This window comes from Mytilus galloprovincialis, chromosome 4 (assembly GCF_965363235.1).
Source record: "Mytilus galloprovincialis chromosome 4, xbMytGall1.hap1.1, whole genome shotgun sequence".
In the NCBI taxonomy this organism is placed as follows: domain Eukaryota; kingdom Metazoa; phylum Mollusca; class Bivalvia; order Mytilida; family Mytilidae; genus Mytilus; species Mytilus galloprovincialis.
This window is the reverse complement of record NC_134841.1, coordinates 32,867,936-32,940,024: the sequence shown is the minus strand read 5'-3', so window position 1 is coordinate 32,940,024 and position 72,089 is coordinate 32,867,936. Positions and strand designations below refer to the sequence as shown.

The 72,089-nt window shown below is 32.1% G+C and overlaps 3 protein-coding genes across 6 annotated transcripts in view; 1 reads left to right on the top strand and 2 right to left on the bottom strand.

Annotated features, from left to right (window-relative positions):
- LOC143071924 (uncharacterized) overlaps positions 1 to 4,481 on the bottom strand; it is an 11,778-nt gene extending 7,297 nt beyond the window's left edge. Inside the window, exons 1-2 of the mRNA XM_076246617.1 lie at positions 4,418 to 4,481; positions 198 to 398 (exon numbers count right to left, since the gene is read on the bottom strand). Coding sequence (XP_076102732.1) covers positions 198 to 398; positions 4,418 to 4,427 — 211 coding nt within the window. The 5' untranslated portion in view covers positions 4,428 to 4,481. The remainder of the gene's footprint in view (positions 1 to 197; positions 399 to 4,417) is intronic.
- A 3,482-nt stretch (positions 4,482 to 7,963) lies between these two features.
- LOC143071923 (uncharacterized) lies at positions 7,964 to 12,376 on the bottom strand. Its single transcript, XM_076246615.1, has 4 exons — positions 12,190 to 12,376; positions 9,704 to 9,864; positions 9,233 to 9,365; positions 7,964 to 8,493 (listed from the first exon to the last, which is right to left on the bottom strand). The coding sequence occupies exons 1-4, from the start codon at positions 12,337 to 12,339 to the stop codon at positions 8,035 to 8,037; spliced, it is 903 nt and encodes a 300-aa protein (XP_076102730.1). The 5' UTR covers positions 12,340 to 12,376; the 3' UTR covers positions 7,964 to 8,034.
- Positions 12,377 to 42,397: 30,021 nt separating this feature from the next.
- On the top strand, positions 42,398 to 64,403 carry LOC143071921 (uncharacterized). Of its 4 annotated transcripts, none has more exons than XM_076246612.1 (4): positions 42,398 to 42,483; positions 53,865 to 53,927; positions 59,191 to 61,877; positions 62,578 to 64,403. In XM_076246612.1, the coding sequence occupies exons 3-4, from the start codon at positions 59,195 to 59,197 to the stop codon at positions 62,628 to 62,630; spliced, it is 2,736 nt and encodes a 911-aa protein (XP_076102727.1). In that variant the 5' UTR covers positions 42,398 to 42,483; positions 53,865 to 53,927; positions 59,191 to 59,194; the 3' UTR covers positions 62,631 to 64,403. The 4 variants fall into 4 exon arrangements, with proteins under 4 accessions (XP_076102727.1, XP_076102726.1, XP_076102728.1 ...); XM_076246611.1 differs by lacking the exon at positions 42,398 to 42,483 and adding an exon at positions 50,269 to 50,557; XM_076246613.1 differs by lacking the exon at positions 42,398 to 42,483 and adding an exon at positions 50,581 to 50,657.
- The last annotated feature ends 7,686 nt before the right edge of the window (positions 64,404 to 72,089 follow it).

The following is a 72,089-nucleotide window of genomic DNA, read 5'->3' as shown; positions in this document are numbered from 1 at the left end:
TTATATTGATTAGTTTTTTATTTATTCACAGAAGAGTTTTTTTTAGTTCTTATCCACAGTTCCGTATACTAGTATAAAACTATACATGGAAGAAGTTTAAAAAAAAACATTGGTGACCTTCTGCTGTTTTCTGGTCTTTATTCGGGTTGTCTCTTTGACACATTCCCCATTTCAAAGCTCAATTTTATTCAACTTACCAACAACATACAACATTTCATTTGTTGGGTCATAGGCTGCTTCCTCGGCCGTACCAGCAAACATTTTGAAGGTTTTCGTTGGAGATATGGTTGCTGGCAGTTTTGTATAGGATAAAGACTTCAAATAAAATCCTGCAAACGCCCCACTGCAGCAACATAATAGTACAATAGTACCGACGACGGATTTTGTGGTGGGCATTCCTAGATAAATGAGTAAATAAATACATACAATGTAAAAAGACAATGTTTTTTAGTCAGTTTATTTCCAGTGAATGTTTTTTATCCCAATTGTGTGAAATAAAATTTTGACTCAAATACAACTGCATCGTGTCATCATCAAACAATTTGTTCGATTAACCTCGGATTAATTTCCAGTAGTTACCAATCTTAGTAAACACTATAATTGATTGATATCTTAAAAACATATATTATTTATTTAACTTTTCCATAAATTCAGTTGTCTTCTCGAATTTTGAATTTAAAGAAAAGTTAACTTATATTTAATTTTTGAAATGTTTTTTCTCTCTGGCTGTTTGGTTTGAACACGTGCTCTATCTGCTGTTGACAAACTAATTCCTCTCACCAGTGAACTAAAGAAGACTAAGTAAAAATAACTTTTAAGAACATCATCAAGCATCTTTTCTCGAAAGAAATGCATGTAAAGCTAATTACATGTGTTGAAATTCTTGTTTATGAACAAATACAGAAGGAGATATAGTTATCAAAGGTACCAGGATTATAATTTAATACGCTAGACGCGCGTTTCGTCTACACAAGACGGCGTTTTACGTTTCCGCAAATTGGCATTACTTTTCCGGGAAAAAAAGATGACGTTTCCGGAAAAAAAGTCTACGTTTCCGCAAATAAATATCTTACTTTTCCGGAAAAAAAGTAACTATTCCGCAAAAAAATAATTATTGCTTTTCCGCAAATAATTAAGAAATACCTGTTGATCGAAAGCAAAGCCATAATAAAAAAATAAATATTTATGAAGTTAAAGGTCATCAAAACATGCAAGTAAAATTCATCATTAAAATGGACGAAAACGTATGTTCAAAAGTTAGCAATAATCCGATATATCTTGATATGAATTCATAAGTCAGTTCTTGCAGAATATTTGTAGCCAACACGTCGTACAAAGTCCACAGTAGTTCATTCACCGTTTACAAGTTTTGTATTTTTTTCAAGAGGGAAGTTCATCTTCTTCTTTTCATATTTCCGAACGGTTGCTTTTACAGTTAGAATTCTCATCTTTATGTAAGATGTTGTTTGCAGTTTCAATTACACATCGACGCAGACAAAAATGTTAGGATGGCTAGCGTCACTCTGCTCGTTCAGGTGGGCATGAAAATACTCGGCACCATTCGTTGTTCTCTTTTGGTCGGGGTCAGGAGGTGATGCCCAAATGGTTGGTGGAAATCTCGAATTGCTATCTATATAAAATTCCAATATATAATCGGCAAACTTCATGCATTTATCGTCAGATGGAGAATCGGCTATTAATTCAACAAATAGATATAGGACGATGTGGTAAGGATGCTTTAATCATGTCAGTTGGCAAGTAAGCCAAACCAAAGAAATGTGTTAGCCATTTACCAAAATCCTTACCAGAGTCAACTAGTTATACATGTATCTAATATATATTGAAGATATAAGATCAGAACCTTTTCTTTATTAAAATAATAAACTAAAATATTTATCTAATATGATCATATTCGAATATTTATAATTTACCAGGTAAATTTCCGGAAAAGTAATAAATACAAATTGCGGAAACGTATACTTTAAATATGCGGAAACGTAGTAAAATTAGCGGAAATGCAACACGCCCACATAAGACCCATCAGTGACACTGAGATCAAAAAAGTTAAAAAGCCAAACAAGTACATGGTTAAAGAGCATTGAGGACCAAACATTCCAAAAAAGTTGTGCCAAATACGGCTAAGGTAATCTATTCCATGGATAAGAAAATCCTTAGTTTTTGAAAAATTCAAAATTTTGTAACAGGAGATTTATTTAAATGACCATATAATTGATATTCATGTCAACACCGAAGTGCTGACTACTGGGCTAGTGATAGTGCCCTCGGGGACGAAACGTCCACCAGCAGTGGCATCGGCCGAGTGGTGTAAATAGTAATCAAAGGTACCAGGATTATAATTTAATACGCGCGCGTTTCGTCTTCATAAGTCTCATCAGTGACGCTCAGATCAAAATAGTTATGAATCCAAACAAGTAAAAGGTTTAAGAGCATTGAGGACCAAAAATTCCAAAAAAGTTGTGCCAAATACGGCTAAGGTAATCTATTCCTGGGAAGTTTTTTAAAAAATTCAAAATTTTGTAACAGGAAATTTATTTAAATGACCATATAATTGATATTCATGTCAACACCGAAGTGCTGACTACTGGGCTGGTGATATTAACCTTGTGGACGAAACGTCGGAGACGATGTCTTAATTTCAAGTCTAAACCCAAACTAGCTGTCTTTAAATGTGTTGTAACAGTACGAGAGTACACATTGGCACGTGGAGGTGTTATACCACATCAAATGTTATTCATTAATACGTACATATGTATTAAGTTTTATCCTAAAATGGCATACCAATGCACGTGATTTGAAGACCTAATCAAGATAGCATATTATTTGTTATGCATGCTTACAAATAATGATAAAGTTATCTTAATATCATAAGGACTGTTGATTTTGTCATTATCTATTCAGTACATTCATACTTTACTATGACTTTCAGAGGTCATCTTTGACTAAATTGGGTAGTTTTAGTCAAAAGGATAGTGATCATCAAGATGTTTACGAATGTGACTGGCTTACCCCGTCAATTCTGTTTAACGAAGGTCATTGGCTTAGCCATTATATAAGTCAGTGGCTGAATGGTTAAGATAATTTCATATGTTCATTGAGAAAATTACTGTTAACATTACGAAATTTCCGAATTTGTAGGAATTGGCCTTCAATCCCAACATATAAAATTGGTTGCATTATGTCATATATATAATAGATACTAGAAAAAGAAGGTAACCATCAAGTGGTATGAGTCTCATATGAGACAACTCTCAATCCAGGTCACAGTGTGTAAATGTAATCCACGGTAGGTCATATCAATGTTTTTTGTTATTTGAGAATTTTATATTGATTAAAAAATATCTGTTACATTTATTTTCAACTGTTTTTTTTTTATTGATTGGGACGATTTAGAGCTTTATACGTTGTTTTATTGATCGGGACGATTTAGAGCTTTATACGTTGTTTTATTGATCGGGACGATTTAGAGCTTTATACGTTGTTTTATTGATCGGGACGATTTAGAGCTTTATACGTTGTTTTATTGATCGGGACGATTTAGAGCTTTATACGTTGTTTTATTGATCGGGACGATTTAGAGCTTTATACGTTGTTTTATTGATCGGGACGATTTAGAGCTTTATACGTTGTTTTATTGATTGGGACGATTTAGAGCTTTATACGTTGTTTTATTGATTTTGACGATTTAGAGCTTTATACGTTGTTTTATTGATTGGGACGATTTAGAGCTTTATACGTTGTTTTATTGATTTTGACGATTTAGAGCTTTATACGTTGTTTTATTGATTGGGACGATTTAGAGCTTTATACGTTGTTTTATTGATTTTGACGATTTAGAGCTTTATACGTTGTTTTAACACATCTGTCTTGATCGACACAATGTAGCACGACTCTCTATATCTTTGGTGTTTTGTGTCGTTAGGTTGCTGTGTCATTGCATGCATAATAGTCCATGGTAGTTCGTACCGTGATCTCAGTTTGTGAAACGAGGACCAATATCTAGACCCCAGGTTATAAAATTTAATGTTAAATATTTTTGAACAAAATTTGCAACAAAAAAGTATACTTCATTGCACAAAAAACTTTCGTGGCTGCTACCGGAAAAATAAAAGATGAGCACTGTCACATAAAATCCGACTTAATCTCCGCTGTTTGCGAGAATAGTTAATTAAATAGTATTTGCAATATGCTGGTAAAGCAGTTTTCAATTTTATTGACCTACAGATATCAATCAATTCCTGTTTTGCATGTTTTTTTTACAGAAATCCTAACTTAAAAATGAATATTAAAATCTTAGTTCGATCAAGAACAGGAAGCTGTCAGTGCGAGTCAAATATTAAAGTATTTAGAAACATAAGCCACAAGTAACGTTTTTGTCAAAATGTCATAAATGCTTTACCTGGTGCCATCCCCGTGAACAATCAAATCGTAAATATGGAAGTGAAATACCCAGAAGATAAGACACGAAGTCATGGTTATCACTAACATTCTAAAGGTCAAATCGGTGAAAAGTTAATTGAACATGGAATACATTTTCGAAATCATTTTCCTTGCTCTGAATGTAGACCAAACTAGACAGCCGCGGAGATAGATATCGATGGGCACATGTAGTTTTAAGTCACGATATGGTGTCAATTATATATTTGACAAATTGTCGTCAACTGGTATTTCCATTTAATTCATTTTTTTCTTTTGTTTCAAGGTCAGTTAAACATGTGTTGGATTTTTTTATTCATATCTGAATAATTGTGAAAGAACATTTGCTTATTGTTTCTAGGTCTAACACGTTTGAGCACACAACCAAAACAGCCCATGGCGTTCTCTGAAAAGGTACTCTTTGATGTGGTTGTTAGAAAACACAATAATACTATTGATCATCAACAGTTTTAACAATTTCATAATATTAGGTCAGTTTTTTTTTTACCAGTGAACATTTTTATAATGTTCCCAGACTGAACATAGTAAAAAGCTATTACAGACGTGTTGTTCGTATTCAGATTGACGCTGCAATGATCATTTGTTGGCTCCCACGTGTACTACATAAGTGAGGGAACAAAAGCTTTTAAAATATTTTTGGGAAACGTTTCACAATGTTTTTTTTTCCTTAGTAAATCCGAAACTACAGGTTTTGAACTTAGAACTATCATTTTAAATCTTTTAAATGTCTATACAAGTATAAATTCTAAATCACAGTTTACATTTCATAAAAAAAAAGCCCTTATCACATACTGTCCTAATATAATTGATTTATCGGTTCAAGGATATCTTGTCAATCAGTTATGAAACAGAAATTGTCATGACCCATTTCGACATGACGTCGATAATGAACACAGAGGTTTAAAAAGATTTACACAAACGTTGTCTTTTTATTCTACATTTAAATTACTGATGCAGAAAATGAAGAGAATTGCAAAAATACACAGGTCGGAGAGATAGACAATAATAGTGCATTGACATATCAACAATACAAGGATGAGGCTTAGAAACGAGAAAATGCGAGGCTATGCCGAGCTATTTCCCCGTTTCGGGCCGAATCCTTATATCGTTAATATGTCAAGTCAATGCACTGTTATTGTATTTATACTGCAATCTGAAAAAAAAACCAAAAACGTTTTCAATGGTTGTTTAATGTGCTAATGATATTTATTTGATTTAAATATTATAAAAAAAAATCCCCGTTAATAAGGCCTCGCATCATGCAGGCGGAGAAATATACAACACGATGAAATGTACATTTCCTGTTGAAACTCGCGATCGACGGTGAACGAATTCGTTTGAATATGGACTAAAATATCAGCATTAAGCATAAAACATAATGATTTATAGGTTGCAAACAAAAAATACTAAAAAGTGAAATATTTTTTTCCAAAAATTATCAAAGAAACAAGTCTGAGTCGTTCCACGCATCGTTGTAAACATTGGAAACAAGAAAAGGTAAAAGAGGTCGTATGAATAATTAATTATGATTTCGCAAATTCTATTTAAATATTCATGAGGAAAAGTGATACCGTGCAAGGGCTGTATAGCCAGTCAAGATCGTTAAAAACTTCCATTTGTGATATCGGGTCAGTGACTGTATATGACATAGAAATATACAGTCAACGCATTTTGACTGCTCAAATAGAACGAGTGACGTATAAAGATAGATAACACCATTGCTAAAAAAACAAAACAACAACGAACAGAGAAACCAAATATTAAAAAACATACATATTATTATAAAGTAACATGAAGACGAAAAAATGAGGACAGAATTGTGGCAATATCATTATGAAACATTGGTTTACACGCTCTCCTGTAAGCAACAATCATCCAATAAGGAAATCATTAGCATACACAATCCGTGGAACAAATATAATGAGAAATGTATTTTCCATATGATGCTGCATCATGCATGTTACAATGTTCCAACTTTTTCAGAAAAATTTACCTTATGTATTTGTTTTGTTTTTATTTAAGTTCCCTTTGGTCATATACAGCTCCTAACGTGTTCTGTAACGCACAAATCCATTGTTTTAAAATATTCGGACGCATAAAACTGGAAACGTGATATTTTCATTTTCTAGCACTAGGTTAATTCAGCTCAGGGCGTTGCTTTCGTAAGTAAACAATGAGATAATACAAAAGCAAGAGACAAAGACTTCTGATTAAACAGACTCGAAGGAACAGAAAACCAGATGCTCCGCAGGGCGCAGCTTGATACGACCTCAGAGGCCGAACCCTGCACAGTTTGGACAAGTATGGACACACCATTCAAGCTTGATACTGCTTTGAATTTGAATTGTGATTAAATAGTTGTCGAAGAATATGTTTTTGACACAGAATGAATGTGGTCTAAGAACTTAAAAAATTTAAAGTGGACTTTTACCTATTATGATCCAATATCTAAAATCTAAATACATTGTTAGATTCAGCATACCAAAGAATCCCAAGAATTCAATTTTTGACGAAATCAAATAAAGTTCAATTTTGGACCCTTTAGAACTCAATGTGGACCAATTTGATAAAGGGGCCCAAATATCAAAAATCTAAATACATGGTTAGATTCAGGATATCAAAGAACCCCATATATTCAATTTTTGTTGAAGTCAAACAAAGTTTAATTTTGGACCCTGATTTGGACCAACCTGAAAACTGGGCCCATAATAAAAAAATGTAAGTACATGTTTAGATTTAGCACATCAGAGAACCCCAATAATTCAATTTTTGTAAAAATCAAACTAAGTCTAATTTTGAACCCTTTGGACCTTAATGTAGACCAATTTGAAACGGGACCAAAAATTTAGAATCTAAATACGCGGTTAGATTCGGCATATCAAAGAACCCCAATAATTCAATTTTAGATCAAATCAAACAAAGTTTAATTTGGATCCTTTTGGCCCCTAATTCCTAAACTGTTTGGATCAAAACTCCCAAAATCAATCCCAACCTTTCTTTTGTGGTCATAAACCTTGTGTTTAGATTTCATAGATTTCTATTTACTAAGTGCGAAAACCAAGAAAAATGCTTGTGTGCCCCTTTTTGGTCCCTAATTCCTAAACTGTTGGGACCAAAACACCCAAATTCAATCCAAACCTTCCTTTAGTGGTTATAGACCTTGTGTTGATTTCTATTTACTTATACTAAAGTTATTATCCGGAAATCATCTGTCTTCGAACGACGCTGACGACGACGACGACGTGATACCAATATACAAAAAAAAAAAAAAAAAAAAATCGGTATAAAAAAGAGTGGGATTTTTTTAAATACGCATCCAAGTATGTTCGTCTGTACGAAGGGACTGTTATAAGCTATCTGTACGTTTAAGATTTCTCGCATAAGTTCGTAGATGACCTTTTGTATAACGCAATGTATGTCGCTATCCAGCTTACTGCCTTTTTCTGTGCGCTTTAAATATTCCGTCGTTCAATCTGATCGACTCACTTTACGGATTTGGAACACTAAATGCTTTTGAATTTTATTATATAATATAGATGAAAAGTAGAACAACATTTAACGTAACAACATTGCTAACCACTACGACGCTTTTCGTCTTGTTTCTTTAAGTTCTCTAAATAATTCCTGTCTTTTTTTTAAACGTTCTGTTGTCCTGTTTGTAGCTGACATTCTACGAGAGTTAGACGTTTTACTTTCGGAACCTGAATCCGAATCACTACTCTCTATATTCCGTTTCCTCTTACTACAAGTACTATGTATGTTATCATCACTTTCAGATTCAGATTCTTGTTCAAAACATTCATTATTTAATGTACCATCAACAGATTCATCTTTTTCTTCATCTGAACTTGAGAGTATTTGCTTTTTTAATACACTAGTATCATTATTCGTATGATTTTTGCTAAAATCGTTTGATTCCTTTTGATTGGTAGCATTGTTGACTTGATTTCCCTCCGATTCTGAATCGGAACTTGAAATCTTGCGAAGCCTATGTAATTTTGTTTCAGAAAATTCAGTTCTGTTCCGATCTATGCGTCCCTGAAAAAAACAATAATAGTATTATTAAAAACATGTCTTTACCTTTAAATGGATATTTGAATTCAAGTTTTTAATATTTGATATATCCAAGATCATCCAATGGCATATTTTTATATTTGAAAAAAAAAACCAAACACTTTTACGGAAATATAGGTCGTATGATTTGATGAATTACGGAAAGCTTTAAGGCAAGACAAAAGTAATCAAATTTTCGAAATTTCCATGACATAAACAACTGACCTGAGAATTATATATTAAAGAGGATCTTTTAAAAAAATGAAAATAATAACATGAATATATCACTATACAAGCACGAATTTAATGATTAAAAATATTATAAAGCTGTATTACATAATAAAGAAATTTGGTGTATTTACTGTCTTCTGATTGGCTAAAAGAATTGGCTTTATTTTCAATGTTATCAATTTTTATGGAGACACGCCCACTCTAACGTTGTGTATTCATACGCAAACATCTGTGTACGTTGTTATTGGTATTAATATATATCTTTGAGCATTATTTTTGATAGAAATTTATTTATAATGAATGGCAATAATTTATTTTGAATTTATTGAACCATAAAATTAATTTTTGACTGTTCACATTTAACATAATCCGCTTCGCGGATTATTCAATGTGAAGAGTCAAAAATTAATTTTATGGTTCAATAAATTCAAAATAAATAAAAGCCATTCATTAAGTATTGAAATTTAAACGAATTGAACAGTCATGCCACTACCGTATGCATTTTTTCATCATCGTCAGTTCCATCGCTTGTACTGTTTTCGTCATCAATTTCATCATCTTCTACAATAAACTCGCTCAATTCATCTTCATCAGTATCATATGTATCTGCATTGTAACTATTGTACCTGTATATAGATAAAAGTGAATATATTCTGTAACGTGTAAATCATTGTAGATGGCTAATTCATATGAACGAGTTATTTCAAGTTGTTTTGCTAGTCCGCAAAGACATGTAAAACAATATTAGACTATACTTACTACCATGACTTTTTTGGTAAATGTAATATTATGTCATGATGTATGATATTCATCGTGAAACGTCGACCCACCAATATCGTAGCACTGTCCATTTAATTCTCAAATGAAAATATGTGCTGTTTAAAATGGTTCAATACTTTGGGTCAAGATTTACCACCATACACAAGTTTTTTGCCTAGTAAAACAAACGTATATGTAAACTTACACTTTAGTTAAGTTGCTGATCACTTTCCTCGGTGTCAAAGATTTCACACTCTCTACAGTACTGTGACAGTCGGGAATTTTATTCCAGTAATCATTCTTATCAGGCATTCGAAACTCTTGGGAATGTCGCTTCCGGATACGTTCTGAACTTCTTCCCAGGGACTGATTGATAAAATGGAAAAAGAAGTGTATTATATAATCCAATAAATGGACCCACAGGAAGTAGTACGATACAAGACATCATTTTGGACACAGACCATTAGGTACAAAAGACAAATAGTTTAAATATATGCACCTCTTCATTTGAATAAATGATTAAACATGTACAGTGTAAGCATACCTCCCTCTAGTAATTCAAACCTCCATCAAAAGAAGTGCTGTAAATAATTTGACAATTTTCCTAAATGGAAAGGTTGGTGATAGATGCACATTGTACTTGCATTAAATTGACGATAAAAACACAGTATAGTAATTTATAACATGCATATAAAATTAATACCGGCATGTCGTGTCGTTGTGAACCCTCAACAGTGGCCGCCATTTTGAAAATATTACTGAAAACTGCCAAAATATGAACTTTTCAACCAAATTTCGAAGCAAAAAGTTTAATACCTGAACTGATATGGTTTGCGATTTCATTTAAATGAATATGTTGTCGATCTTTTTAGGAGTTGGGAGGATATAAGTACCAATAAATTAGTTGAGAAAATTGATTTTACAAAAAGGTCCCATTGCAATTTTATCGAGTTTTAACGAAGATGTCAACGGAGGCTGTGTGGCTATGTCACCTCAATATTCAAACTTATTTCGAAGCATGAAATCATATTTCTGAACTGAAACTTAAAACATATTTAATTGTAAAAATTTATTAACTGTAAAACACGGGGTTGGGAGGGAAAATATACATTATAACAAAAAAGTTATGACCGTTTTATCTATGTACCCCGTTCACTTTCATTGATAATCAATCGGCCATTAACGATATACAACTTAAGTGTAAAAGTCACGTGATGACGGAGATAGTTGGATATGCAACATTATGTAGATTGAGGTTAAGTGCTCATACTTTATCTATTGAAAGAGGGCGATATCTAAAAATACCAAAGCAGAGTAGGGTATGTCTTTGCTGCAACAATGGAGACATTGAAGATGAACTACATTTTCTTTTAAAATGTTCCTCTTATAACTATGCGAGAGATAACCTCATTAAAAAATTAAATAATGTCCTATTGAACAACAAATTACCTTCTTTATCACATAACTTGCTTATATCAATTCTAAATAGTAATTCCCAAACAATATTAAAATTTGTTGTCAATTATTTGAATGAATGCTTGTTGTTGAGAAACTCATTATTAAAAGGTACTTGATTTCTGTAAGAATGTATATATGCTTCTCTTTTATTTTTATATATTAATTATCCACTGTCACTCCTTCATTATATATATGTTATTGTAGTTTGTCTATAATTTGTTGCCATTTATAATAGATTATCGTTGATTATCGCTATTTTGTGCTTTTTTCTTTTGATCTTTTTTTGTGATAATTTTCATATCATGCTTCTCGCTGGAGATGGAAAAAATATCGCTAGAAACTAGGGAGGCCACGTGGCGTTGCTAACGAAATTGACATGAAATTGACAACGTCGTCATAGGTAAAATAGCGATAAACAGATTATCATTGGTCATCTCAACTCGATTGCTTTTCTCACTTTCGCTGTACCAGCTCAAGCGAGAAAATCAATCTCGTTGAGATGATCAACGATAATCTATAATTATCTCAACGAGATTGATTTTCTCGCTTGAGCCGGGACGGCGAAAGCGAGAAAGGCAATCGAGTTGAGATGACCAATGATAATCTGGGCTGCGTTCAATATCGTAGCAGCTACGTAGTGCTACGTAGATTTTCACTATTGAACGTGTAGCTATATATTAGTTGTTACATAAATACTGATAGCCGCTACGTAGCTGCTACGATATTGAACTCAACCCAGTTTATCGCTATTTTACCTATGACGACGTTGTCAATTTCATGTCAGTTTCGTTAGAAACGCCACGTGCCTGATTAGTTTCTAGCGATAATTTTCCATCTCAAGCGAGTAGCATTATATGAAAAAATCACAAAAAATATCAAAGGAAAAATGCACAAAATAGCGATAAAACCATTTATTGTCAATGTGTTAGTGCTAATAAAGTTATCTTATCTTATCTAATATCATATCAAATTTTGGGTACTCGGTCATGTACGATAATTTATTATTTGAAATGTAAGCATATAGCTTTTATCACTTATTATTCCAAGTTAGAAACTCAGGTTATTGTGGTCTTAAACAGTTTTAAAAAGTTCTCAGAAAATCCTATCGATATTGAAATTGATGGTTACAAATCAGGAATTGGAAAACCAATTGCTATTTATAGCTAAATTACAAATTTACAGTATTTGCCCCATGGCACGGAAGATATTAATATTAAGTAAACACACACTTACTTGTTTGTCTCGTTTGGTACAACACTCGTTCTCCGCGTCACTGGAATCATTACCAGAATCTGTGAACAACTGTCTTTTTCTACCAGAACTTAATCTTCGACGTCGAGAACTAACGATTTCTTCATCACTCGACTCAATTTCTGCCGCCATTTGTTTACCTATTTTTAATGCAACTACACACTCGAGTTGTCTTTCTTTTACTCTATAAATCTTAAAACATTAATAAATTAACCGTATTTTGCGCGAACGGACCCGACACCCCCAAGACCGGTCTAGTTATATAACGTCACAGTATAAAAAAAAAATGTACCGAGTATTCTAATTGCACCCATTTAACAAAAAATTGGGTACTCTTTACATAATTATGGATCGTTTAGAGGTCTGTTCAAATCCATTTTTCAGTCTATTATCTGATATGGATTTAATTTAAATTGGTGGAACTATACACAGGCACTCGTCTCAGAATTTTTTTCCCTATATACCTGTATATGTTATATAAAGATATATAGGGGGAAAATCTAAGACGAGTGCCTGTGGAACTATATAGTTAATAAGGATAAAGAAACAAATTAAACACAGAATGATGGACACTTCTGTCTGAGCCTATCAAAAATAAACATGTGAAAAAAACCTAGTCAAAATAGATCAAAATAGGTGCAATTTGGGTACATTCACATTATAATCATGGTAAAAACGTTTCATTTTGTAAATTTGCTTAAAATCAACCCAATGCTATCTAAGTTCAAGATGATGACGATATTGAAAAATAGTGTAACGTTCAAATGCATGTTAAATGAATATTCTGGACGAGGACAGGTCACTGTTAATTAAATGAATATGAACCCTGCTTTGTACTAGACCGACACGCTGAGCCGGATTTTTGACGTACTTATTTTATTAACAAGGTAACAGTCCGTAAGAAAGACATTTCACACTTCCGGACACTGTGTTTTTCTCTGAGTCGAGCACTCTACCGCAAGACCACAGAAGCGGTTGTCTCCTACCAGGATCTTTTCTTTTTCTTTGCAGTGCAGTTCTTTCACCAAATGAGAGTAAGGACATGAATGCATTCCCTTTTCCTGATTGATCAAGGCACTTCTATAAAGTTATGAACACTAACGGTTGCACATTCTGTCGATACTAATCCCGTTTTATATTTTTTTGTCATCTGATATACTAGTATATTTATTAATATCTATTAATTACAGCTTATTCGGAGAATGAGATTTACATCACTAATTTCACCACTTACAATAATTTTAAGCGTCGACTGTTTGGTATTGACTTTCCAGAAGAAAAATTGGTTAGTGTCCATCTCAACATGACGACATAAACTCTCTACTGGGTTGGTGCAAAGATTGGATTCCCGAAGAAGTTCAACCCCATTGGTAATCGTGTGTGTTTAAAGTCTTAGATTATAAGTTTGTGAGATTATGAGACAAGGATTAATCTTGAATAGGAAAGTTATAATTTGGCATTTCAAAAGATCATATTTTCTCAAGCTGAATATGGCGACTTTCCATTAAACCCAGTTAGTTGTGTACTAATTGAAATTTAAGGCTTAGATACAACGAATCGACAAATATTTCATTCAGTGATTGTTGATTCCAAGCTAATTAACTTTCGAGTTTGTTGCCAAAGTTTACAAGATCGTGACATTGACAAAGAATCAACACAGTGTGTGTTGAGCCCTCGACAAGAAAGTGAATTGATAGAGCGAAGATTGTTTCGTTTTATCTTTTTAATGCATTCCTATTTGTAGATCAAACTTATCCTTAAGGCTTAACAGCTTTTGAATGATTTGTTGTATTTTATATGTTCCATAAGAATCAGTTATTTCTATTAAACTTCTAGTACACGTGTGTTTACCTTCTTTCCCTTTCGCATATATTTGCACTGTTTGGTGGCCATAGTTCTAGCGAGAGGTCGTAGTTAAAGTCACTGCATACGGGAAAATATCGGCTCAAACGCTCAAACACATCAAACGAATTGATAACAACTGTCATATTCCTGACTTGGTACAGGCATTTTCTTATGTAGAATATGGTGGGTTGAACCTGGTTTTATAGCAAGCTAAACCTCTCACTTGTATATGACAGTCGCATCAAGTTCCATTATATTGACAACGATGCGTGAACAAAACAAACAGAAATAATAGGTAAAATTGTCAATTATATAGCAGTCAACATTGTGTTATAATCTTAATCACTAAAAAAAACCCAAACAAATATGTAACAACGAAGCACAAAAAGGCATATAGACCAGGCATATTAGCAAAAAGCAAAGACAAGAATACATAAATTAGCCATAGAACAATACCACAATGACGGGATGTATAAGTACAGAGCCACGACATATATGTTACAAAGAAACATAAAAAGGCAAAAATGAAAGACAAGCAACACAAAAGTTTTTTTAATAGCACTATAACGGTATGTTTATGCACAGAGCCACGCCACATGCATCGAAGTAACACCAAAAGGCATACAGACAAAGCACATCAGCAAAAACGAAAGACAAGACGAGCGTATGATAAATATTGACTAATACCTGCAAAGGAACATTTTGAGTCTGCTTTTGAAACCATATGAATAACAAAATATCAAGAAAAAAACTTTGTTGTTACCTATAAACTAATAACATAGTAGTGTATATAAGTGAGAACAAGCACTTGCTGGTAATATAACTGACTATCGACCAGGATTCAAAGTACTACATAAAATGGAGTAAAGCTTATCTTTTGATTGACACTAATGCGTTTGGTCATCAATGACATCTTAAATATTCATATATCCTTTGTTGTTTTTATCTTTTGTCATTTATAATCGTTAAGTTATATGTACATCTGCTTATATCCCTATATATTTAGATTGAATTGCATTAATCAAGATATTTATAATAAGGTTAGCAGTTAGACCGTATACACCTGATCATTGTACAATTTGATTTTGTTTATATGTTCCCCGTGTATACACATACACTGTGTCCTCTCAAACGTAATCTAATCAATGTTTTCAATATTGTGAGTATATTGCTTCACCCCTGTCAGTGCATGATAGCTAGTACATATACTAATTTTTCACAGAGGAGAAGGTATGATAAGACTAATACAATGGTAATTAACTGGAATTCGAATGTTACTATATACCTCTAGTATTTAAGTCTATATAATATCATTTGTTGTCTACCTATTCCATTAGCACTGGTACTGGCTGTTGTGTTTACTGGATGTTACTTTGTATAACACATGTTTAATGGTTAGTTTTATAATTTTTTTAGCAATGCTCTATGTATTTAAGTTTGGGAATTTGGAGTCAGTTTAAAGCCCGCGATAAATGTACACAAACCCTTCAAAACTAAGAAATAACTAATATAATTATATACTGTTATATAGATTATCTCTTCCTGTATAACAGTTAATAGCTATTGTATTGCCCTCTATATCTCATTTGGTTATTTGTTTCGTTGGATTGCTGTGTTATTATCTTTTTAATTTAGTCATACTATTTTGTAATCATGGAAACTTATTTTATGTTTGACTACCTTAAAATCAATACAGTCATTATCGTGAAGATGTTTCTATAGCAACGTACTCCTTTAGAATAATCGACTTGATACCAAGCTTTGCCTCAATTGATTCTCCAATGAAGGCGAAACCGGTGCAAAATGGTTATTGATTATTTCCAATGGTTCAAATTAACATTCAAGTATTTACATCTCAACTAAAGTGTTTTTTTCATATTGTCAAAAATTAATTGTAATTAAAACATTTGAAGCTATTATCTTTTTTTTAATTAGATCTAGAATTAAGAAGATGTGGTATGAGTGTCAATGAGACACCTCTCCACCCAAGTCAAAGTATGTAAAACACAAAAAAAATATAGATCAAGGTACGGCCTTCAATCAACTGTTTTGATTCAAGCGGCATTAATGAGTCTTTAGAAGACAAAACGCGTGTCTGGTGTACAAAGTTGTACAAAAATGTAAGACTGGTATCTATGATTAGTTTCTTTACATATTTACCAATTTGCATTCCATTTGGTGAACCAACCATTTTTCTTGTGCTTAAAAAAACTTATTTGCCTTGAAATATTCAGGTTAATATTAAAGGTAAAATTGATAAAAGTTTACCATTTTGTTTTAATAGTCTCTTTCGTTCTCCAGCCGTACAAGTTACCACATGATTTTGAGCAGGATAACGTCTTATATTTTAAATAGTAACTGTAAGACACAAGGTCAGCAGTTTGGGTTTGCATCATAAATCTATGTATTTCCCGTCTGTCGTCATAGGGATTTGTTTATAATAAGACTTTGCTTTATTTCCCAAGATAATGACTCTTTTGTATATGATAGTCTTAGATTTAATTACGCCAATCTTCTCAACAAGACAGACGAACACATGCATGAAGGGATTGTGTGCAACAAACGGATTAATAAAGGTAATAGTAGTATACCGCTGTTCGAAAGTCATACTCGATTGAGAGGACCCAAATCCGGTTACCAACTAAAAACCGAGAGAAACACATCAACTATAAGTGGAAAACAAAGGAACACCAGAAACATTGAAGAACAACAATTACAACGCTAACATACATAGAAACAAACATTTTGTTGATAATAATTGCCATATTCCTGACTTGGAACTAGACTTTTTAAGAAAAAAATAGTTGGTTAAACCTGGTTTATGGCTAGTAAAACCTCCTCCTTATATTGCAATGTTAAAAAATATATCTAAAACGACAACACTACGTAACAGAAACACAGCACAAACACACACGAGAACTCATCACAGAGAAACGCACAAATAAATTATATAATAGTCGTTAACAACATGTAAACCACATAATAACAATTAACGACAGACTGTACAGGACATCACACACATTTACGTACTTTTGTAAGAAATATATCAACTTGAAATTTTATCCTGCCGAACTGACTTTAAATACATTTAATACTAATAATGACTGTCCTTTACTGGATCTTGATATCCATATCTTTAATGGAAAGTTCGATATCAATGCTTAAAGAGATGTTTTTTTATTTCCTATTGTTAATTATTCATTTTTAGATGGCGTCGTTCCCTTGTAACCATCTTATGGTGAAAATATATCTCAACTTGTTGGATTCGCTCGTGTAAGTAACACCGTATTTAACAAAAGAAATTTCTTTATTACTGAAAAATTATTACACCATGGTTTTCAATATCACTAACTAGTCAAAACATTTACTAAATTTTATCATCGGTACAAGGACATCATTCGTAAATATAAATCAACATGCAGACATCTTTTACTTTCAAATATTTCACGTCCAATCTTTTAAAGTGTATTCTGTACACATCACAGCAATGTCGGCATTCACCTCAAAAGCTAACCAAACCTTTGAACACACTTATTCAGAAGGGATATATGTCAGCTGCAGGGTCATTAAGAATACCATATTCTGGTAATAATATTGATTCACTCATAGGGTTTTCGGAAATAAACACATTCATTCTAAAACCAATTGTTGGCATGGTACGGGTTATGTTCTTCTCATATATTTTATGATGGTATGATACTAAACCACTAACGGGAGAGATTGTGCTTGATTTTGATATGAAGACATGATCTTTCGATCAGTTTAAATAAGGTCTGGAGCTGGCATGTCAGTAACTGCTAGTAGTCCTTTGTTTATTTATTTATCATTGTCATTTTCCTTAGTTTCTTTTGCTATCTCTTCCGATATCGTGGAATTGTATAATACTGCTAGTACGAATATATGGCTAATAGAAACTTTAGAACATAGTCTGTTTTTCTGAAAGCACGATTTTAGAATATTGGAGGGTGTGCGATTCCTCTTTTAACGTCGCAGTGGTCCAATAACACACGTTATCTATCATTAACATGACCTTGTTACACCATATTACCACCTTGAAATCAGTTAACAAAATTTAGAATTTTTAAGAGTAAACGAACCGATCACTTGAATTGATTGGTTATATCTGCAGTGCCTTTTGGCAAAGTCATGTACAACACTAGAACTCAGATTACCTTGCGAATAGAGATGCTTAATTTCATTTATTCGTGTGTGCGTGAAAATGTGTATCTAAATGACACAATTTGTTTCGTTAATTAAAAAAAAACGTTTAACACTTTATTACAAACACAAATTACACAAATAATTTCGTTCGCGAATTAGCAAATGTTCTAGATACTAGATTCGTACTTTCATGTTTATTTGACCTGTTGGTACAATTTGTAATGCTTTTTATTTGTTATTTATTCGTTTTGCTTAGTCTTTAATTTTCTATGTTGTGTCTTGTGTACTATTATTTTTCATTGATTTTGTATTAGCTAAAAGACCCATCAGTGACGCTCGAATAAAAATACAGTTACCTATTCCTGAGGTAGAAAAAGCCTTAGTATTTCAAGTTTTGTAAACAGCTAATTAATAGGTATGACCAAATCAATGATAATTCATGTCAACACTGACTACTTGATATTGCTGTTCGATGTGAGCCAAGGCTCCGTGTTGAAGACAGTACTTTGACCTAAAATGGTTTACTTTTAGAAAATTGCGACTATAAGGATGGAGAGTTTTCTCATCGGCACTTATACCACATCTTCTTATATCTGAACACTCCATTTTGACGAGTTGAGTATAGCCGGATATCTTCAAAACTTTTACTTTTTACACGATTTTGACAGCATTGCATGTGTCACGTGGTGCATTTATCACCCTTCATGTATAAATCGTTTTTAATTTCCCTAGATAATTGTCTAAATTGGAATTTTGATTTTCTGATCTAAGTGAAGTACGACTTTGTGCTTACATAGAATTTTATGTATATTGTAAAAATATCTGATCGTTTTTTATTACTTTCCATTAATAATCCATATTCCTGTCTCTAAATGCTGCCAATGTAGCGGTATTTTTAACATAACAATATAAACGAGAGATTTGGCTAGGTATAAACCAGGGTCAACCCACCATTTTTTTTCTTAAAATGTCCTGTACCATTTCCGGATTATGATAGTTGTTAGCTAATAGTTAGTTTCTATATATGTTGGCGTTTTTTTGGCACTTCAGTGTTTCTTTTATACCGTAGTTTTGCTCTTAAAGTTGATGTTTTCCCCTCGGTTTTTGTTTTTCGCTTAATCGATTTTTGACTATTGAAGAGCCAAACACTAGCGTTGCCACAATTTGAAACCATCCGATGTATAGTTTTCAAAACAGTGCATAAATTGAAATAAATCTAATTTACGAAAACCAGTTTACATTTTGAGGCACGAGCCAAGGTTGATACTCTGTAAACCAGTTGTAATTTTGTCGTTCTCGTTCGCTTCACAATACAAATCTGTGAGTTTCAGTCGATATACATCTTGAAAAATCCTTTTGACAGCAGTTAGTCCTGATTGATTTCGTTTTTGTGTAGCTCAGATAATATTGACTCGAATAAGTTATAACTGAGATATAACATTGGGAACACGTCACAAATGGGAGCAGAAACTATGTACGGATGGCCTGAAATCATGGGTATTTGAAACCTGGTTGATGAATATGTTGTTTTATGATCCCACATTTTTGGATAAGCGCTGATAATCAAAAGTATTACGTCAAGTACTACGCATTGCCTTGCTTCAATCTAAATAACGTTATTAGTTTAAGGAACATGGCAGTTGTTATCCATTCGTTTGATGTGTTTGAGATTTTGATTTTTGGCATTTCCATAGGTTAATTCCGTTTGGAATTTACCTCGAATATTTTTACTTTTTACAATATATCCCATGCATGATGTATGTGGTGTTAATGCATAGAACTATTCTGGACAGACTAGAAAGAACATGCAAACAATAGTACATTTTTGAAACAAAAAAAAAAGCATGATATAAATTCCGAATTCAAGACGAGGACAAGGCAAGTTTAAAACACAAAATCGAACGTTTTCTATCCAAAAAACATATGAAAAGCAACTTCCATACTTGCGAAAATGTTCCTAATCATAGATGTAACTTTAAAAAAAAAAAAAAAAAAAAAAAAAAAAGGAAAGAATTTTGGTAAGTTTGGTATCAAATGAACGCTTACGACCTTAAACCCAGTTTTTTGTTAAACCAAACTGTCAGCACCAGTGTGCACAAATAACCAATTGAAGTTAAGAAAAAATAGTTATGAATGGTTGAAAAAAACAGAATATAACAGAAATCAATGCGGATGTGCGTTATTAGGGTTATGTCTTAACATCCTATTATCAGTCATTATTTATGATATAATATAATCTACAAATGATAAATGATAGTTCTGTTTACTGATGCGTTTACCGATGCTGACCGATGTCTATAATTATTATATAGTAAGTAAGATGGTAAGTATTTATCATAGGGACACTTTAAAATCATAGAATATAAAATATTCATGCCAATATAGAAATGGCAGAGCCCTTTTCATTTTAATACAACAGGCAAACCTACTCTTTATTGTGAACTTAATAATATTTGTTAATACTTATTTGTTTAATTATGACATTTTACAAGTTAGAAAGTATTGGTTTATATATAAACTTAAAAACAGTAAAACAAACAACCAAACAGAGGATTAACAAAAATACCGGACTACAACGTAGGGTGTAACCCTCAAAACATAGTTAATTTACATCAATGTATATATTACTCTCGATGTGTAATTGAGATGAAGTCGAGAGAATCAATTTACTTGTACTCGACAGAAACGAACTAAATCATTAGAGAGAGGGAGAGTATACATATCCCGTCCGAATTATCGATTTCGCGTATTAAACTATCAGACTAACCATGGAGATTCGACTATAACATTTTTCGTCAATGAATAATTTAGTACTTGAACTATTTTATGTTACAACATTTTCCATTCATAGTTCCTTATTTTTGAACATCAGAACGGTGCCTATTTTGTTATGTCGCTTTGTGTATCATATCAATTAGAATGAAGAAAGATATCATTTTGTCTCATATAACTTATAATATTGAAACTGAAACTCAATTAAAAGTATAAAAAAACATGATTATACATACTAGTACTGTGGAAAACAATGTATTTTTTTTTTATTTTCTTGCACAAATTCACATGAAAAATAACAAAAAGGCTTGCGTGAATTCACGACACTGCGAAACACTCTATGCCGTTTTTTTTTAAATGCTTGTTTATTTAAAGACTCGTTGGCTATCTACTGCGAAACATTCTTTTCGGGATTTTGAAACTTGTTAATTCAACAATCTTTTGACTATCTATCACAAAACTTACTTACAATCGGTAAGATAGATTCCTTATCGTATATATTTCCGATTGCTATTAAAACAATTGTTTCTGCTTATGTGCACATATTGTTGTATGCGTTCCTATGATGATTGCAACACAATAGATTTTGCATTCTTGTATACAGCAGATTAAGCATTATGCCATTATACTTAATTTGTCATTCATATCAAATGCTTTATAGGTTTATTTATACCAGTAAATTTCAGAATTGAATGCATTTTAGTTTCGTGGTGACATCACAATGACGTCGAGCAAGAAAGTCTGCATAAACATTCCTGATTTTCAAATATTTTGTTTCTATTTTAGAACGTATAAAAAATAATGAAAACAGAACAGACCTTTATAACGTACAAGGACCTTTGATGATTCGTTAATGTAAATTGTCATTTTTTTACCATTTATGACTTTTCAAACATAAGGTAACATATAACAGTTATTTGTAACCTCTAATTCGGTGCACGTGATTTTATTTTTCTCGAGTTCAAAGATGACATTTTGCTTAATGATGTGTTTTTTTCAATGATTTTAGTACTAAACATCAATTCTAACATTTTTTAAAAATGATTTAACAACAAAAATTTCGTTTCCCCCCTGAAATCACAAAATTTTTATAAAATCGAATTGATTTCAGAAATTAACAACATTCTTATGTAAAGAGGGTATCATAATGTTTTATATTTTTTTCCCATTTTGATTTGTGCTTCCTTGGCATTTGGCGCAACAATGGCCGGTAATATGATATGATATGTTCTTTAGTTTGATTTAAGCATAATGCCATTATACTTTATACTTCATACATATCAAATGCTTTATTGGTTTATTAAAAAAAAAAAAAAACGCTGGTCTTTATCTTTTCTAAAAATTAAAAATAAAATAAACACAATTTTGAGCGAACATCTAAAATTTCAACCCCATATATCTCCTTAAAGTAGCGCATGAAAGTAAATGTTTCATTACAAATAGCGAAATGAGAAGGTATAGTTTGTATGTATATTTCCGTAAAAAAATACTGTGGGATCAAACTGTATTCCCCGATGTTGTTTTAAGCACGTATATACACGAAAAAAGGCTTCTTCATGCGTACAAGTATCAATTCAAAAGGAATCATTGATGATTTAAAAAAAAACTTAAATCTCACTATAATACAAGGGATTATACCGTGCACAATGTTATACAAACTATGATATCAAGGTAACTAATATTATCCAATGTGTTGAAGGTTTGTATGAGTCTATAGATCAGGTCACAGTCTAATACAGTCGTACAATACACACAATGTTCTAATACTTTAATTTAAATCTTTTCACCCATAAAGCTATTGTGTTTGAAAATTGCTCATTGTTGTTACAAAATAATTCAGAACGAATCGAACAAAGGACTTTGATTCCAAACACATTTGCATAATTAAAAAGATGATTGTGATAATCTTGTGAGCCCATCAATAAATTTATAATGCTGACAATAACCTATACCAACAGTTAGCATAAAAAGAAAACAAATGCATTCATTTGCATATTTTTTAAAAACATTATGTGGGAACATTTTAATTTGTTTTCAATAACATAAATGTATACCAGATTTTTATTTGACCTTTGGAATGTGAAGTTAATTAAGTCAGCAACAGTCTACACATGCTTAATCTCGCTAATCTGTTAAGAAAAAAAATAATCTTCAAATATACCAGGCTTACAATTTTGTAAGACATACGCGCGTTTCGTCTAAAAAAACCTAATCAATGACACTGATATAAAACAAAAGGAGAGAGAGAGAGAGAGAGAGAGAGAGAGAGAGAGAGAGAGAGAGTTCAAATGAGACAGATGGAAGCATTCGAATGTTTCTCGTTTTCTTTCTGTAACATAAAAAAAGTGCTGTAAAACCAATATAAATCCTCGTGTATGACGTTCTCCTTTTACATCTGTTAAAGATAAATTTAATAGACAGTGAGAGATATCAAATGACACAATAACTCGGACATTGAAAAGAGTGTTGAACTTATTTTAAACTTAACGAGAAAAGTTTTAGCTATTATATGCTTAATTGGCTGTGATAACTATAATTTCGTCTTTGTTGTCAGAAAACAGTTTTAACCTGTTGTTAAAACAACTGAGGCTCAACTCGAGCACGCTATTCTGTTTAAATAAAAATAAGATATCACTCAAATACATTGAAAATCAATTTCTATCTATGACAGTAGTACCCAAACTGTAAAATATTGTGTTGAAAGTAAAATCGCAAAGTCCCTAATCAAATGGCAAAACCAAAAGCTCAAACACTTCAAACGAATGAATAATAACTGTCATATTCCTGACTTGGTACAGGCATTTTCTTATTTAGAAAATGGTGGATTGACCCTGGTTTTACAGCAAGCTAAACCTCTTATGTAGATTATTGGATACCAACAAACAAATGTACTGAAGTCAGTCATCCTTACCAAAAGTACGTTAGTAATCATTATGTACTTCTATCATTATATGTGACATACTAGAAAAATCTCTACTTATTAATTTTTTTTAAGGAGAAGGTTCGATAAGGCCCTAAAATAGCCCTCTTTTTTACCTTAAATTTCAAATTAGGATTTATTGACCAATATTACAATGAATTATAGCTAATACATTGACTACTATTACAATGAATTATAGCTAATACATTGACTTATATTACAATGAATTATAGCTAATACATTGACTAATATTACAATGAATTATAGGTAAAACATTGACTAATATTACAATGAATTATAGCTAATACATTGACTAATATTACAATGAATTATAGCTAATACATTAACTAATATTACAATGAATAATAGCTAAAACATTGACCAAATAGGAAATGAGCATTTTTGTTGAAAATTTAAGTTCCTGCGTTCTACTGATGACGTCACAAACAGGACTCATTTTTATTTTCCACGAAAAATCAATGAAAATTGGTAAATTTTGCAATGATTTTTGGACAGAAAACATAGAAACCCAATGTCCGTAAACTACTAATGACATTTTGCATGTTTAACTTTAATATTTAGTTTGTTGACGCCTGTGCTTTATGTATCCTGGTCCTAAATTTGGCCAATTTTATCAAATTTCGTCAAATCTCTTATTTTGACCCTTTTTTATGTAGAAATCAGTGCTTTAGAATAAAACTTTGACACAAATAGTTATATTTTACATTCTCACATGTCTAATAGACAACTTAAAAACATATTTTATCTTGTACCATTCAATTTTATAATCGGGGCCCTATATGGCCCTTACCGAACTTACTCCTTTCGTAAATTAGTCTAGACTTCTTAATTTGTGTTTTGTCAAACAATACGAGTTACAAGTGAAATGTTGGAAAATAATCATGATCAATTCATCCCGTATTATTGATTCTTTTATTCTTTTAAACTTAGTAGCAAAATGATATCTTACTGAGCTCTTCAGCGAAAAATAAATATGAATACAAACCACACAAAGAGAAATGACAATGCAAACCATTTGATAGCACTATCCGTACACACTACACATATTTTGAGATTAACCTTCTTCCATTCAATCAATCAATCTTCCATTCTCAATTTTATGCATGTTCGCTGTTAATGGCCTAATATTTGAAAGGTCGTGATGATAAAAGTGAAGAGAACAAAATACTTTTTATGTACAATTATCAATACTAAATGGCAACCAAGAACACTTGCAAAAAAAATGATATAAAGCATATAAAAATTGACTTTATAAAAATGAGATTTCTAACAATTTCTATAATGATTGTGGAAATATAAAGAACAGTTTTTGTTAAATTGTTAACCTAATTATTGTATGAAACTGAAGGTTAATTGTAAATCTTATACATGTCTTTTGTTTAATTTGTTAACTGTTGCCTAAAAAAAATTTAGCATTCTCTTTTAAAAAAAATAAGGAAATATTATAACAGAGTTGTCTCAAGTATTGACATGCAACAATAAATTATATATGGTAATAAAGTTTTTATTTTATTATCAAAGACAATATTCATACAGGGAAGACCTAATGAAAGTTCGTGTTTTTTATTTCCTTCTTTAATTATAGAATCAAAAGAGGGAAACAATTCTGTAGCGGAAACAGCTGCGGAAGTCTATGCAATATTACGCAGACAGAAAAAGGCAGAATCGAAAACTCAATATGTGGCGGAAGATGACCACCAGGATATCATGTTGGCTAAATTCCTTGAAGCTATTACATGTTGTATAACAGGAGGACTGTCATATTCCAAACTGTTTACAATTCAACAAAATTTGTGTGTCTCTTCTTTTAGTCTGCTGTATACATAAACCCATCATAGATACCAGGACTAAATTTTGTAAATACGCCAGACGCGCGTTTCGTCTACAAAAGACTCATCAGTGACGCTCGAACCCCAAAAAGTTGAAAAGGCCAAATAAGGTACGAAGTTGAAGAGCATTAAGGACCAAAATTCCTAAAAGTTTTGCCAAATACAGCTAAGGTAATCTATGCCTGAGGTAGAAAAGCAACAGTTTTTCAAAAATTCTAAATTTTTTAAACAGTTAATTTATAAATATAGCCATATCGATGATAATTCATGTCAGCACAAAAAGTGCTGACTACTGGGCTGGTGATACCCTCGGGGAAATAAATATCCACCTTCAACGGCATCAGCCCAGTGGTTGTAAATAAACTCATCATAGATACCAGGACTAAATTTTGTATATACGCCAGATGCGTTTTGGTGTTTGCGTCTAGAAAGTTCAGCTTTTATAAAATATCTACGTGTTACGGATCCTGTTTTTTTTTGTAACAAAAGGTACATCGGAAAAATGAAATAAACAGTCTATTTCATGTAATCCTAAACATATAGCCTTTGTTAATATTTGTTCCAAAGGTAACCCAATCACCTGTATACACGTCGCTATTAACAGAAGAGATTATTGGATCTGCCATTACATGTATACAAAATGAATTTTCAATTTCTTACAAAATAGGTCAGCTTTTATATAACCAATGTTTGTCACACAGTTTAGCAATAAAGGATGTACTTGGTTATTCAGTCATATCTCTATAATTGGAAAATGATATCTAATTTTAAAAACTTTTCAACTAGTGGAATCAAAATCCGTCAGTAGTTTGAAATATATAACGTTTATGTGACAATTGTAGTTTCGCAGATAATTCTCTTTCAATACTCCCCATGCTGTTCAGGGTGACGTTGTTAATCAAATATACAGGAAAACGCTAAGTTAATTATATAAATCACGAATACAATAAATAAGATTGCAGCAGTAGTCTACCGATGTTCAATATTCGTGGATCATTTCAGAATATGCAAATGCAGATGAAAAAGAATGAACCGACCACATTCTATATGTTTGTGTCTGTCCCGAGTCAGGAACCTGTAATTCAGGGGTTGTCGTTTGTTGCTATGTAAATACAGGCAACAGTAGTATACCGCTGTTCTAAATTCATAAATCGATTGAGAAAAATAAAAAATCCGGGTTACAAACTAAAACTGTAACATATTTGCTTTTCGTTCATTTTTTATACATTAATTTTGAAGTTAGTTTTCTCGTTTGAATTGCTTTACATTTCTCATTTCTATACCTGACTATTAGGTATGGATTTTGTTTCATTGATGAAGGCCGTACGTAAGATATAATTGTTAATTTCTGTGTCATTTAGTCTCTTGTGAAGAGTTGTTTCATTGGTAATCATAATACATCTTCTTTTTTACATGAAGGAATCGCTCAAAATGGAGCAGAATCGAGACAAACATATTACCGAAAATTCAAACAGAAATCAAATAATCCTGCATCTTCAACACGTGATTAAAAATATCCAAACACAATGCCTTCAAAATAACTATTTGAGAAAAGCGATTTTTCTTATAAAATACATTATGTACGAGGAAATTGTAGGTGTTCATAAACTGGACAGTCGTACTTGAGTAGAGAATACATTTAGAAATGCAAATGCCTTTATATTGGACTGATCATGAGGATGTGTTATTATTGAAAAATTAGAAGTTGACAAAACTGTTTTATCATACAATTTGATTTTTGTTCTGTATAAATGATCAAGGAGAACAATAGGCTTGACAAGTTGTGTATACAATAACATATTATAACGTAGTTTGCAAACAAAATCTTCAAGTATACACACTCAGTTGAACTTGGTGGGGTTCCTTTTGCTTAGATTACAGTTTATATGTTGTGTTTCGTGAACTATTGTGTTTCTATTTGTCTTTTTCCATGACGTTGTCAGTATATTTTGTATCTATGAGTTTAAATGTCTCTCTAATATTTTTCGCACCTCATTTATTCTAGCTATTTATTTCATTAGAAAACATCAGTAGTATGTTCATGTGCAAAACTATAAGTAAGTAAAACCCAGTGAAATACAAACAGAATCTTAATGTTGTCATGAAATTGAAGTGTCTTCTTAAAGTCATCAAAGGTACAGAGCTTATAATTTAATACACCAGACGCGCGTTTCGTCTACATAAGACTAAGCAGATCAAAATGGTTAGAAAGCCCAACAAGTATAAAGTTGAAGAGCATTGAAGACCTAAAAAGTTGTGCCAAATACGGCTATGGTAATCTATGTCTGGGATAAAAAAATCCTATTTGTACATTGGAAAAAATGACCATATAATTGATATTCATGTCAATACCGAAGTACTGAGCTGGTCATACCTTCGGGGACGAAACCTCCACCAGCAGTGGATTCGACCCAGTGGTGTAAATAGTTATCAAAGGTACCAGGCTTATAATATAATACGCTAGACGCGCGTTTCGTCTATATAAGAAAGTCACACAAGTATAAAGTTGAAGAGCATTGAGGACCCAAAAAGTTGTGCCAAAAACGGCTATGGTAATCTATAACTTTTAATGAAAAAAAGATATAAGTTTTGTTCTCATAAGACGTTCCAAATTAAAGAAATATTCTGTGATATTATTTATACTGGAAAAAGTATTAGATCATTTTTTTTCTTTACAGAATAAAGGTTATAAATGTTTGTTCCAAGATAAATGTCCCTTAGCACAAAAAAATCATATAATATATTGCATAAGGACAATAAAATACTAGATTTGAAAATAGGGATTTGCTTTGACCTCCTTCAGTTGAATGATAGTGAGACGCCATTAATAAACACTATCCAAAATATGTTTACAAAGAATATATGACGTTAACATTTTTTTCTCTGACTATCTTAACTATGCAACCAGAGGCTCACATTCAATGAAATAAAATGAAATGACTATCGACATGAAGGCAGTGTTACAAAAACAGTTAAATGTATATGTTTACATATGTTAAGTTATCCATTTAAACGATAAATATTGCACGGTTTTGAATAAACAACGTTGTTTGTTCAACTAATGGGAATGTATACGTCTTGCATGCTTACAAACTTTTATTTCATAAATCTTTTTCATTTGTACTATCATATAATTTAGTTTATGTGCTTGAGGCACATAATAATACTTCGCCTCTTGACATAGATATATGTAGACTATGACAAATTTGATAAATAATGCAATTAATCACCCAGCTTTCGACAAGTAATTTGTCATCGTATGTTTTATGTAAATAAAACTTCACATAATTTTGTTGTCAATATCTTTTAATGTTTTATATGTTTGTTTTGTTTGTTGTGTTTGTTTAAACTTTAAACAAGATATTGGTCAGAACGCAAGGCTATTTTTGTTTGAAGACAGAAAGAAGATATCAAGAAGAATCTCATTAATCGATAAAAGACTGATAAGATGAAAAAATTAAGAGACGAAAAGATAACAAACAGTCCGGAAAACAAAGCACACACATATAACAAAGGCCGCAAAACAATACACACAAAAGGTAAACACGAAGACAAAAGAATTGAAACTCAAATCACCCGGATATATAAAATACCTGCTCCAATAATAGTACCTGTCGTGATGCTTGCAACAAGTGAAAACCCGACGCAAAGTCACATCTAGTGATATAATGAAGCGGAAGGGGAAAGGACTATGTTCACGAAGATTAGAACGTATCTGGTGCAAAGATGTTCAAACACGAGCAATTAATTCATAATGGATTCTGTAAATCTTGAGAAAACATGACTTCATCTCTACCATTATCAATCGTTAGTTTAACAATGAGTTTAAATAAGAAGCAATTTATCAGTTTACCTATATTATAACGTGTACATCCATTGTGAATTCAACTCAAACCTGAGTAAGACTGGTACACCATAAGCAAAAGTATATCTTGCTTGTAAGCATACACTTTATCAAGGACTAATCTCATGATGTTTTAATAAAGTATGTCTTTAGGCTGATGAAGTAACTTTAAAACGTGTCATTTGATCAAAATACATGACATATAATAAATAAAATTAAATATCAATCATAATCATTTCCTTATGTTAACACCAATTTGTGAACAAAACAAAAAGACATAAAAGGTAAAAATGTCATAAATTTGGATACAGCAGTTAACATTGTGTTTTTATCTTATAACTATTAAAAAAACCTATGTCGACAAAGAAAAACAAAATGCCCTGTAGACAGCCTATACCATTTAAACCAAAATGAAGGACAATGGATTATGTCGAGAGTGATGCCGGAAATTGAACAGAACGTGTGATAAAGAGGGCGTATATATTCTTTATGAGTGGGATAAAGGCTGTAAGGTCGTTGATACAGATCTTTATTTGGGCGTTTCTCTCCTTTGAGTATTTTTGTGTTTGATTGTGAATTTCTGTCACTTAGTTTTGTCATTTAAACGATATATTATAACATTGCCATATACTAGTGAGTGGGATGTTTGACTAGCCATAAAACCAGTTTTAACCCAGTATGTTTTTCTTAAATATGTTGTTCCAAGTCAGAAATATGGAAGTTGTTATCAAATAGTTCGTTTCTTTGTATGTTGGCGTTTGCTTTTGTTGCACGTCAATGGTTCTGTTGTTCCGTTTTTTTCCCTAGTAAAGTTGATGTGTTTCCTCGGTTTTAGTTTGTAGCCCAGATTTGTTTTCTCTCATTCGATTTATAGCTTTAAATATCGGTATACTACTGTTGTCTTCATTTGAGCATACGCGTTACATCTATGATCAAAGATCAATATTTTGTCAAATAAAGCATTAACGATACCAGGTTAATGATGTTTTATATCTCCGATATTTTGTTTTACGCACGACACATTTCTACAAAAGGCTTATTAACGCACGTAGTTGAATGCATTGAGGATCAAATAGTAAAGCATTTGTCCTACCTTCACAATCTATATATTGTTGTCAGATCAGACAAAGCTGCATGCAAAATTGTACTGTAAAAAAAAATCTGGTAGTATTCCCAATGAATTAACCCTCCACTGGACTGATGATAATAGAAACTGTTTAAAGAAGGCGTTAGACAATGCAAATCTAATATATACCAACAACCAAAACGCTTCTGAGATATTGTGAAACATCTTCCTATAATGTTGGAAATAATAAGCTGTAGATACTTAGACATTAAAAAGATCGGTAAGAGTGCTCTCTCCAATGACCGGTATAAAACATTTCACTTTTCTGTTTGTTATAATAGTATTACTGATTATACACTCAAAGACAAAAAGATGAAGACCATTTAAAAGAATAATTCCAACTTTTTCTTAAAATAGAAAACTATACTCAGATACACTTATCTTGCTGTTATGAAGGATAAAGAAATCATTGAAGTTGAAATTATCACTACGCTTGATTTTCAAGAAATATTTACTATTTGATGACGTGTTTCTGACATTCATATAAAAATCAACTGCGTCCGATCCATCTTCTGTATGAATAAGTAACTATATTCTTATTTGACATACTCCAGACATAATATTCTGAAGAAAAATCAAGAGTCTTTAATTCTCCTTTAACTACACTTTTCCGCTACATGGGGTGATGTCATTTCATTTAATAATTAAAAGTTTGTCGACTTTGATCACTTCAACTTGAAACAAGCTAGGGCACGTCTATCGCATATTTTTACTAACGTTGAGAATCACAAAGTAGTTTGCATAGTCGTTTGTTTTTTGTTACACTTCAGTGTTCTGTTGACTCGTTGGTTGTTTTCCTCTTATAGCTGATGTGTTTAGTTGTAATCCGTTTTTTTCTCTCAATCGATTTATGACTTTAACAGCGGTATACTACTATTGCCTTTATTTAGAACTACAATGTTCGACAAAAGAAGATGATTTTAATTTCCAATTGTGACATTTTCTTTCTATTTCTTTGCAGCAATTTTTTGTAACACCGCCTGTATTTTGAGAAAATATCTCTCTAATACAATATTGAAGCGTTTTTGTTTACTGTCATGTTTGTGTTGACAATATCTTTCATGGAGGCTATTACACCAAGGATTTTGAGTGGTAGAGTTGAAGTCATTACTTCGAAAATTGTACGTATGCTGTCATGATTTGGTTTAGAGTTGTGGAGTATGTGTGAGGAGGTGTAGAGTTGAAGTAACTTCTTCGAAAGTTAAACTAACGCTGTCATGATTGGGTTTACCGTTATGGAATATCTGTGTCAGGATATGTTGAAACCACAACACCATCGTTTCTTCGATTGTAAAATTACCAAATTTAACTTAACACCAGATTGTAATTGAATGAGCAACATTTAGTTATAAAAAAGGTCGTGTTGCTTTTTCATTCAATTTTAACTTTTTCAAAGTCTTCTGTATCTTTTGTCCTGGAAAACCTTTAATTTGTATTTGAAACCTTAACATTTGGTCATGTTTGAGTGTTAGATAATTTACATACACCGATTGGATTTTGTATAAAGGCGATGTATAAGGGTATGACGATGATATTGGTCAACCCACCTAATAAATGAGTATGATATATGAAGTAGTTGTTGACGTTTCCGAAGCACATTGGTCAATCTTGGGTATTTGAGAATGTTCGTTTAGCTCCTTTTGTTGTATTTCTTGTTGTTCATTATTTTATTTTTTTTTCATACTTTTTTTTTTGCTACTTTTTTCAGAATTACCCTTGTTAACATCTTTATAATTTGTTCATTATTATCATAAACTTGTTAACAATTTATCGGTACCATATAAAGTTGTTTATTACTATTTTGTTGATCACTCATTTCCATCTTTGTAAGTTGTTTATCGCTATCCTTGTTAATAATCTATCGTTATCCCTTTTATCCTTTCGCTAGCTCCTGAAATCACTCATAGTTTTTGGTCATGTTGTGCTGTCTAGTCAGTCGTTTTTTATGTATTTTTTTGTGTTGAGTCGTTTGCCTTTTGTCGTCTTTTGTTTTTGTTTTTGTCACGGATTGCCATTTTCTCTTTGTATTATGAGTTCTAATATCTTCTTGGTAGCTTCGCCTGGTTTTCATTGTGAGTTTTATTTTACTTTTTATGTTATCATGTATCGTTGAATTTTGAGTTAAGTTTTGCATTTACTTCTTTTTTATACATTTATTACACATCCATATTAAACGTATGATAAGCAATTAATATTTCATTCAGTAGTTGTTGATCACAGTCGAGTTTTTTACCGAAGTTTACAGGATCGTGACATTGACAAACGATAAAAACAGGGCATGTGAAAAACTGACAGATAAGTGATTAGAAAGAGCCATTTGTTCTTTTTATTTTCCGTGTGTTCCTATTTGTTTATAAACTATTTTCTTAACAGTTGTTAAATGATTTGTGGTATTAAATTTAAGCACGTACGTGTGTTTACATTCGATATTTCCCCTCGCACTTGCGCTGTGCGGTGGCCGCAGTTATAAGGAAGTAAGGTCACTGAAGACAGGAAAATCTCATCGAATTAGTGTCTTGAAAGTAAATAATTCAATATCGGTACATTTATGAGGATTTTAATAATATAAAGGATTTTCTTTAATAAAATCACATTCACTTTTTTTATAGTATAAAAAGTATTTGAAACATGTTCCACATTTTTTATTTTCAATTTCAAGTTTCATATGACTCTAATCATTTATCGTTACCTTTGTAAGTTGGTAATTACTGATTTGATAATCATTTGTTGTTACCTTTGTATTTTTTTTATTACTACTATTTTTAATTATTTATCGTTACCTTTGTACTTTTTTAATTACTATTGCTTTTGATTATTTATCGTTATTTTTGTATTTTTTTAATTACTAATGCTGTTAATTGTTTATCGTTACCTTTGTAAGTTATTTATTACTACAATTGAAGGTCATTTATCGTTACCTTTGTTAGTTGTTTATTACTTCCAATGAAGGTCATTTATCCTTACCTTTGGAAGTTGTTTTTAACTTCCATTGAAGGTCATTTATCGTTACCTTTGGAAGTTGTTTAATGCATCCATTGAAGATCATTTATCGTAACCTATGTACGTTATTTATTACTACAATTGAAGGTCGTTTATCGTTACCTTTGTAAATTGTTTTTTTACTACCATTGAAGGTCATTTATCGTTACCTTTGTACATTGTTTTTACTACCATTTAAGGTCGTTTCTCGTTACCTTTGTAAATTGTTTTTACTACCATTGAAGGTCATTTATCGTTATCTTTGTAAATTGTTTTACTACCATTTAAGGTCGTTTCTCGTTACCTTTGTAAATTGTTTTTACTAACATTGAAGGTCATTTATCGTTACCTTTGTAAATTGTTTTTTACTACCATTTAAGGTCGTTTCTCGTTACCTTTGTAAATTGTTTTTACTACCATTGAAGGTCATTTATCGTTACCTTTGTAAATTGTTTTTTACTACCATTTAAGGTCGTTTCTCGTTACCTTTGTAAATTGTTTTTACTAACATTGAAGGTCATTTATCGTTACCTTTGTAAATTGTTTTTTTTTTTACTACCATTAATTGAAGGTCATTAATCGTTGCCTTTGTAAAATGTTTTTTACTACCATTGAAGGTCGTTTATCGTTACTTTTGTAAATTGTTTTTTACTACAATTGAAGGTCATTTATAGTTACCTTGTAAAATGCTTTTACTACCATTTAAGGTCATTTATCGTTACCTTTGTAAATTGTTTTTACTTCCATTGAAGATCATTTACCGTTACCTTTGTAAATTGTTTTTACTACCATTGAAGGTCATTTATCGTTACCTTTGTAAATTGTTTTTTTATAACTTCCATTGAAGGTCATTTATCGTTACCTTCGTAAGTTTTTTTTTATAACTAACCTTCTAGGTCGTTTATCGTTACCTTGTAAATTGTTTTTACTACCATTGAAGGTCATTTATCGTTACCGTTGTAAATTGGTTTTTTTTATAACTTCCATTGAAGGTCATTTATCGTTACCTTCGTAAGTTTTTTTTATAACTAACCTTCTAGGTAGTTTATCGTTACCTTTGGAAGTTGTTTACAACTACACTTGGAGGTCATTTATCGTTACCAGCTGTGTACGTTTTTTTTTCAATTCGTGTTTATCATTTAACGTAAGATGTGTAAGTTGTATATTCTATCCGTTTGCATCATTTATGGTTATATTGCAATATCTGATATTTGTTTACACTTAAGATATGCTGGTTTCTAAAACATTCTCGTCAGTTAAAACAATATAAGTCCATTTATAAACAGACATGGTCTTTAATCAATAATTTGTCAAACGGAGTAAGATCGGGTATGTCTACATGTGTAATCATTGCTAGCTATGCATATTCTTGACCATCATGCAATCATAATCATAATCATATCCTTAAATTAGTTTCAAAAGCCATTGACATAACAGACTGGCAAATGAATATTTTGAGTAAGTTAGTTCTTATAACCTTTTAGTTATAAAATTTACCGTTGAAAGTTATTACTGCTTACCCTTCCGGAGCACCTGAGATAACTGTAGTTTTTTGGTGGGGTTTGTGTTGTTTATTCTTTAGTTTTCTATCTTTTGTCATGTGTACTATTGTTTGTCTGTTTGTCCTTTTCATTTTTAGCCATGGCGTTGTCAGTTTATTTTCGATTTATGAGTTTGACTGTCCCTCTGGTATCTTCCGTCCCTCTTTTATTAATAAGTTCTTAATCAGTATTCTAGCTTTCTTAGTGTATCGAAAAAATATTTGCTATTTCATGATATATTTCTTTCACTTTAATGTCAGCGTGTACAGAGTGAAAGGAAAATATAATATGTTGCAATACATAGAACAGTGAAAATTGAGAAAATAACCAGAAACAAAATAGAGAGAGAATATGTTTTGATTCTAAATAAAACAATCAATAATAATGCTACATAATATACAAAACTAATCTGACTTTGATAGTACTTAGTAATTAGTAGCTTCCCCTTAGTATTTGTGTTGTCGAAAAATAATGTTTATTATTCTACGTTAACTAGTTTGCCCACACAGCAATATCGGCTACCTTGTCCTTTTATAGGTTTCGTGTAGCAACGAAACAAATAGTGTAAACAAAAACTTAATGTATTTCAATCCTATAATGAACGAATGAAAATTTAAAAAGAAACGATAAAACAAATGTTTTGGTTGTCAATGAACGAATAATAATAATGAGACATCAAAACAAAGCAAAACAAAACATAAAACATCCACAGTTCAAGAAACTCTTTTAAACTGTCTGAAGCTAAATCTCTTCTTTCATATATTTCTATGCACTTTAAATGTAATCGTTTGGTGTAAATTCTACGATTGCAATTCGAGTAGATTCCATGTCATTGGCTTTCAAAAAAGTGAGAGGTTCAGCTAGCTATAAAAGAGGGACGAAAGATACCATAGGGACAGCCAAACTCACAAATCGACAACGTCATGGCTAAAAATGAAAAGGACAAACAGACAAACAATAGTACACATGACACAACATAGAAAACTAAAGAATAAATAACACGAACCCAACCAAAAACTAGGGGTGATCTCAGGTGCTCCGGAAGGGTAAGCAGATCCTGATCCACATGTTGCACCCGTCGTGTTGCTTATAAGATAACAAATCCGGTAAATAGTCTAATTCGATAGGTCACATTTATGAAAGGGAAGGGGATTGTAGTTACGACGTTAGGAACATATCCGATATATTGTATTCAGATTGTTATAAAACAGGTTTAATCCAACATTTTCTACATAAGAAAACTGCCTTTATCAATTCAAAGGAATATGACAGTTGTTACCCTTTCGTTTGATGTGTTTGAGCTTTTGTTTTTGCCATTTGATTTGGGATTTTCTGTTTTAAATTTTCCTTGGAGTTGTGTATTTTTGAGATTTTAACTTTAACGTCATTTACCTGGAAGAGGACTTAACCTTTCAGATTAGAATAAGAAATACGTGTGTAAAGAAAATACAATTTGTTTATCAATATTGAATTATAAAAGAACAACTGCATTTACTTGACCCAATCTGGTTTTTTTTTTACTAGAATCATTGTGATTATCGCTGAACCAACATAATGGTTTACTTTTACAAATTGTGACTTGGATGGAGAATTGTCTCATTGGCACTCATACCACATCTTCTTATATTTATATATTCTAAAGAAAAGTTTGATTGTGGACACGATACTAGAAGATATAAGGATATAGAAAAGAGACTTCGTACAACTGGTAAATTAACCAATATACTCTTGTTTAGATAATGACCACTTATAACGTTGGTAGTTGAAGATGCAGATGTTCTTCTCCTGTTGGAGTAACAATGAAACACACAATAGATTTAACAATAGTAATAATTAACTCTGTGAAAAGTGTAAGGTATCTGTAGGATCTCCAAGTGAACTGGCAATACCTTATTTCTTTATCAAATACAGGTATTGTTTGCTAGGACAACAGTGTATGTGTTGGTTATGTTTTCCCTTACCAAAATCAAGAGTTCGAGTAATGAATGCGTTTAAAAGGAATATTTGAAAACTGATGCATTTACCTTCAAAGAAAGCGACATTTTCCATTTATCAATAAAATAAACTATAAACGAACATGCAGGTGTCTTGTAAAAACACTTTAATGTGAAATTATGCTCGGATTTGATCGATTACAATTAGACAGTATAAAATTTGTATCACCACTCGAAAATGTAATTAATCAAGTACTAAAATATCTAGTTGTCATACAATACTCGATCGTGTTTTATTGAACATTTTAACCATCCGGCTTCGCCTTAGCGCTTAACGTCCAATGAACATGATCAAGTATTATCTAACCTATACAGGAAATATTGTATTCAGATTGTTTAACAATATGTTATATAGCTAAAGGAATGCCAGCTTTACGAGATATGATAAAAACTAAAATGGGATTTGTTTTTGTTAAGTTATTAATGAAAGTTATATATATATTATATATATATGTATATAAAACGTCTGAATAGTAGTCAACGATTTACCCCACGAGGGCGCTGGATCGTTACGAGTAACGATGCATGTACACAATAAATAAATTATAATAAACGCCTAAAAAAAAGTGTACACAACAACACCAAACTATAAATGTAATTATTTATAAATATTTCGAATAACAGATATCCTTCCTCAGTCAGATTCTGATGTTAAATGAATCATCTTTAAGTCTTCTTAGATTATACTATTACAATCTTGAAATATATACAATGAAAAAGTCAAACCGAACATCAGTTAAGACGCTTGTACCATTCTAAAAATTTGTTAAACATTTTGTAATTTTATTGACGTAATCATTCTTGTACCATAATTGTCGTTCCCGTTAAAGTTTTAGAATTGTGCTAGTTCATATCGCACATAATTGCATATATTTGAACTTCCAGTTGTAATAAGCCATATAACCTATGTCATGTTTAACAAATTTTTAGAATGGTACAAGCGTCTTAACTGATGTCTGGTTTGACTTTTTTTAGTATAAATTTCAAGATTGTAATAGTTTAATCTAAAAAGACTTAAAGATGATTCATTTAACATCAGAATCTGACTGAGGAAGGATATCTGTTATCCGAAATATTTATAAATAATTACATTTATAATTACCTTTTTTTGCATTTGGTGTTGTTGTGTACACTTTTTTAGGCGTTTATATATGTATATATACAGTGGAATAATAGTTCGCTTTCAGCAGCAATTTTGATCATTTTGTCAAAATTAGCTAGTAACACCGCTGATGAATTATTTACTTGCAAGTTAATAATTCGACCTCATTCCATCCGTATGCATGTGACCTTCAATCAAACCCTTTACTCGAGATTGGTTACGCATCTGCTAAGCTGTTAAATGGAAAAAGGATGTCAACATTGGAAGTGAAAGTATGATGAATGATTTGGTTGACTTTTTCGATCCACAAACAATCATTGTTATACAGGTAATAACGATGAAGTCCATACTTATTAGCCTAAAATATGAAATAAAACAAACCTAGAAAATCCATTGCATGTGGTCGCTATCTGCTTATATCTATATCTATGTTCATATCAGATTATATGACCGTCGACGGCTTTGAAGGTCAAGTCGATGATTAATTAGAAGACATCTTGACGAAAATTCACACGAAATGTTGATATATATCATCGAGTCAATGCAATCAATTATTTGTTTTGAACTTTTTGCAATTTGGATATACGTTTTAGTATGTAAAAAATCAATTGTGAGAATTTGAGTCAAATTGGTGTATATTATTTTGACAGCTAATACCTTTAAAGAACGACAAAGTTTTATATTATTAAACAATTAATGGATCTTTGTTCTGCATTTTAACATTACGTAATCAATAAATTGGCAAGGAAAAATAATTTTGAAGGGAACTACTCAAACATGTAATTTTTACTAGAAAGAAAATGTTTCGTTAGTTAAAATACCGAACGTCTTAGTTTTTCACCTTTCTTTTGTAATGTTAAATGCACTAATCATTATATTTATATACAGGTCATATCAAAGGTATAACTACAAAATTTAAAAGGTAATAGCATGATATAAAAAACTGAATGCTCGGGGACAGAAGATGGCGGACCATTGTTTGGACTTAAACGGTCAATGTCGTTAAATGTTGCATATCTAATTACAAGTAAAAGTCTAACTTTTTTCTGATGCTCATGAATAGAAATCTACTAAAATTACATTTTGGGATTCATTTCAAGGGTTAAAATACTAGAAAACTATAGAATACTAGAAGGCTTGGAGGGGTATAGATAAACTATTAATGCTAATTTTCTCCACAAAATTGTTATAATTCAAAATGTCTACCAATCTTAAAATAAAAACGGGTGTGGGAATTTTTCGCTACATTGAAGACCTATTGGTGGCCTTCGGCTGTTGGCTGCTCTATGACTTCTCCTTTCCTTTATATTTAATCTGTATAAGTTTCAGTCAATTCAAGCAAATAATACTAAAGTTATTATCCGTAAAATAGTTTGTGAGAGACACACAGACGGACGGACGGAAGGGTTGAACAAGCGATAAGAAAATTTTAAAACGGTCCTGATTAGTATTATATGCTTCTTCCGTTTTCAGTTTGCAACTAGCATATGATCTTTGTTACAGAATTTGTTTAATCTAATATGCATATTCTTTTTTAAACATGAGCCTATCTTAAGATTGACATATTGTTTAAACACTTATGTATTGTCAAAAACAGTATGTTGAACTCTCGGGGCCTTTTGTTTCTTTGTGCACTCTGGGTAATGGTATCATTAATGTTTACCAATGTGAAACATCTCCCGTATTCATAATGTTATATTAATAAAATTGAGAATGGAAATGGGGAATGTGCCAAAGAGACAACCCGACCATAGAAGGCATCTTTCATATGTGTTTAATAACTTTAATGGAAATAAACCAATTCATTTAAAATTAAAGTAATCATTGTGAATTATACAAAATAAAAACAATCAATTTCTATGGTTATTAAACTTGTATATATACACAGATTCCATTAATTTAAAGCACTTGACAAGAGAACGAAGGCACCACATGAACTATGACAGTTACATAAAACAGAAACCGTTCTTATAAACTTCAACTAGGTTATTGTTGTTTTAAATCATAGTCACTTGTCTTATAGAAAAAACGCAACTTAAAAGATAAATCGTTGAAAATCAATCATTGCAGCCAGATTACGCAATATACATAAAAAAATAATGAACTGATGTTGTAACAAATAATCTGTAAATAATTTATCATACTGTACAAATTTGATCATGTTCTAATCCTTATATATATAGTGACTCTTCTATGCCTTCGCAGAATTTATACTACGATACGGGACCGTGCGTCATGCTGTAGAAGATAAAACGCATGAAAACGTAAAGGTCATTTTAAGGGTAACACTTACTACCGAAATGTAGACTTCTGGACTAAGAATGCGTTAAACATAACATGTATACGTTTACCTTGAATTTATAGTGACTAAGATTGATGGGCCTTCAAATAGGTTATATACATTTCGATACAAGATTTAAGTTTGCAGTTGTTATATTTAAATGATGTCTTAGAAAATGCATGTGTAAAGTTTTATAGTTAAATCATGAACTGCAATGCATCATTCGCAGAAAAGTATTTATCTCTAGATAATAATATAGAATAAAATAGTTGAATGTTCCCCATACTTCGCAAAACAAGTACAATGACCTCTAACTGTAAATTAACAAAAACTTGAATAATTTCAAATTTTACTCTTACTCAAACAAACAAAAATAAATCTATATCTATCATATCGTACAAACATAGAACACTTCAAGGAAAATACATTTACAAATTTACAAATAGTATTATCCGTTCAGGAGAATACTTAAAATAAGTGTTAATCTGTGCTGCATATATAATTCGATATCGTTACATTTTTTTCGAAATGGTATGTGTTATATATAACCGAGATATTTAAGTGTTTTTTTAGATAGAACGCCCATGGTTTTCTACCATTGAAACATAACTAGCTTAGTTTACATAAACCCATATAATCTACTTTTCTCTTTGTAATTTATGTTCACAGGAAACTATTTTGATATAACGATATAAATGTATCGAGATAACGATTTAATTATATCGAATTAACGATATAAATATATTGAGATAACGATATAATTTTTTTTTTCTCTGGGCTTTCGTAGATATAAATGTTGCGATTTACAAGAAGGGTTTTTATATACTTCTCATCTATTTGGTTTTTTGCAAAAAATGTGGCAAACAGCAAATTTTTTTTGCAGAGAAGATATAGTTCTGTCTGTTGTTTCCAGAATCATTGGGCATAGCGTTGTAATTTAAACATGTGAACGTATACCCAATGACGTTTTAATAAACAATTTCGTTTTTTGTTTAATCAAAATTCCGATTCCAAGCGTCAGTAAGATAGCATTAAGCCATGGGACATCAGCATAAACCAGACAAGTAAATTAAAGTTTGAATGATCAATAATGCGCATGTCTTCCTTATTTACACGAGTCAATAAAATATTAGAGCAGTGACCTTAAAGCTTGAAGAACAATGGGAAAGGTCAAAATAATGCCGGAGTTATTTACAACATGAAAATTATATTTTTTTTTTTTTATTAAAACAATGCATGCTGAGAAGATTTTTTTTCGGAAAAATCTTAAACTATTTTATATCGTACAGTACTGTACATAATAAAATTTGCTGAAACCTTCATGGTTTTATAATATAAATTCAGTCATTTCGAATTTTTCCTGTTTCTTGAAAGGAACGTGTCAATTGTTAAATTGATAGGCAATTAAAATTACTCAAAGCAACCAATCAATTAAAAAAATGGAAATAAGTATTTGATTTGCTACCCCAACACTAGAAGAAAAGTTGTTGAAATATTTGTTACATGCTTGTTCTAGATTCTCCAGTTTCCGGACGGAAAGGTTTCCCGACAGACTATACGCTAGGAGGAACATATGTCACATTTGAGTCGGCAGTGATGGCCTTTTAATATTAAACAATTGAATCAACAACTATTTGACGTCAGTATTCACGAATACAACAAGTATCCCTAGTTGAATACAACAAGTATGATCAGTTGAATACAACTCAGTTTGTTTCAGAGTATAATAGTTTTATTATCAATACGCTTGGCATGAACTCAAATAATCACGTGACAGGAAAGCACACTGACAGATAATTGGCATTCCGAAAACGAGAAGAACATATCACTAGCAGTAACACTTTAAAGATAACAGATAGAGGTAAATATTTATTTTGTACATTTATATCAATAGAACTAATTTTTCTTTTTTAGTTGATATTTAACAAGATATTTAAACAACTTTTTTCTAAGAGCTGAATTCATCACGCTACACATTAAATTTATTACATAGTGGTTAATGTACAATGTAAATAGGTGGCTTGGCAGGTGTAATAAAACCTCGTGTAAACGTAAAGAAAAATCTTGGCCTTCCGCCAATTTTATATGTGAACTTTAGTCGTCTGCTATTTTCACTTGGGCGGTAATTATCTCGGGACGTTTATGTTTCTATTGACGACCTTTGTTGATTAAAGATAGTGGTATGGTATTGAAATGCCACAGTAAATAATGTTACCATGACTACGTTATCCGGTAATTGTGAAGTATGATATTGATTATTTGTCTCGTGGGAAATGAAGCGATAAAAAGTGGCGTGTTGAGAGGCGCTTGATATTAGATTGGGTAATATTAGATAACAGCGTACATAGATATTTTTTGATATTCGGCGTTAGATTATTTGATTGTATGCTCGATGAATAACTGTGACGTCGCAATATTTGTTTAACTCACAGAGTGACGTGTAAAATACGTAATTAAAGACGGACCAAGTAGTCGATATCTGAAGATGGGCTACATTTTTGATGATTGTTTGTCCCCTGCGCAATGCGTTGCGGGGGTATAGAAACACCGGGTATCCGTCCAGTCTTGTTGGTGTTCTCGCGTGTTCAATTCTTGCCATATTATTATAAAAAATTCCTCATAAATTTAAATCAGCAATGTCTTGGACAAGTTCGAAAGTCAGTGCCGATCAATTGATTTAAAACAAAAAATCCCCCTAGAAACATTAAATAAATATATGAAAAATTGCATCGCTCATGTTTTCAATTATTGTCCGAATTTTATGAAGTTTTATAAGCGATGTATTTGACGAGTTCGAATATCAATTATTTTCAAAAGAGTTATTGCCATTGGAATATTAATCATATGGGGGAAAATGCCTTATGAGCATTTTAATGTGCACAATTCTTGCTGGACTTTTATGAAATTTATATTTATATCATCAATGTCTTTGGCGAGTTCAAAAATCAGTGCTGATAAATTATTCTTAAAGTTTGATGCCCTATGGAAATATTGATTTATATGATATAGAAAATTGCTTTTTAAATGCTCTAATGTGGACATTTTTTGTTGGATTTTTATGAAACTTAAATCTTCGTCAATATCTTTGACACTTTCGAAAATAAGTGCTGATAAAATGTTTAAGTTATGGAAATATTATTTATAAAGGAAATCATATTGCATTGGCTCTGAAGCTTTCATTTCTCTGAGATATAAATAAAATGATAGTAAAAAAAAGTTATGCCTCCGCCGTAGCGGAGAGGGCATGCAGTTTTACCCTTGACTGTCCGTCCGTCAGTACGACAGTCATATGCATGTTGCAATGTGTCTTTATTTTACTGTAATAGATATTTTTAGAGGACTTATAATTTGAATATCATTTTTTTTACATTATTTTTTTTAAAAAAAGGGGACGCATAAACTCTTTTTTTAATGGTAGGGGATCTTATAATACTTTGTCTCTGTTAAAATTTCGTGTATCGGATTGTCATTCTAGAAGCAAAATTCAATTGTGGTAATTAAAACTGAGAATACACGATTTTCTATGACTTAACCAAAAAATCGGATTTGGTACACAAAAAACATATACAGACGCACGAGTATTAATAATTTTATCTCTACAATCAGTCACAAAGTTGTTTCGAATAGGTTGCTCACAATTACTTCTGTTATTAGATGTCACGTTAATATCGGAAAAACTGTACATAAGTTTCAGAACATTTGTAGTCAGAGAAGGGAAACCAAGTTTGGGACGTACGTCCGTACGTACGTTCTGTCTTTGTTTTTTTTTTTTTTTTATTGATAAACACCCAAAAATTGTATCCTCGAACGTTCATGTCATCGAAAGTTGAACTTAGAACTGAAGTATATGCCGTCGCCTAGTATGAACTCAATTATTATCTTGGGACAATTACGTAATAGTTCAGTATCAAGTGTCGTATACAGAAACTGTTTTATATTTACACGAAACGTTCAATTAGTTTAAACATTCCTAACATTTGTACAAGATTAACTACTAAAAAGCAAATATTACAACTTGTACTATAATCTAAATAAAATCGATTAAATTGTTTTCGAACTTCGAATTTATAAGAGTTAATATGGTTTCAATTACTTTAAGTATTGATTACTCTGTACTATCATATAGTTATATGGAAAGCACGTCGTCCAATCTCTACTTATAACACTTAATTAAATCAAGGAGGTCATATAACCTCCTTGATTAAACAGACTGAAACTAATTACATTCCGTCTTTTTGTACGAAATTTGTATCATTTATTTAAAACCATTTTTGTATACATATCCAATGTGTCGAAAAAAATGGTTAAAATGTGTTTGACACGTCCGACAGTCCGTCAGTCACTTTTGGTTTCCGATTAATCACTTCGACCAAATTGTTATTGTAAACATAAAATATCGAGAGCACCTGTGTAGCTCGGTGAGATGACCTTAGTCGTTACTTAAATTTTAAACATATATAAAAAAGAAAAATCAAATCTCTTAACTAATTGATTGCCATCAGTTTGTTTAAGATTTAGTCGAGACAATATTTAAAATTTCCGTTGATCATTCAATCATTTTATAGCTGACTATATATATATATATATATATATGCGGTATGGGTTTTGCTCATTGCTGAAGGTGCTATGGTGAACTATAGCTATTTATTTCTGTGTAATTTGGTCTCTTTTGGAGATTTCTCTCATTGGCAATCATACCACATGCATCATCTTTTTATACGACCGCAAAAATTGAAAATTTTTTGGTCGTATATTGGTATCACGTTGGCGTCGTCGTCGTCCGAAGACATTTGGTTTTCGCACTCTAACTTTAGTAAAAGTAAATAGAAATCTATGAAATTTTAACATAAGGTCTATGACCACAAAAGAAAGGTTGGGATAGATTTTAGGAGTTATAGTCCCAACAGTTTAGGAATTAGGGGACAACAACAGGTCCCTAATAAGCATTTTTCTTGGGTTTTTGCACAATAACTTTAGTACATGTATAAGTTAATAGAAATCTATGAAAGGAGTAGGTCCAGTTAGACCCCTTTTTGGCCCCAAAATATAGCAGTTTTACAAAATTGTTAAAATGTAAACTTTTATTTATTTATTGGACAGTAGAATGCTTCTGCTACATAAATATGGGCTGTTTTTCATTTGATAATACAATGCACATATATCGGGTACTAGCACCATTAAGTCATGCTAAATTACTGAAATCTTCACAATTCTAGCATTTTAGTTGAATTTTGGACGGTTTTCGTGTAAAACGAAAGTGGCCGCATTCGTGTTCATCATTAATATTGAAATGTAAGGTTGTATTTTATGATTATACATAACATATATAAAGGTTGAGGATGAACACGGATGCGGCCACTTTCATTTTTGACAAAAACCATCTGAAAAGTGACATTTTTCGGCATATTTGGTAGATTTTTCATATTTAAGCTTGAATCGGATCGTTTTTTATGACTAAATCAGTTAAAATCTTTCACATAAACTAATCGAATCAAATGAAATAGACACTTAAGTGTTTAAAAAGTGGTCAAAATCTTTCGTCAGATGAACCTGAAATTTGAGGCCAAAATCGGTCCTTACCGGACCTACTCCTTTTAACACAAGGTTAACTGTTTATGACCACAAAAGCAAGGTTTGAATTGATTTTTGGAGTTTCGGTCTCAACGAATTAGGGGTCAAAAGGATCCAAAATTATCTTTGTTTGATTTCATAAAAAAAATGAATTATTGGGGTTATATATATAGATATGCCAAATCTTACCGTGTATTCAGATTCTTAATGTTTGGTCCTGTTTTCAAATTGGTCTACATTAAGGTCCAAAGGGTCCAAAATTAAACTTGGCTTGATTTTATCAAAAATTGAATTCTTGGGGTTCTTTGATATGCTGAATCTAAACATGTACTTAGATTTTTGATTATGGGCCCAGTTTTCAAGTTTGTCCAAATCGGGGTCCAAAATTATTATATTAAGTATTGTGCAATAGCAAGAAATTTTTAATTGCACAGTATTGCGCAATAGCAAGAAATATCTAATTGCACAATATTGAGCAATAGCAAGAAATTTTCAATTGCACAGTTTTGCGCAACAGCAAGAAATATTCAATTGCACAGTATTGTCCCGTTTTCAAATTGGTCTACATTAAGGTCCAAAGGGTCAAAAATTAAACTTTGTTTTATTTCAACAAAAAATGAATATATGGGGTTCTTTAATATGCTGAATCTAACCATGTATTTAGATTTTTAATATTTGGGCCCAGTTATCAAATTGGTCCACATTGCGGTCTAAAGGGTCTAAAATTGAACATTATTTGATTTCATCAAAAATTGAATTCTTGGGGTTCTATGATATGCTGAATCTAACCATGTATTTAGATTTTGGATATTGGACCATAATAGGTAAAAGTCCAATTTAAAATTTTAAAGTTTTTATGTTTAAGTTCTTAGACCACATTCATTCTGTGTCAGAAACCTATGTTGTGCATGTCAACTATTTAATCACAATCCAAATTCAGAGCTGTATCAAGCTTAAATATTGTGTCCATACTTGCCCCAACTGTTCAGGGTTTCACCTCTGCGGTCGTATAAAGCTGCGCCCTGCGGAGCATCTGGTTATATTTTCATTTGTCTTTTTTATTCTTCTATTTTTCTGCTTTTTGCTTTCCTATCATATAGTTTTGTCATTGTGGTCTTCGTCAGACTGTCTGTAGACTTTATTTTACAATGCAGTTGACAGATTATCTTTTGAATTTAAATTGATTTAAAGTGCCAAGATTGTAGCTTAACAGTTCAAATTATCAGTCCAGAACTGACCAAACTGGCATTAAAGTTTTTCTTTTTCTTTCTTTATCAAAATAGAAACGGCTTTCAAATAAATGCTCAAATTGTTTATAATGTTAAATAGCTAAAAAAAAAGTTTAATGCTTCAAAATTTGATAAGTCAGATTTTGGGCTTTTCCCGGCACCTTGTATGGTATTTGTTTCTTGTTTTGGGTGGTTGAGGCATTGGTTGTAGTATATAACATCCGACTTTCCGCATTTTCGCTCTCTCGTCTCCATAATCCAATTGTTGTCAGGCCATTTTAGTTGTTATCCTTTAGATATTAAGCTGTTTGGCTTGTTATGCAAATAGTGAGATGGCGTTTCGTGATTATTTACAAGGAATAACTGCCCTTGAACTTATCTAAAATATTTCATGGCTTATTGTTTTTATGTCCTTGTCGTGGCGGAGGGGTTATAAGTTTAGCCTTTGTCCTTTTCTGTCCGTCTATCCGTCCGTTCGTCTGTCTGTCCAAAACTTGGTTTTCGTTCTCTAACTTTCATGACTTTAGTTTGCCACAAGTTATGAAAATTATACACAATGCTTATTTCCATAAAACACATTCAAAATTATACTTCTTATGTTTCTATATCCTTGGGTTTGAGTGTATCTAAATAGTTAACTCTGAAAAGCGCGTAGGACGCACGAAATACATAATAGAATTAGGTTCATGAGCAGCGGATTCACGGGAATCCTAGATGCCCTGCCCCTACCTTTTTCCGGATTGTAAACTTATGTTTTCTTCAAGTATATATTTATGATTTTGTTCTCTCCCTTTAAAGGCAAAACAAATCGGCCCCACTCCTACAAATTGAAAAATAATATGCTGGCTCTGCAAGAGAAATTAACGCATTGGATTTATCCCGTAATTACATTGTGTCGACACTGGTTTCTGTCGAATCAATGTCGATACCCTTCAGCCGAGATGGAGTTGAATTAATAATTCACTGGCATGTTACCGTTTCGACTATTTTAGTTGAGGAGAACGCTTTTAGTTGAGTAAAGCGCAAGGACGGATTCAGGATTCCTAAAAACCATATATTCATATGTATATATATATCGCCGAGCGGAGCGAGGCTTAAAAAAGGGTATACGATTTTATGCTTAAACTGGTATATTTTTCAATCAAAGGCGGCGCAAATGAAGCCGATAACTGCTGATCTATTTTATAAATGATAACCATGCTTGATAAAATTTTGAAATCCGTTAAAAAAAAATACGGCTTACTGATTTACTCTGACAAAGTTTTACGGAATGAATTTTAAAATATTCCGTCTATATCTGACGTCTTAATTTAATTTAAGGATGTACTTAGGTGAGGTTAGTCGAAAATTAATAAATTAAGAAGTTAAAATTGATACTATAAGCTGGTAGAGCATCAATTAAGGAATAAAATAAGCTAAAAATATTGAAAGGTCATGGACCTCCTTTTTGAGATATTTGAGATTTAAAATATGGCGGGAAAAGGCTGACTCGGACTTTTACCTTATATTTGCATTGGTATTATTATGTCTCAAAACAAAAGAAAGAAAATTGAGAATCTTCTAAAATTTTGGTAAATGAACTTTCATGAGATATTAAGTCTTATATAAAAAAAATAAATGGGTGTTATGGGGCAAAATATTTTACATTGTATTGTATGGAAAACCACCAAGGAGTCCGAACATTTGACACAAATTCCAAAACCTCACTTAAGTTACATTCCAGTTGCACTCAAGAGAGTTATTGGGTTGTTTCGAATAACATGGCAAAAATATGGATATATAGATCTATTAATAATTTCTAAGTGCTGTGTACAAGTAATCATTAACACATCCTGACTCACAATGTCGGATATCCGTTTACTGTTTTTGATATTATTTGGCATTTCCGTTCAAAAGAATATAGAAATTTTAGTCAAGTATTTAATTTATATATCTAATCTTTTATTTTTTTTTTTTTTTTTTATTGTTTTATTTAACTTGTTTGTTTGTTTTATCCTTGGACTATCCGGGAAATCCTTTTATGTTTAGATCCGGATTACAAAGGCTTAACATTAATCCGGATAACATGACGCATGTGTTTCTATGACAACGTCGTTACAGTAATTGATTAGTATTGAATAATAGTTTCAGCCTACAGATAAAATGACATGATAACATTATCTGTGAGTGCCTACGGGATCGTTCCTGTGGTAACATGCACAGCTGTTTATAGAAATATCGTCTGCTGCAGCTGTTACTTGTCGTCTGCTATATTTTAAAAATGCTGATGATATAATTGAAATACGATTGTCACTCTAAGTCTGTTTTTTATGTGTCGTCGTCAAATTATAACATTTCATGAACAAGGTCGCAGGTGTGTCTAGTGATTAATTGTACACATGTACGAATGTTTACCTGTGTTCTATTTAAGTAGATGATATAATCAGTCAATCCAAGTCCAGAGAATTCGCCACAGGTAAACTGGTTGTATATGTTATTGCCTGTGCCTCCAGCTTATATTGATTACACTTTAGAAATACCAATCAATTGTTTAATTTCGTACTTCTTGTTTGAATGAATAGCGTTATGGGCCTCGTGCCAAATCGTATTATACACAGACTATAATAAACCTTTTGTTTGCAGGAATAAACTAAGCCATGCAGAAAAAGGTGGTATTTAAATATGAATGTCGGCTGTTGAAAGGGGCTCCTATAATTCATAATCACAATGCATTTCCGTCGAACATTCAAATGATTAAATTAATTATTGTTCGATTACTAAAAAAAACAAATGAGATATCACTCCGTTTATCATGAAAACTTGCTAGTAAAATTTGCACACTTTTCGACGAATAAAACTTGTCGAGATAACATTAATTAAGTAGACTTGGCTGTCTGCCAGAAATTGAGATTGTTCAGCTGTCATGATTAGCATGTCAAAGGACAGGATATCAGCCTGAAGCTAAGGTTATTAAATGGTTTCCATTGGCAACTCACGGTGATTGGACATGAGTTATTAATTTCGGCAGTTATTAGTCACAATGTGAGATGATTGGGAATGTGTTCACAGGACTCACATGATACGAAAAATGGATCAATACTTGAAATATTTGTACAGTGGGATAATAGTGTACAACTCGTTAATTTATATACAGAGGTAAATATTCAGGGGAAGTGTAACATGTTTTATTGGTATTTTTGCGTCGATAAATTTATGACCGGATAATGTAAACAATGGATATTTTTTATCAACACATGTATGTATGTGTAGATTTATTGCGCATGAACACGTTGAGTATTGATGAACTGATAGGAGATAGTGAAATTACGTCAATTTTATTTTTATTCGACGTCATGTGGATGCACATGAATGGATCGTTCAAGCGTATTATTACTATGATAAGCTAAACTGACGCTTTTAGTTTTATAAACAATAGAAGTACGCATTAACTTGATTTTTAAGCAGTTTTAAAAAGGAGCTTGAATATGACAGATCCAGTTGGAAAGCAAGTCCTTGGAAACGTCCGTTGTCGTCAAGCTTTATCAGCAACAATAGCAGGGGGAATTAATAAGGTGGCGCTACAGTCGTCCGTAACGTCAAAAAGTCCGCCAAATGAATCGGCTAAAAGATTGACGTTTAAAGTATTTTTTGCAACTTGTCATGCTTTTATTACAATTAAATTTTTAAATTTGTAGGTTTTGTGACCAATATAATTTCTTTATAACATACAAACATTACAAAAAATAGCTTGTTATTGCTATTCCTTTATCCTGTCCGTTCTAAAAAAAAATAGCCATCTTTTTTGTTCGCCAAAAAAATCGATTTTTCCTAATTTGACGTTTGCGTATCCAAATACAGAAAAGAACGGTTATAATCTTAAATGAAACCGGGAAACCTATTTTAAATTTCTACACTGTTTTGAAGCCATCATTTTTTACTTTTATACATCAATTTTAGTGACCACCAGCCATGTCAATTTTTATCTGGTTTTAGCTACGTTTCTACTTCAAAACAGTAAAGTTTAGCTCCTTTTCATTGTATCTGTTTCAAAGTGCTCTAAAATACTGATTTTATTAAAGACATGAATGAAATTTTGATTAAAAGTTGTGGATTTTCACAATTCAATACGATACTTGTATTTTAAAGTAACTAAAACCCCTTTTGATCCCCTACACAAATTGACGGTGACATTGTTTTCTTTTTTCAACATACGTCATGTAACGTTTATAACAAAATATGTGTCAGGGTCATGTGCATAGTAAAAATTTACACATTGGAACTTTAGTGAAACAACAAACAAAGATCTTCTTTATTGCGTTTAAAGCTAAACGTCTTGGAAAATTCTGACAGATCTGACAAATTATTGATAGCCTACTGTATGGATGGACAAAAGCACAAAAATAGCAATAAAAAATGCATTGCAAAGAAAATTCTGTAGGAAAAAAACATATGAAAAAAGAAAATGAAGGTCAGTTAATAAAATTTTGCTTATATTATTATCTCTTAACTTAGTAAGCTATATTTTCATTCTCAATTTTATAGTAATGTGAGCAAAAACTAGCTTATCAAGCCAAGTCAGCCAAACAAGAAGTTTATTCATAGAGATGTGTTCTTACAAAATTGAATTTATTCAAATGGCAAATTCTTGTCAAATTTAAGCATCTTTGATCATTATTGAAGTAAAATGCACAAAATTTGTCCCACCAGTTTCATTTCATTTCCTATTACTAGTATTCAGGTAAAGTATATATACAATACTTTGTTTATAAATATGTAATTATTTAAAGAAGCTGATACAGCAACCTGTTCAAGAGAAGAAGCCCCATTTTTTCCAAAAAGTTTACTTTCATAATCTATAAAATACCCTGAGAAATAAGACTAAGGGCTACTGTGCAAGCTAAACTTATAGTTTAATTTTCCAATAATAATGATTCTGAAATTCAAAATTGTGTCACTTTCACTTATAATTTAAAGCATATTTTTTACAGAATTTCTGTCAATATTTTTGGTATAAAACTTATAAATCCTTTATTTGTATTTTACTGTTCAACTAAGAAACATAGGCTTGAGTTTAAAGGCTCTCTTAATTTGAAGAAATTTGTTGAGACTCTTGGTCACACTTTATAGAATATAAAATATATATGATCAGTACTATTTATTTAATAATTATATCAATTTTCAAAAGATTATTGAAATTGTATAAACTATGTTTTATTGCATAAAATATAATTAGAAGTGTTTAAAAAAAATTCTGCTAGGAATGATCCCACATATAAAAATTACATGTAGTATATTTCATCCGCCAGATCTAATTTCTTTCAATATAGCTAGGTTTTTAATTTTACATGTAGATGTCATTATCCACATTTCTGAATTGTTTTTTTTTTTACTACAGTAATATTTTGTCTTTTAATATAAATTTACATTTTATAGCCCTTCTCTGAAAGATAGGGGGAAGTATCTCTTCTTTATATTATCATAACATAGTTATAAATCGAGTTCGTTTATTTTCTTTCTAATTTTTGTAAAGTAAACTTTTTTTTTAATTTTTATGCATTTTGCTGGGTTTTTATTTTTGACTGGTGATATTAAGGGGAGATAACCACTTGCACAAATCGGCATAAAAACCACCGCTTCGGTTTGAAATCAATTTGACGTTTGCGTATCCAACATTCTATTGCCGAGATATTCATATCGAGTGTTTGTCTTAATGAGATGCTTTATTAAATTTAAATTCAGCCCATCATTTTTAGTTTCCTCGTAAATATTTAGATTTTTCGTTCAGGAGACTTGACAATTTTCACCCAAACTCCAAGTTTGCAGATAAAATAAAGAATAAAGGACTTTGATTTGATGTGTGAGCTTTGACGAGAATAAACTATGGATACTCAAGATTAGTTAGGTCAATAAGTTTTTATTACGACAATAGTATTCAGTGAGTTAAAATGAGGTTTGTCTCATCCGTTTTTTTACTGAATTTTCACGGTCACGTGACTCTATTGTTGCTGATAAACTTGGGGTCAAACCGTGACCTGCTTTCCAACTGGATCAAAAAGTTTGATACGACGTTAAAATCAACTGAATTTATTGTGACGTCAAACCTACATAATATGACGTCATTAATGACGTCAAATGAGCATGTACGATTATAAATATCGGACCAGTCAAAATATGCAAGATTTGATGATTTTTTTTCTGATAAATCTTCATCAGCTTTTTTTTTTTTCTGAATCTTTTATGTGTGAGTTAATACTATCATTGAGAGTAGGTCTACTTGGCTTTCTTAATCCAGATATTTGTATAGCAAAACCGACTAATGTATTATTGATATTAATTGGACATTTAAGCACCGACATAAACTATTAACTTTTTAAAGATTTGTTAAAACTTAACAAGTTCATTGTTTATTTACGTTTTTATACGTTGCGATATTTCGTACTATTTGTATTCTTTTCTATTTCAGAATTGCAAATGAAGATCTTCAATGACAGAAACTTTGACGATTCCTGAAGAATTCACATATTATGTAAGACATTTCTTTTAACATATAGAGATAGAAATAAGAAGATGTGGTATGATTGTCAATGAAGCAATGCCAACTATCCACCAGAGACCAAATTACGTACATGCTAAAAAGACGTTTGCGTCCCAGGTAACTACATCACTCGTAAAAATGATACGTTTTTTTTTATAATATACAAGTATGGCGTATTCACATACAAGTAAAGCTAATTCACCTATCTATATTATATAATAATAAATGATTGTCGTATACTGTCAGCATTTGATGAATGGTTGATTCACAATGTCGTGGTTTTAGGAGAATTCAACATATTACAGTCATATTATAATATAAATTATCATTTTATCCCTTTTAATCATATCGCAAATGAGTCCACATCGTCTGTACCAGAGGGAGTCTCAGAGTCACACATGTGTCCACATCGACTGTCTGCTGTCACATAGTGTTTTGAAATAAAGCATTATTGAAATTTTAATGGTATTGTATCGTCAGAGGGACACGTGTCCAAATTTAAAAAATTCACAACTGCATTACTATATTTTCATTTCTCCGATGTAATGTCATCCGGGCGTATGCCATAATATATATCGATTGACGTCATATTTGGGCATTGCGATGTCATAGACGCCGAGCTGTCGTTTTTCCTGGCAAACGAAATGTTACCAATCGGTGAAAGGGTACCACACCCTGTTGTACTAAACAATGGACGTCTTGCAACCATTTGTTATATGATGCATTGATTGGGAGACCTCAAAGGAATGGAAAAATGAATTTGTATATCATGTATATATATATGTAAATCATGTAGATAACAAACAAACAGAAAATTCAAACATCTGAAGCAGTACTTAAACAAATACAAATAACTTCAAAACAAAAATAAAACAAAAAGCAACAAAAACAAACAATCGAAACAAAAACTAAACAAACTAGCTGCAAAAAACAAACAAAATAAAAAAAAATCAACTATATTTGACTGTTTGATTGTTTTCTGTATAAATTGTTAGTCTTAGGGAGGTACCATTTGATTTTTATGGAAAAGGGGGGGGGGGGGGGGGGGGGGGGGCTAGGATGAAATTTAAAAAAAAAGGCAGGACAGGATTTTGAGTAAAAAAAAAAGGCAGGATGAGTAACTTGGCAAAATAAAAAGGCAGGATGACAATTGTAAAAAAGTCGGAATAAGCTAAGAAAAAAAAGGGCAGGACCGAATAGACTGAAATATAAAAAGGCATGACAGAGATTACAACTAAAAAAAAAAAAAAGGCAGGACACAATTTTTCATCCTGTATCTAACTATCATACAGCATAGTTGGTTTAGAGTGTTGATCAAGTTGTGGTATGTCAAGTCCTAAAGTTGTACAGTACTTTTTTTGTAGTTAGTGAAGTAAAATTAGACACGTGAAGTTAAATTGAGCGCTCCATCTCATACACCATGATTCGTATAAAATTGTTTTGTTTTTACATTGAACCTTTCATTCACATCTGTTATTTATTTAAGCTTATATAGATAACATAATGTCCAGTAATGGGGATGGTGATCTAAAGAGCCATATTGGGCTGTATCTGTTGTCCGTTCATAATAAAATTGAAAACAGCTCTTCACCTGAAATGAAATGAAAAAAAAAAATGGCCATCGTCTTCTTTTGAAGACGAGCTTGTTGCAATGTTTATATCGTTGTCCCCTCTATAAACTTTCGTTTTTGTCAGATAACTTTTTTAAAGAACATTTTCTTTAAGAACAAATATATTTTGTCAGCTGATAAATGTTAATCTATGCTATGAATTTAATAACGACGATTGTGGAGGATATAATCCGTTTTGTGTATTCATGAAATATTCTCCACTGAACGTAATTCAAAGTTTACTTGTCCATCTTTGTGGATATTATTCTGATGGATGATGTCAACTTTGTAAAGATTTATTGAAAGATTCAATACGAGTGGTAATGATCCATAAGCTGTATGTGTATAGTTTGAACTGAACGTTAGGACTTTGATAGTTGAAAGTCATAATGAACAGATGCCGTACGTTTGCAACAGGAAGTGTATTGCTTACAATGCTAACGTTAAACATTTGTACATAAGAGAGAGTTTATACGGCACCATAAGACTAAAAGGAGTTGCAAAAGACTTATTTAGTTATGTTACTTGTTCAGTTCATTGATATTATTGGGAAATAACACAGACACAATAGGTGTTATCGTTAAAAAGCCTTTTATTAAAAAGATATTTAACTTGAACTTAATGACCCTTCTAGATTATACATATAATCATTAGCTTAGAGAGTTAATCTTTAGACAGCCTCTAGCTGTTTTTGGATGATTACATTGGAGTCTGACGAAGTTTGATTTATAAAGATAAGATTATATACAATCTATAAAGCAAGATAAGATAATAGACCAGATTTAAAGATACCTCTCCATTATATAGTGCATCAACGATTAATGAACAGTTTATTAAAATCCAAAAAAAGGTAGCGATCTTAAAACGTGCTCATAAAGATAAACATAATTACACAGTCATTTAACAGTAACCTCGATTTGAGATCATATTTCACAATTGATTGATGTAGACAGCAAACAATCAATTAAGATTAAAGACTATTTGTAATTTTGATATACGGATTTTTTTATAAGCCCTTTGGGTAATATATAACAAAAGATACAAGATGTTTATCTTCTGAAAGTTGTAAGGTAATGAAGTTGATTATGATGATGGATTGGTGATATACTTCCAGTGACAAATACCTCACGAATTTAATGAACAGAAGACACCAATGAGATACACATAGGAAACCTGTTATATCTAAAATTATACGTGGAGGCCAATCTAATTAAAATATAGACCTCTGAATGCGTTTAACTACATATGAGCTCATATGTAGTTTATATGTTAATTAGATTACGTGGAGGCGTATTTGTGATTGGCTCTGAACTATACACGTAGCTTTCAGTAACTGCAAGCACTGTAAGATCTTTACTCTGTGTGTCAGTAATACTTTTAGTATGTACTTATGTTGTCTTGTAGTATTTCACTGTCCCAGGTTGGGGAGCCGGATTGAGTGTTCACACATTATACATGTCCCAAGTCAGGGGCCTGTTGTCTATGTGTTGTCGTTGGGTGCTGTCTATTAAGATTTTCGTTTATGTATTGAACTTAAATTGAGTCGTTGGTTTTCTCGTTTGAATTGTTTTTTTAATACTCAAGTAGTTGCAATATATGGCCATTGGCTAAAACTTGTCTTCAACTATCCTTTGCACCTGATCAAATTTCCGTTTGACAATTTCAAATACTGCCACAAATCTGTTATCCAATACTGGAAATACCCGGAAAACTGATATGCCACTGAGCAATTGGCAGTCGAAATAGAATATTTCAATCAGTTATCATGGTTATAAAAGAAAGAAAAATGATTCCGATTCAATATTTTATTCTAGTATAAACGGGCCCTTGTAATTGATATTCATTGTATACAAAGCATATTTACAACATCAAAGAAACAATATACAAGTATAAAATATTTATTCCACTAAAATAACGAGAATCGGCCGAAGAAAAAAAAACACTCCCATGAATATCTGTATTACGTAATGCGGTGTCAAATAACTGAAATCTAAGAATATACAATTACGCCAATCTTCATCATCAACAATATCATTATCATATCTTTATCTGTTCAAAATATTCCAGACAAATATATTTTTTTCTCCAGTTTTATCTTTAAATGATTTATAAATTCGTAAACTGTTTAATAACATTTTGAGACCAGGTAAATCCTATGTTATAGATTTTAGATATAGATTTATCGAATAAAAGAGAGGCGAATGATACCACAAGGATAGTTGAATTCATAAAACGAAAACTAACAAAAGTCAATAACATTCTACATAACACAACACAGAAAACTGAAAAGACTTTAGCAACACGAACCCCACCAAAAAAAACAAAAAAAAACGGGGGAGATCTTAGTTTCTACAGAAAATATTCTTTGCAAATTTTGTATGCCCCCGCCGTAGCGGAAGGGGCATTACGTTTTACCCTTGTCCGTCTGTACATCCGTACGTTAGTCCCAAAGTTGGTTTTCCTTCACGTTTATCTAGTTTGCCTCAATCAAATGTTACACAATGCTTATTACCACAAAACACAGATCAAGATTTATTTGTGATGTTGTAACTTTAACCGTTCTATAGTTATGCCCGTTTACAAATAGAAACATTGCTGAATTTTTCTTTTCCGTTCTCTTACTTAAATTAGCCTCAACCAAATGTTATGAAACTATAAACACTTCTTATTACCACAAAATACAGATCTTGTTTGAATTTTGGTTGTGTCAACTTTACTGTTCTATAGAGTTTTGTCTTTTTACAAATGATAAAAAAAAAAATGCTGAATTTTTCATTTCTGTTTACTTAAGTTTGCTTCAACCAAATGATATGATCCTTATACACAATACTTATATTACCACACAACTTATATCAAGTACACATTTGGGTAGCGTCCCTTTTAAAAAAAGCATACCAGACGAATTTTCTCTCTTCTGACGTAAAACATTACAGATTTATAAAAACAAAATTAAAATTGCAAATAAATTTCAACAATGATGTATATAGGTGTTCCAAATTTCCACGAAACACGGTCACCCTTGCTGCATGCTGAGAACGTTTTGAAAAATCTAATCATATTCAAATTTCAATAATTTCTTCAACTATTGTTTATTTCTGTGTGCATGTAAACACTTTATTTCTTACTGCGTATATTTATGGCGGTCCGTGCAATGGAAGAAAAAAGGAAATCGAATGTATCACACAAGCGAAGTCGATCTGATGTGTTTTTTTTTTTGCAACTGACAATTGACAACTCGAAACTATAAAATCGCATCTTCAAACATGACTTATGACCGCTGACCTTATGTAAGTTTAATTAAAAGAAATGAAATTTAAAAGGGCTTACGTATACATGTAGTGTGAAATTAACCAGCAAACAATTGTTTAATAAAAAACCAAACGTGTTACGCAAGTGTTATTGTTCGGTCTTGCACGAAACACAATCCTCGTACCGCTTACTATGTAAAGGTAAGGAAGGATACAGCTTGACCAAAAAGTTGATATTCTTAATGGTAAATGTTGTTAACATTTAATAAAACGATACAATGTACATGTACATAAGGTAGATAAAACTTAAACTAACATAACTTGTGTACATCAAAAAGCTTGTATATACAATTATATTGCTTTCATGTCATATTCTATAATTATATTTTTTTTCAGTAAAATGACGATGCAGGTCAAAGAAGAAAGAGTTGACACGGAGTATCACAGGAGTGGACAATATGTCGCCGGACTTCAAAATCAGCAGTATGCTCAGCAACAACACCAACAGCCTGCTGCTCCTCCGATCTTCCCAGCACCGGGTACCTACCCCGTACAAAACACTTCTAATTACGCTGTACAAAACACTTCAACTTATCCCGTACAAAACTCTTCCATGTTGATGCCAAACAATGTGCAGACTTCTAAACCAGAAGAAACTGTTTCCGAAAATCAAATCGATTTCTCAAGTGTCAAGGGCATTTTTGGTTGGACATCAATAGATGGTGTCGATGTTCCGTATATATTCCGGAAAGACAAAATGTTTGTTTCAGTACGGATAGTGGAACAAAAACTTTTGAATAAATATCCAAATTCCTATCCTGACGATCTAGGGAAACATCAACCTCTGACTAGTTTTTTTATTACCCCACACGAGTGCAAACTACTTAACGAGATCAATCAAGTGCACTGTGGCGGAGAGTTCGGCACAAAACTTTTCTCGATCAAAGACCTTATAGTATTATTGTCAGATTTTGTAGAATTTTATAATTTAGTGAAAAAGACATTCCCGGAGAATGGCAAGACAACAGAGGAAGAGGACAATAAAGCGTCAACGGGATCGGAATGTGGATGGCTACAAGTAAACAATACGGTCTCACCTTACGTTAAAAGAAAAGCTGATAAATTCGTTCCATTGTCTGTTATGAAATACGCAGCTGCATTGAATATTCCTGGGACCGGCGTTTTACCTGAAACCGACGAATGTGACTTGCTGAATAAAGCTTGTAAAATAGCAGGATTTAATTTCTCATTTTCTAAGACTACTCGAATTATTTCCTTGTGTGAAATTATGAAAAGTTGTAAAATTAAAATAATGGAGCTTCCGATGGAAAATCCGTTACAACACGCACAATATATAGAGTTGCCTAGCAATAATAACAATGAAACGAATCAGAAACCCATCGAACCAACACCAAAACCAGAACAACAAACCACTTCCAAATCACCAGTGCATGACATGGTTCCAGGTCAGTACCATCCCAACCAAATGCATCCTGCTTTTATGGACCCTAGAATGATGTTTTCGTACACCAGACATCCATACAATATGTACGCAATGCAGTATGGACCGCCAAATGTAACTGTAAATCCTCAGCAACAACAACATCATATGTATCCAGGCATGGGACCACCGCCTCCATACGTCAACGGACAGATGCCTAACCAGCCTGTCCATGGAAGCAGAAACCCGACGCCTGAACGTCGACCAAGTCAGTCACCAGTAAGAACACACAGTAATGGTAGCGGAAGTTCTACACCGCAACCAAAATCACCTAACAGATTGACATCACCTAATCATTATCAACAAATGAGACCCCAGCTATCACCAGGATCTTATCATGGACCTACTTCACAACCACAAGGATTACCAATGCCAGCAAACAAACCACCTAATAACAATATGCCACCAGGCCAAATGCCACCGGGCCAAATACCACCCGGTCAGATGCCACCTGGTCACAATATGATGTTTCCAAACCCTATGGCAAATTTTATGCAAAACCGCGGACAGTTTATGGCGCAAAACATGAGACCCAACGTTAGACCTGCAATGCTAAATAATAATCACTTGATGCCGCAACGTCATCCATCATCAAAACCACAAACAAATCCGAATGTGCGTACACCCAATCAGTCAAACATGAGAGCACCACAATCATCAACAGGTGGGCGGCATCATATGCCACCACCTCCGTCCATGTCGGGACCACACCAAGGACCAATGAATGCTTTACAGTCAATGGTCTCTCACCAAAACGGAAACGTTAGACAAGGCGTACCACAAAACATATCACAGACAAACCAAAGACACATTCCTAACGGTTTTAACCCAAATGCTATGAACCAGCCTCCTCAAAGGCAAGCTAACTTGAATAACAATCAAAAGAATGTTCTAAGACAGCATGTACACAATACAGAACGACCACGAAATGATACGAACGATTCCGTTATCAATGGGGATGGTAATTTCCCTCGTCATATGACTTCAGGTCCGAACAATCAGGAAAACAAGGGACCAGAGAAAAGTATAAATCAGTTACTTGTTGAGAGTATTAAAGGTGTATGGTTAGGTGGTAAGAGTATCTCGTGTATGCACTTGAACAGTCCGGGGAGAGGCGGTAAATTTTGTTTAGTAGAAGCTGTTTGTAAACTGTATTTCAGTGGATGTAGTGTAAATGAATTTCTATACGCATTAGAAAACGTGTTAAAAGTTCCTTTAATGACATGTACTGATGACGAGGAAAAAGCTTTTATTCATTATTACAGTTTACCCGTAACGGTCCTCAAATGTAACAAAATGATTGATTTTGAAGACTTGGAAAAATTCTTTCCGCAGTTGTCATATGTGTTTAAAGAGAAAACAGGCAATGGTGGTGCTCATAAAACAATGTCTCAATCTGATAGTGACAGCGCTTCCGAGAATCCTGTTCAACACGACCCAGCAATGCCAGTGACAATGAGTGAAATGCAACAATCAAATAAACGACCAAGTAGTACACCAATTTCTGGACCCCCAGCAAAGACGAGCAAACGTTTGGAGGACACAGTTCAAAGGTTAATGCATCAGCAAGAAATGACAACGGGTAGGTTATTTGACAAGTAACCCTAGAAAACATTATTTCTTTTATTGTTTTTAGTCTTTTTCTCCATTTTCAACTACTCATAATATTCGAGATTCTCATTTAACATGTTTTAAAAACGTTCATTCGTTAATCTGTGTATAACTTGTCTGATATTCATGAACCGGATTAAGTGAGAGAGAAAAAAACAACGTGCAAAAACGTTACACAATACAATGATGTATTGTTTGCCGCGTTACCCGATCGTAAAAAGGAGTTTACATCACTTTCTTTTTTTTTGGACACATTGACAATTATAAAACTGAGAACATGTTCTTGTTAAATACTTATACAGATCATACAATATCTTCTGTTACTAATTTACTACATGGTATTTATTTTTCTGACGTACTATTGATATCCACATTGTACATATCGAATGACCATTAATTTAAAAACAGGAACCGATCGAAACTCTCAAAATGGACAAAATTAGTACAATACTTAGATTAGACCAGCCGAAAGAGAGAAGAATTGGGGTAATAAAATCACGTGCAAGAATTAACCGGGGTTACTTTTGGTTAAAACAGAAGACGTAAAAAGTGGTATATGCAAAACTTTATTTTTTATTTTGCAGACGTTGACACCAAAAACTTCTGTACTGTTGTATGAGTGAAATATAAAAAAATACATCTGAATATTAATTGATTATTTTATGTTGCAGGTGGAACAGAGAATCCGTCGGGAAGAGGAGCGATTATAATTTTAGATGATTGACCAGTATATTGACTGTGTAGTGTTCATAGTGCTATTTTTATTTTATTTTTGTATATATTCATCAGATAGAACCAAAGAAAAAGTTAATTATACATTCATTGCTTAACCATGTTTACGTGTGTTTTAAAAGGGAAATTGCTCGAAAGTTTAAATTTAAACTGAAAAAGGAACTGCATTCATTCATTTGCTTCAAATATGATATTTACTTGTCTTTTAATTTACAATTTTTTGTATGCCAAATAGTATTATATATTATCCAAATGCAATAATTTAAACGACTTTTTAAAATATTTTTTTTAGTTAATTGTGATTTCATTTGATTTGGTAACTGTCAAATATTGCATGTGAAACAATTTCCACATTTTTGTAGTCTTTTTCTTGTCAAAAATAATGTAAAATGTTCTTTTTTATATAATGAGATTTGCTTATTATAACGATTTTTTTTAGTCAATGGCATCGTCAATATTAATTAAGTTTGATCATTCATATCAGCTGTACATTAACGTTTATATATAACATGTGACCTCATATCTATGACAAATAGTTCATATCAGTTGTTATCACCACACAGAATCTCCCATGTCGGAATCACATCTGTAAATATGTCTTACAATATTTATTACAACTCTGGAGGTTATCAGGGCATTAGACGTACTTAATTTAGTCAGTAATGTGTTCTTTTGATTTGTTGACACAGAATTGTATTACGTTTACTATAAACTTGTTTTAAAAAAGTGTGATCAAATAATTTGTGATCATCTGAAATATGCGCAATAAAAAATTATGTGTTTTGAAATAGGTGTCAACTTGCTCCTATTGTTTTGTGTTGTGTTTTTTTCATGACTTAGTGCATTCATTTTATTCTTTTATATAGAAATACAAAAACTGTTCTTCCTAAAATGCCTCTTGATTTTGATGACCATTATAATGTAGTGAGTTCAGCCAGAGACATATAATATATGTGTCTGGTTCAGCTAACCATTTTAAAACAGAGAATGGTAGGACTTTTTGTACAGAATTTTTTATTTGTTTATATTTGCAGTTGATATTAACTAGAAAGGGTAAAATTGAAGTTTAATGAACAAAAGATTTCTGCGATGTTACAAAAACTTTTGAAAAATTTGTTAATAAAACAAATGGTCCTGTTAAAAAAAGCACACATTTTAGTATTCTAATAAATGCAACAAAAAAGGTACATCTTAGTCTTCTGTTTGACAGAGCTGTACATTTATCTATAAGAACTGGTCGAAATGTACATTTTTTAAAAATACGATTTTCTTTAGTGCTGATAACTTGATTCATTTGTTCTGTAATCTGAGGGTTAAAGGTTGTAAAGTCATGACCTTGAGGTGCTCTTTGATGTTAAAACGTACATGCATTTGATTTACAATATTTACTGACAATGAAATTTTATGTTTTGTACTTAAGAAAGAAACCAGTTGATTTTTAGAGGTGAAAAGCAGCGATCCTTGATTTCAGTTGACGGTCTCGCCGTTGACATTAATTATTTTCGTTTCCTTTCTTGATATAAAACATCTCTTGTACTGTCGATCTATGTCCTGACATTTTTTTTTAACTTTTATGTAAGACCAAAGTTGTTTCAACACCCGTTCCTTTATCCCAATAAAAATCAAATGGTTGCTTCTTAAGTATGTGCTTTATATAAAAAGTTTCACTGCTGACAAATTAAGTGAAAACATGATTGAAATGTCAAACAGTAAGTTGTTATATTTTTTATTACCATGTTTATAAAAAATAAAAATGAAAAGTTAATTTCGCTTGTTTGTTATTTTCCTTGAATTACGTAATGTTCTGAATAAGTTGATATGGTTTGTATATTTAAAGATAAATGATGGAACTTTAATGAGTCCGCAATATAAAAACGAAAAAAAAAAGACATCTTAAAGGTTTTACAACAATATACAATTATGGCCCGTTGAAGAGGTGAATATCCAAAATTGTCAACACGAGAAGGTTATTTCAATAAGGGCGCAGCCCGAAGTGAAATAACTATTAAGGGTTGACAATTTTGGATATTCATCGATTTTAAGGGGCCACAATTGTTTTATTATACCGAACTAACAGTGGAAGGGCCTTTTGAACTCTTACAGTAAATATATACTATTTTTTTTTACATGACAAACAAATGACGTTTGAAAATACCTCATTTGAATTTCTCGTATGTACAACAACAATAGAATCTTTTTGTAAAATAGTGATGGCCCTGAAAAGGACCGTTACTCTATGAGCGACATCTTCGACTGCTGTCACTCATTTCACTTCCAAAGCCTTATTTCCTCGTCTCTCGATGGGCTTCCAGTGTAACGTGAACGCTGCCATTTTGTTTATTTACGTCTGTGACGTCATTTTCATGGGAGATAACTCAAATACAAATCAACAACCTCAAAAGGTTATTCACCGGTGAATAATAGGGTTATTCACCGCTGGTGGAAATTTTAGGGTTATTCATCCTACATTGCAATTGAATGAAAAACAACTGAATTATTCCATGTCACGTGATAACGTTTCACCCAATAGAATTGTTTAAAATATATGTAAGGTATAATAGTAACACATGTAGTAGGTCAAGCGTTGTTTAAATCGTCTGGAGTCTATGCAACTCCTGTTTACTATTTTAGAGGCCCCTCATGGGGGGGGGGGGGGGGGTCCTAGTAATCACATAATCACCATTTTTTTGCCAATATAATCACATAATCATTAAATACTTGCTTATCTTTAGTAATCAAATAATCATAAACTAAAAATACAGTCCTAGGTAATCAAATAATCATGAAATATTTGGCTTAATAATCAAATAATCATTAAAAAAACGGCCAAGTAATCACATAATCAAAAACCCCATGAGGGCCCTCATTTTAAACATATGCCATCAAAACAAAATCCCTATACAAAAAAAAAAAAAATCTTTTAATGTGATCAGAAGAGAAATATTTACAGATGAAAAACATAGAGAAGGCATTTGAACTATTTGAATACTTAACCCAATTAATTCCAACATCAAACTACAACTCCATTGTGACACCAACTCTCCACGACGGTCAGTGGAGAATACAACAACCAGGATACCAAACACGTGTGTGGATAGTTGTCACGTTGACATTCTACCACACCTTATTTTCATGCAAGAAGTTAATAAGAAGTTTCAAATCTGTAACATGCGATAATACAATAAATAATTATGCATGACGGAATAAATATGTTCAATGAACTGTATATTGAAACGAGTATTTTTATACGACCGCAAAACATTTTGCGGTCGTATATTAGTATCACGTCGTCGTCGGCGTCGTCAGCGGTTTCCAGATAACAACTTTAGTGTAAGTAAATAGAAATCAATAAAATTTTAACACAATGTTTATAACCACAAAAGGAAGTTTGGGATTGATTTTGGGGGTTATTGTCCCTAAGGTTTAGGAGTAGGGGGCCCTAAACAAGAATTTATCTATTGCAAGACAATAAGTTGTGTACAAGTATTTCAATTGTTCTGAACTTGTACCACAATGTTTTATACCATAAGTAGAAGGTTGGGATATATTTTAAGGGTCATGGGGCAAACAGACTAGGAATAAAGGGCCAAAAAGGGTAAAAAAACGAGCATTTTTGTAGTTTCAAGACAATAGATTGGAGTTATCTTTCTTTGTCCAGAATGGTTGTTGAATCACCGAAAACCAATGCTTTATGAAATTTTCTTTGAAAATTAGAGTTATCTCTCTTTGTCCAGAATAATAGTTGAATCAACTTAAATCAATGCTATATACAATATACAATGCAATATTCACTTTTACTACCAACTGATAAATTAAAGCAATCTTTACCATTCAGTGATTACAAGCATTTTGATTACCATTCTAGGGTTATGCCTCTTTAAAAGTGGAAAAATTGAAGAATTTTTTTGTTTCTGTTCTCTTAACTTAAGTTTGTCTCAACTCAATTTAATGAAATGTGTACATAATGCTTACTAACTCTAAACTCAGTTTACGTTCAATTTTTGGTAGCTTCACTTTTACAGTTCTTGAGTTATGTCCCTTTATAACGTTATATATGCTAGCGGGGGCATCATCTGTGTCCCCCATATATTATTTTAGAAGTTACTATTAATTAATATTAATTTTAACCATGATTGTATGAAATTTTATATTAAATACTTTATGATGTATTTAAATGAGTAGTTATTGTTTCAAACTCCATTAGAAATTTGAATTGAGATCATTTTTGGAATAAGGGAAAGGGGGAGGTGGAAAAAAGGGGGATCAATTTTTCTTATTTCAGATTTCAGAAATTATAAAAAGAAAATTTCTTCAAAATTTTTTTTAGAGGATTAATATTCAACAGCAAAGTGAATTGCTCAAAATCAAAAAACAAAATTTTAAGTTCATTAGACCTCATTCATTCTGTGTCAGAAACCTATGCTGTGTCAACTATTTAATCACAATCCAAAATTTAGAGCTGTATCCAGCTTGAATGTTGTGTCCATACTTGCCCCAACCGTTCAGGGTTCGACCTATGCGGTCGTATAAAGCTGCGCCCTGTGGAGCATCTGGTTTTAACATTTAATTAATTCATCTTAGTATGATAAGTTTATTTATACTCATGTAGACTTCGACAATGAAAAAATACCAAACAATTTCGTGATATTTGGGTTGTTTATGTACTATCTAGGTACATGAATTCATGATATTTACATGGGAAGAAAACTCGTCTCCGATATTTTCTTTACGCATACTACAGATTTGAACTTGTCTGAGATTATTTGTCCATCTTCCTGTTTCAATATGAATACGGAAACTAAAAATTCTAAATTTTGATATCCAAATTACGTATAAATTTATTGATTTCAACAAATAATTGCCTTTCTCCAATAAGCAATAACGTTGTTCACTGTCTATAACACAACACCATTTTTGAATTGATTAATCTTGAAGTGCAAAAACCATGTATAATGGTGCGGTGACGGAATAGGAAAAAGTCGAATATTTAAAAAGTTTAATTTGACTTCATAATATATGGCTAAAAATTTGAACAGTCCTAGAAAAATTATTTTACCTGAATTTAGGATTGTTCGTCAAAAAGTCGTATGGTGCAATTTTTATGACCCCACCCCAACCCGTACCGAAAGGGGCATAAGTTTTATCGTTGTCCGTCTGTACATACGGGACGTAAATTGTTTTCCGTTCTTAACTTTAGTTTGCCTCATTCAGATGTTATGAAACTTGTACACAATGCTTATTACCACGAAACACATATCAAGGGTGAATTTTGGTGGCGTCACTTTTACTGTTCTAGAGTTATGCCCCTTTACAAAAGAAAAAATGCTGAATTTTTCGTTTCCATTCTCTGACTTTAGTTTGCATCAACCAAATGTGCTGAAACTTAACCACAATGCTTATTACCACAAAAAAAAAAAAAAAACACAGATCAAGTAAGAGTTTTGAATGCTCCTTTACAAATGGAAAAGTTGCTAAATGTTCGTTTTCGTTCTGTCATACACAATACACATCCATTTTTAATTCTTCATCTTGAGTATTTTCTAAAACGAAATCAGTAAATCTACTGAAAAAAAAATGTTTATATATGCTTTCGATACACATCCTTTTTTTAATTCGCCATTTTAAGCATTTTCTAAAACGAAATCATTAAATCTACTGACAAAATTAACTTGACTACGGTTTTACAGGAATTTTGGTATGACAAAACTTTGATCGTAATTGGTTTGTTGTTGCAGGAACTACTTTTGTTGTTACCGGTTGTATGTTTTAGAGTGGAACATGCTTTATTTGAATTATTTATATTTGAAGTTAACGTTGGAACATCATGGCTCGAAGTTAGAAAAATTAAAACGGTTGAGCTGAATATGTGGTAGAATTGCCAATGCGACAACTTTCTACAAGAATCCAAAATGGCTTAAATGTTAGCAACTATATGTCACAGGGTTCAACAATGAGCAAAACACATATCACATATCAATCTATAACAGGCCCCGACACGACAAAATAAATAAATAAAAAAGCCAACGAAAGAACCGATTTATGAAAAAAATAAAAACCCAAAAAACAACAAACAACAAACAAACGAAAACAATATGATTTCAACAGCAAATGACAAACATTACAGCTCCTGACTTAGGACACATAATATGTGTGGCGGCGTTCAATATTACTCTAGGTGCCATATCTTCTCTCTAATCTGGTTCAGTGGAATAACAGCACAAAATAAGAGCACACTAGAACAAATTAGTCGAAAAGAGACTCGTCAGATCGTTACAGAGACCTCAAAAAACTTTAAAAAAAAAGAAGAGTAACAACACAAAGAATCGATCTAAGAGCACTCGCAGTTAATAAAAAAAACCAATTCCAAGCCGTAAACAAGCAAAACAAAATCATTTTTTGAAGATAAAATACCAATCAGTAAATAATCCAATGGAGCGTTTAAACATGACCTTGTACAATGCCAAGATAACGCCAACGACAGGATGTAGAACCGTGAGTGTTACTTACTATTACTAAATACTTATATATTTATAATTATGTTTTAATGATCAATTGATAACAAAATTAATGTTATTACCGATAAACAAATATTCAAAGATCTTTTTACAGTGTTAAATTGATGAACGCTTGGAAATTTTGACTTAAACCATAAAAAATTCTGTCACCACCAACAAATTCCTCCAGGATGAACACAAGTCCGGAGTTTAACATTCGCGCAATGTGCGATTGAAACTACAGTCAATTTAATTCAAATCTTAAACATTCATTTTGCCTTTCAAACCCAGTCTAGTATTGTTTGCACCTGTGCTAAGTCAGGAATCTGATGTTCAGTATAGTTGTTGTTTGTTGATGTGGTTCATAAGTGATTATCGTTTCTCGTTTTTTAAATAGATAATTAGTTTTCCCGCTTGAATGGTTTTACACAAGTCATGTTATGGGCCCTTTATAGCTTGCTGTTTGGTTGGAGACTAGGCTCTGTGTTGAAGACGATACTTTGACCTATAATGATTTACTTATACAAATTGTAACTTGGATGGAGTGTTATCTCATTTGCACTCATACCACATCTCCTTATATCTAGTTATAAATATTGGTGTATTCAAGGACATGAAGGAAGCGTCAATCATTATTATCTCAACAATCAGACCTAACATTTATTGCAAACTAACAGGTTATGTCATATTTTTCACAGAATAATTTAGATTTTCTATACAGATGTGTGCTATGTTATCATTTACTAGTAGTATAATATAATATTCTCTAACCTGAAACTGCCTAAAAATGCATGAAATGTTTGCCACTGGACACAAAGCAACTAACAATCAATCAATCTCACCTGCCACATAGTTTCAATGTCAATTAAACAGAGACATATACTTTCAAGCAGTTACAATTGATAAAGCCTTACAAAGCAATACTTCGTAATATAGTTGTTTGTTGATCATGAAATTCTGTATTTTGAAACATTGAAACATTGAAACATTGAAACATTGAAACATTTTATTTCACTAAAGGCCTCACATGAGGCATGATAGTACAACAATATAACAAATAAGATATAATGCATGAACAAACATATTTACAAATGCATGAATAAATTTTGATCATTCAAAGTACATAGAAAAAGAAATGTGTTCTCTCCCTTTGGCCGAGTTCAAATCAAAAGTGCTTAAGATTGTAATAAACAATTAATTTCCCCATAGGCAGCAATGATAGCATTTTTCGAGATACAGACTTTAAAAAGTTTAAAAGAACCCTTGATAGAATGAAAAAAATAATCAGACAGTATTTTTTGGTCCAAAGATATAGATTCCCGTGGCTTTTCTTATGCCCGCGTCACACTGTCCCGATTTTTACGCCGATGGCAACACGATAATGGAAATTTTCAAAATCGGGACTGATCGTATCCAGATCTGGCTATTCGTAGTGCCATCTTTAACCATCGTAGAACCATCGGCAACTTTTTCTAGCTTTCGGGGACAACTTCGGGAAGGGTTCTAAATTTTTTAACATGTTAAAAAATCCCCGAAGGTGCGTCCGATGTTGAGGGTTCGTATTGAGTTCGTATCACCATCCTCACCATCGTAATGTCACCGGGAATGCATCTTTGCACATCGTATTGCATTCGTGTTTCCATCGTTTCCATCGGGCAGTTTTGACATTACGATGTCTACACTAATGAATCACGAAGATACCCGAAGGTCTAACGATAGCAACACGACTTCGTGAAGACCTCGTAATCCCGTCGTGTTGCCATCGAATAAAAGTACGAAGGCGACAAGATGGAACTACGACGGCAATAAATCCAGCTAAATGTAAGTTAATTTTCGCGCTAAAATACATTTAAAGTGCCATGCGCGATATGCACTGGTCAGTCTAATACGACAGTTAAGAAAGACGTTCACAAACCATGGAGCTCATATCATATGATTCTATGAGAACAAGAAAGGCGACAGCGTTGTTTCTATTAATTCAAATGGAACAAGAAGAGCAGCTATTACAGGTTCAGGATTTACTTTTACAAGTAAAATATTATTTTTTGTCAATTTTTCATATCAAGTAACATAATGAAAATCATAAACGCGCCTCGTACACCAACACTGCAGGTACACGTATATAGGGAAACCAACTTTTTCTTCATTATTCTAATTTTTTATGTATCGTCTGAGTTGTTGTCACACGAATGTTTACTCCATAACCATTTTGTTTTCTATATGTCATATTTTGCCGCATTTGTTGCTTTCCCCACATCCTTCCTTTTGTCTATTATTATTATGATATTCTCCTGGAAAGAGCTCTTTTTGAATAAAAGGGATCAACGAACCCATTACCTTACCTTTAAGATAGATCAGTAAACATGGGCATAATTATGGGTGATTATTCAGACTAGTGCACACATTTTACAGTTCAAACAAGGCAATGCCGAGCGTGGCATCCCCTCGTATGTAACATATTGGGGACAAATATGGACACTATATTTGTATATGACACATGCAGAAAATAGTAAATTGAATATGCATATTTGATACATAAACTATTTTTTAAGAAATCAACCAAAATATTCAGTAACTGGAATACCTTTAATATTGTCTTTAGAACCAGCAGGTAAAAAAATTAGCAACCAATTTCCTGTGTATTATGCTATTTCAAGGAGAAAAAACAAGTCCATCTGCATGACCTTGACCTTTGGCCTTGAACGTAAAAAATGTCAGATCATTACAAGGAGGAACAATATACCAAATGTGGTTAAAATCTTTTGAAGCATATTGGTTTTAGAGTGTCCACAAGGGTGATATTGCCTTGTATTACAACTGCCACTGTGACATTGACCTTTGAACTTTAAAGTCAATAGCGCTTAAGATATTCTTAACGAGTAACACCATACCAAGTTTTGAGTATTTTGGTTCTAGAGTGTCCATAACAATTTTATCTACACGCAACTTACATGTAG

Bases quoted from the DNA above. Each gene is read 5' to 3' on its own strand.
- LOC143071923 (XM_076246615.1), bottom strand. From the start codon at position 12,339: ATGGCGGCAGAAATTGAGTCGAGTGATGAAGAAATCGTTAGTTCTCGA. The intron at 9,366-9,703 runs GTAAGTTTACAT...ATCTATATACAG, and splicing joins ATCAGCAACTTAACTAAAGT to GTACAATAGTTACAATGCAG. The intron at 8,494-9,232 runs GTAGTGGCATGA...TGTTTTTTTCAG, and splicing joins ATGATGAAAAAATGCATACG to GGACGCATAGATCGGAACAG.
- LOC143071921 (XM_076246612.1), top strand. From the start codon at position 59,195: ATGACGATGCAGGTCAAAGAAGAAAGAGTTGACACGGAGTATCACAGG. The intron at 61,878-62,577 runs GTAGGTTATTTG...TTTATGTTGCAG, and splicing joins TCAGCAAGAAATGACAACGG to GTGGAACAGAGAATCCGTCG.